Source organism: Nycticebus coucang, chromosome 6, assembly GCF_027406575.1.
Source record: "Nycticebus coucang isolate mNycCou1 chromosome 6, mNycCou1.pri, whole genome shotgun sequence".
In the NCBI taxonomy this organism is placed as follows: Eukaryota; Metazoa; Chordata; class Mammalia; order Primates; family Lorisidae; genus Nycticebus; species Nycticebus coucang.
Window position 1 is genome coordinate 96030228 of NC_069785.1, and position 72089 is coordinate 96102316.

Sequence of the window (72089 nt, forward strand, 5' to 3'; positions counted from 1 at the left end):
ACTTCAGTGGTTTATGAAGATCATTTTGTCAAAATCAGAGCATCACGAGTCTTTCTTACAGCTCTATTTCAGAGAGGCTGGAAGGCATTATTTCTTTCAACACCCAAGAGGAAGCCATCCTGAGCCAAGAAAGATTTAAATATCCTCAGAGACAAGAGTTTTGCTTGCCAACTTTTAGGAAGCAAAGCAGGGATTTACTTGTCATGATGAACCAAGATGCTGAGCAGAGAACAGATTCTCAAGAAAAAAGGCAAGGACCAAGCTGAACGGCATCTGCATGTCAGATGATTTCATGAAAAAGCAATTTTTTTTTTTTTTTTTTTTTTTTTGTAGAGACAGAGTCTCACTTAACCACCCTCAGGTAGAGTGCCATGACGTCACATGGCTCATAGCAACCTCTAACTCTTGGGCTTACGCGATTCTCTTGCCTCAGCCTCCCAAGCAGCTGGGACTATAAGCGCCCGCCACAACACCCGGCTATTTTTTTGTTGTTGCAGTTTAGCCGGGGCTGGGTTTGAACCCGCCACCCTCAGCATATGGGGCCGGCGCCCTACTCACTGAGCCACAGGCGCCACCCAAAAAAGCAATTTTTTTAATTAAAAAAATTTAAATTAAGAAAAATTTTGGTGCATGCTTCCTCGGACAAAATCAGATCATACCTAACAGCTTTCGGAATATTTAGCTGTCCATTTCACAGAATCCCCTTATCCTTGGAGATTGTCTAACAGTTTATGGTACACTTTGTCACTAAATAACAAGCCTAGTCATAGTACTGTTGACCTTTTCCTAGTGAATAATCTGAGCACAAGAACCAAAGGAGTCAGGTCAGCAAGGTCACGGAGGTGAATGTCACGGCTGGGACACAAGCCTGTGTCAGCTGACTGCTGCCATAGTAAGTGCCCAGGCAGAGGTGGCTAATTTATTTGGTCTTTACTTGAATAATATTTGTGTCATTAGTGAAAGAGAAGGAAAGTAGATACTTTTAGATGAAGTGGATAGAAAATGATATAAAATAAGCATTGGAAGCATGTTGTGGAGGGTGTGAGTGAGCAGTCCCCATTGAGTTGGGGGTTTTCTCTCTGTTAGATTTGGCACACGGAAATTCAGTGCAGAATTCAGGAAAGTGCCACAGTGAGAACCATGGCTAAGGGAAATCAAGGAATTCAGCATAAGAAAAAAGGGGAAAATGGGGTAGCAGAAACAGACTTGTGATGAGATTGGAGATGTCAAGAAGACTCTCAGGACCCCAGAAGGAGAACAATTGGGGCCTCGAACACCTGTCAGTCTGCAGGTGTGCTGCAGACTGACAGAAGGTGTGCTGCAGACTGACAGAAGTGCTGGACCTGGGGGATGCTGGGAGCCTGGTAGAGGATGGCCCACCCTACCAGTCAAGTGTACAGCTCGGGTGTCAGAAGCCAAGGGAAGCGTTCATAAGGAGTTGATGGTATAAATCTGGAGAAAAGTGACCTTTGTATCTGAAAGTCATTCATTTAACTGGGTGATCACTAGAGAACAGAGTGTTGATAGAGACCAGAATATAGACTAGAGAGCTGTCTGTGCATGAGAAGCACTGCAGAGGTCCACACAGAAGCATCCAGAAAGGGAATTCCAACCAGGCAGGGGACAGCAAGCAGAGCCCCAGCCAAAGCAGGAAGGTGACAGAGGCACCGTCCATCTACCCCAAAGCATCTGCACGTTTGCAGACACTGTCCCCGGGGCCATGGTAAGCTCTGGTATCACAACAGAGGCTGTAACAAACAAACAAGCATTCTCCCTGGTTTTGCTGACTTCTCACTGGGTGGAGGCAATCCAATGCTTCAAAATACCCATTGCAGCTGTGAAGAAGTTATTAGAGAGAGGCAATGTGTTGGGATGAACTCATTCTGAAGGTGATTATTGAAGGGATCAAAGCCAAAAACTAAGAAACAACCCACAATTAAAGAACGGGAGAAATTTCAGTGGAGAAAGAGGAAGGAAGAGAAAGAAGGAAAAGAGAAAATAATAGTATTCCAGACCTCAGGCTGAGGTAAAATGAAAAGATTAAAGTGTTATTAGTGCTAGCTAAAAGATCAAAAAGGATGAGAATTTGCACAAAACGATTTCAATTATTGTATAATCAGGAAATCATTGGCGATGAGAAAGGGTAATTTTAGTGCAGATGTAAAGAGGGCTGCCAAATTGCTGGGAAGAAAAGATCCTCAGTAAGTAAGTACATGGAGAAGGCCAGACAGAAAGAATAACCCTGAAAGATGCAAAATAGGCTCGGCACCTGTGGCTCAAGCAGCTAAGGCGCCAGCCACATACACCTGAGCTGGCAGGTTCGAATCCAGCCTGCCTCACCCCCACCCCACCCCACCCCCACCCCCGGTCAAACAACAATGACGGCTGCAACCAAAAAATAGCCGGGAGTTGTGGCAGGCACCTGTAGTCCCAACTACTTGGGAGGCAGAGGCAGGAGAATCGCTTGAGCCCAGGAGTTGGAGGTTGCTGTGAGCTGTGATGCCACAGCACTCTACCCAGGGCTCTGTCTCAAAAAAAAGAAAGAAAGAAAGATGCAAGATAATGGAATGACAATTGCGAGGGAAGGAAAATTGAATTTAATTGAAGAAACATTTAAGGAACATTCATGATGTGTTTGTTATCACTTTAGGTGCAAAAAAATGTTTGATGGAAAGAATCAAAAGAGAGTAAGAAAGGACAGGGAAAGGGGATGAGCAGGTGGCCCCTGCTGCTGGGGTATGGAGGGGTAAGGCAGAGGGCAAGTGGGTAAATAAGGAGCAGGGTCAGAGACAAGTCAGGTGGAAATGTGGTGTTAAATGGGGACTAGTAATTACTAACCAAGTACACAAAACTGGCCACTCAGGTCAAAATTATTATAGGTAAATGTGGGCATCGGGGAGATTTGGGGAAAAGCACTCATCTGAAGGGTCTGTACAAGGAAAGTGCAAGAAAGGGACAGATGTCAGGGGCAGCCCAGGACATTGATAGTAGTAACACAGGCTTCCCCATTCAGGGCTGGACAGTTTCCTAGGCCTGAGCAGTTTCCTCTAAGACAGTCCTCTTCTGAAGTGGATGCTGTGCCATTTTGCCTGAACCTGGAGGGACTGCATTCATTTGTTAATACACTCATCAGCAGTGAAGTCTGCCAAGTCCTGGCCAAATGTAACTCTCAAGACCTTTCTTTTTTTAACAAAACAGTATGTAACCCCTAGAACAAGGACCCTGGTGAGATTTCCCACTTGGGTCTTTCCCTCTGCCAGAGCTCTGCTGCTTTTTACTCCTTCTGTATTCTTTTCTATCTAATAAATCCTATCTTACCACTGATCTATGGTCCATGTGTTCATTCTTTGAATCTCTGAGACCAAGAATACTACTGCAGAGCAAAATTCTGCCAACAGCCTTTGTTCTGAAGTCAAAACAGACCTGGATGGGAAATTTGCCCTGTCACCCTTCAGTTGTGTGATGTTGGAAAAGTTATTTAGCTTCTTGGAGCTCCAGTTCTCCACTCCATAAATCGCTCTCTGACGGTGTTAGTCTAATAACTATATGGGATAAAAGCTGTAGAAAGCAAGTGCCTGGACTGAAACTTGGGCATAGAGGCAGAGGGCTGGATAAGTTCTGGGCTCTCTGAATGGGGTGAGGAAAGGAAGAATGAAGATCCAGAATCCAGCATTCAGGCAGAAGGGGCTGGAGAGAGGGACTTTAATACTTCTCGAAGATACCATCAGTAGTATTATCTGCCCTTGCAGAGCAGCTGAATACCATTTCTCTTTTATTATCGTATTTATTTATTTTTAAATTTTTTACATTACTATATTTATTGTAAAGCCAATACATATCTACATAAAAGATAAGAAAATATAAAGAATGAACTAAAAAATATGTAATTTCATATATGTGGACATTAAAATTCTGAGGTAAGGCTTGGCTCCCCTAGCGTAGTGGTTATGGCGCCTGCCACATGCCCCAAAGCTGGCGAGTTCGAACCCGGCCTGGGCCAGCTAAAACAACAATAAGTGCAATAAAAAAAATAGCCAAGTGCTGTGGCAGGCACCTGTAGTCCCAGCTACTTGGGAGGCTGAAGCAAGAGAATTGCTTAAATCCAAGAGTTCGAGGTTCCTGTGAGCTGTGATGCCACGTGATGCCATGGTACTCTATTAAGGGCAACATAGTGAGACTCTGTCACAAAAATAAATAAATAAATAAATAAATAAAATAAGGGCAGTGCCTGTGGCTCAAAGGAGTAGGGCACCGGCCCCATATGCCAGAGATGGCAGGTTCAAACCCAGCCCTGGCCAAAAACTGCAAATAAATAAATAAAATAAAATAAAATAAAATGTGAGGTAATTCCTTAGTTTTGTTTTATACATGTGTGCATTGGGTTAACAAATCCAATCCAATTTTTTTTTTATTATAACATAGCTTTTCCACATGTTCCAGGACATGGATATACCCACTACATCTTATATATAAAATCCTTTACTGTTGAATATTTGAGGGTTTTCAATTCTCTCTTACATAAATGCTGGGGTGATATTAATAGCTTTGTATTATTTAAAATAGTTGCACTGTATTCTGTTGCATCAATAGGTCTTAATTTACTCAGCCATTTAATCCTTTCATATGTGAATTTTGATTATTCTTTCCTTGAACTTTGTTATTGAAGCTATTTTAATAAACATCCTTATACATATTTGTGTGTGTTTTATTCAGATAAATTCCTATTAAAAAAAAACACTTGATACCGAAAGACGGCAAGTTTACTGCTAAAAAATTTGTGCTAATTTTTACTCTCATCAGCAGAAAATGCTCATTTTAATACTTCTGCATCAATAATGAATAATTGGGCTGGGCATGGTGGCTCACACCTGTAATCCCAGCACTCTGGGAGGCCCCGTCAGGTGGATTGCCTGAGCTCAGGAAATCGGAGACCAGCCTGAACAAGAAGGAAACCCAATCTAGCCGGGAGGTTGTGTGGCAGGTGTCTGTAGTCTCAGCTACTCAGGAGGCTGGGGCAAAATAATCACTTAAGCCCAGGAGTTTGAGGTTGCTGTGAGCTTTGATGCCTTGGCACTCTACCCAGGGTGACAAAGTGAGACTGCCTCAAATAAATAAATAAATAAATAAAAATAATGGTCATTTTCTTAAATTATTGTCAAATTGCTGACCAAAGCAAAATGGTTTTTGCTTTGCTTTTAACTTATTTGATTACTATTGTTGCTGCACACTTAAGTTTTTTATTGGCTACGTGTATTTGTTTTTCATGTACTTATTTTTTTTGTCAAGACAGAGTCTCACTTTATTGCCCAAATCTCCTTCCAGGAACTCTTTTCCATTCTTCTTACCTTTGAAGTCTAAGTTAACATCAATGACCTAGTCCTACTAGAGACAACTGTCCCAAATAGACCAATCCCAATTCTTGGGAAATGGAAAAATTTCTCACTAGGTGTCTGGACCTATAATCTAATAATTTTTTTTTTTTTTTTTGTAGAGACAGAGTCTCACTGTACCGCCCTCGGGTAGAGTGCCGTGGCGTCACACGGCTCACAGCAACCTCTAACTCTTGGGCTTACGGGATTCTCTTGCCTCAGTCTCCTGAGTAGCTGGGACTATAGGCGCCCGCCACAACGCCCAGCTATTTTTTTTTGTTGTTGCAGTTTGGCCGGGGCTGGGTTTGAACCCGCCACCCTTGGCATATGGGGCCGGCGCCCTACTCACTGAGCCACTAAAAATTTGAGAAGTTCTGGCGTCTAGGTTATCTGCCATGTGGCTCAGGAAACAAAGTTGTTTTGCAAGTAGAGAGCAATGGTGCAGAATGTTTCTTTGGTTCCTTCCTATCCTGTGGGCTCTAGTTCTGGTCTGTCCCTGGCTTGTGTCCTGGTATCTCCCCTCTGACCCTTGACTTCCACCCCCACTTCTTTTTTTTCTTTTCCCCTTCTCCTTACTTCTAATGCTGGTTATGGTTCACTTCTATTGCTTGTCGACAAGAGAATTATAAATGATGCAACCACGAAAATTCCCTTCTCTACCACCCTACTGAAAATAAAGACTTTGCTAACTATTTCAAACTAATGAAGAAAGGATATATTTCTCTTTTCTGCCCTCATTCCATCTTCTCGCTTTTTTTTTTTTAGCAGAGCAAAATGGTTACAAACTATTTATCATTATTTGCACAGGTAATGCATTTCATTGTAAACCTGATCAATTTAGTTGCAGGAAGATATTATTGTGTGATTCCCCAGTATTCTTCTCACTCAGAAGAATCCCACGCTGGCCCAGTACCATGGCTCATGCCTGTAATTCCTGCACTCTGGGAGGTCAAGGTGGGTGGATTGCCTGAGCTCACACATTTGAGACCAGCCTGAACAAAAGTGAGACCCCCACCTCTACTAACAATAGAAGAACTGAGGCAAGAGGATCTCTTGAGCCTGATTTGGAGGTTGCTGTGAGCTGTGATGCCATGGCACTCTACTCAGAGTAACAGCTTGAGATTCTGTCTCAAAAAAAAAAAAAAAAGCCTGGTGTTGTTGCAAGCACCTGTAGTCCCAGATACTTGGGAGGCTGAGGCAAGAGAATCATTTGAGCCCAAGAGTCTGAGGTTGCTGTGAGCTATGACATCATAGCACTCTACTGACTCCGTCTCAGAAAAAAATAAATAAATAAAATGAAACTCCAGGAGAGGTGGCTCATGCCTATAATCCTAACACGCTGGAGGATGAGGTGTGAGGATCCCTTGAGTGCAGGAGTTTGAGACCAGCCTGAGCAACATAGTGAGATACCATTTCTACTAAAAATAGAAAAATTAGCCAGTCATTGTGGCATGTGTCTGTAGTCTCAGCTACTTGGGAGGTTGAGGCAGGGGGATCATTTGAGCCTAGGAGTTTGAGGTTGCTGTGAGCTAGGCTGATGCACTCTCAAAACTAGGCAATAGAGCAAGATTCTGTCTTTAAAAAAAAAACAAAAAGGAATTCTAAATCTTTTAAAGGGCATTTCAACCTATTTGTCATAACGAGGCATAGTCTTATAAAGTAAAGTAGGCATGTTTTCAGACATAAAGATTGGTAAGATTTTTTTCTATTAAAAATATTTCCTATGTGTGGCAATGAGAACATTTAGGGTGAGAGTTGCACAAATTTGTAAATACAGTTAAAAACCACTGAATTGTACCTTTTAAAATAGTAAATTTTATGGTCCATGATTAAATATAAATACAGGACTGCACCTGTAGCTCAGTGGGTAGGGTGCCGGCCCCATATACCGAGGGTGGTAGGTTTGAACCCGGCCCCAGCCAAACCGCAAAACAAAGACAATTAAAAAAAATACAACTAGAAATTAATAAAAAACAAACAATATAAACCTGGCCATAGCAATACATATTTAAATTAGTAATAATAAAATTGATGCAATGAAATTAAATTTGTTGATGATATAATAACAGAAGAGAAAACAATCTCTCTCCAGTTATCATGCCAGGACGCCTCTCATTCTTCTTTCAGAGAGATGGGTCCTTTGGGTAAGGCCTTACTACTCACAGAAGCCCTGCTAACAAGCAAAAGCATTTTTTCAGTGTTACTTTAAAAACCAGTATTGAGATGGGCACACTGGCTCATGCCTGTAATCCTAGCACCCTGGGAGGCTGAGGCAGGTGGATTGCTTGAGGTCAGGAGTTTGAGAACAGCCTAACCAAGAGTGAGACTCTGTTTCTACGAAAAACAGAAAAATTAGCCAGGCCTGGTGGCAGGTGCCTATAGTTCCAGCTACTCCGGAGGGTGAGGCAGGAGGATTGCTTGAGACCCAAAATTTAAGGTTGCTGTGAGCTAGGCTGAGGCCTCAAAAAAAAAAAAAAAAAAAGAAGAAGAAGAAGAAAAAAAAGCAGTATTGACCACTATTCACTCCTTTGGTTAACTTGTCTGGTGAGCAGCAGTCACTTTTCAGGGATTAGAGGAGAGAAAATTTTATGGAAAAGTGTAAGATCTTTTCATTGTGGGTAGTTGGTGGGAGATGAGATCGTGGTGGGAAGGTGGACAGTAGTCACAGAGTGGGCCGTGTCCTGCTAGGCCCTGAATGACTAGAGGGTGACATCAATGCTGGGGTCTATGACAGGCTGAGTGGCGTCAGATTGTGGAGCAGAGGGAAGAAAGAAGAGGAGAGGACAAAGAGTGTCAAAAAAGGAGAAAAATCCACAGGGGGTAGAAAGCCCTCCAGCCCGGGTCAAACTGCAAGAACAACAAATAAACAAACAAACAAACAAACAACTGCAAATGTGAGAAATCAACTCCTAGGCAACACAATAAGTTTTTCAATATTGCAATTTTAAAATAATCTCAGACAAAATAAAACATTCTTTTCCATTAGAAACACCTGCCTTCCCTTTGTCGTGTGTGGTAAAAACCATGGACCTTGGTGTCAGATACTCTTGATTTTACACCTTGGTATTAACTGTATGGCTAGCTTCTCTGTGCCTTGGTTTCCTTTTCTGTAAAAGAGCATAATATCATGGACCTCATAATGTTACAAGGTTTCATGAGAGATCTAATATATAGTGGGCATTTAACCCACTATAATATCTAACATATAGTGGGCATTTAACCTTCCCCAATCCTTTTTTTTTTTGCTACAGGCATCTCTCTAGCTCTTACTTAGAGCAGCAACAAAGATGTTGGTGGATTACTTGTAATTATCCTACAGTTTTAAAAGAGAAAAACATAAATATGAACTCACCTGGTGAGTTTATTATCTATTTTAGGTCACATAAAATAATTAAAGTGCTTTTGTTTATTTCTTTTTCTTTCTTCTTTTTTTTTTTTTTTGAGACAGAGTCTCACGCTGTCGCCCTCCGTAGAGTGTGGGGTGTCACAGCTCACAGCAACCTCAAACTCTTGTGCTCCAGGGATTCTCTTGCCTCAGCCTCCCAAGTAGCTGGGACTACAGGCGTCCGCCACAACACCCGGCTATTTTTTGTTGCAGTTGTCATTGTTGTTTACCTGGCCCAGGACGGCTCGAACTTACCAGCCTTGGTGTATGTGGCTGGAACCATAACCACTGTGCTACAGGCGCAGAGCCTGTTCATTTGTTTATAAACAAAAATATCATTTATGTTGGACGAGGCCTGACAAAGGATTGCAATGAATAAATATTGGTCTTCATTCCCTGCTCTGCTTCTTGAGAAAGAGAGAGGAAAAAAAAAAGGCCCCCAGAATGTCTCTTCTGGAAGGGGCAGCATTTTGGTTATGTTCCATGGCCACGCAGAGGGGCATGTCCAGGTTAATGTTGTATTTAGACCTTTGCCCTCGATGATGATGATGATGATGATGATGGTGATGACGGTAGTGGTAGCGGTAAAGTCTTAAATTTTTCAATTTGTCTTTGGACATTTAAATTTATCAACCTCTCAGCATCAGGACAACACATATGAAGTACTAGTCAATCCACAATTCACGTCACTTCTTTAGTATGACGTCACTTCTTTAGTATGCACTAAAAAGCCTCTTCAGACACGTCACTAAAGGGAAATATGAACATCTATCAAGCGCTTAGCCAGAGACACTTAAGTTATTTGTCCCGTTTGTTAAGAAGGATGACGTTTGTCTTCGTCTCACTGATGGAGGAACAGCGCCGCCCGGCGGGCAGCGTGAGAACGGCGCCTCCCCGCGCAGGGGCTGCGTGGGGCTGCGGGCGGACAGACCAGCAGGTGGTTACCTCTCGCACTAAGGCTGCGTGCAGGACGCCATCCAGCCTCGAGCGTGGGCGTCCTGCGGGTCCAAACCTCGCCGCTTCCGCCGGGGCGGCCACTCCAGAAGTGCAGGGGACAGAGTGTGCAGCAGAGGGGAGGAAGGGGTGGTGAGATGGGGAAATCTCACAGCGCAGAATCCTTCCCCCTCAAAGAGCCTTTCTCACAGCATGGAATACTGAGTTCGTTTGGAGGAAGTATTTTTATAAGCCGCTTGGGGGAAAGAGTAGCTCATCTAGGTCCTGCTAAAGCAAGAAGAAATACAAGCTAAATGTATGTGAGTGATGTGAGGAAAACCTTCCTTTGCTTTTGAGAGGAAGGAGGGAAAAGTGGAGGAGAGGAAAAAGGGTGAGCCTGTGGGAGGGCCCTACTCCAATCCCCAAATTCTTTGTTGTTGTTGTAGTGTGGCCAGGGCCGGGTTTGAACCTGCCACCATATGGGGCCAGCGCCCTACTCACTGAGCCACAGGCGCCACCCACTGATCCCCAAATTCTAAGAAAATTATACAGAATCCACCAACACCTGGTGTAAACTGATTTCTGGTAGAAATCTGGAAGGGGGAAGGACACAAAGACCCCCGCTACCAACTGGGTTCCTTCTGGAAGTCTCACCCTGTGTCTCCATTGTGAGGTGGCTGCAATGAACCACAAGCCCCTTCCTCTGTCTGGACCAGCCCCTGCTCCTCCCGGACCGCTCTGCCTCCTGTTCTGGGACTGTGCGCCTGACCAAAGGACAGGCCCTCAGATTCCGGACGTCTGATCATCCAGAGGCACAGAAGCAGAATTGTGAGGCCTGTCTGGGAGTCTCGCCCGTGTCGGGGGGAAAGGGACTGAAGCACGGTTGTGAGCTTTGCCAAAGCAGCACTCTGACTCAGCATTGGTGCCATCTGAACTTCTGCCAAGGAAAAACATCGAATCAGAGTGATTGAGCAAAGTGCTCTTCGCCTGCCCTGCTGCCGCTGAACTTAATTAAAAAGCACGTAAGTACTTAATTACATGCAGCGCTGCGCTAGATGCCCGCAGAGCTCACCTGCCCCTCCTTGGCAGCCGTTTACAGCGTCCATGCAGGAGGGGTGGAGACAGGAAGGAAGCTGAGGTTTCCTGAGTTCCTCTCGTGTCCCAATCACATGGAGGGTAAGGTATTTAATTTCTACCACCCCAGGAGTCCAATATAGACAAGGAAAGTGAGACTCGGGGGTGAGTTACAGGGCTGGAACTGGAGCTGAGTTTTCCTATTCCCCAGCTCTCTCCACCCCATGTTGTCTGGTGGGGGGAGGGGCGCGGCCTATAGGGGCCTGTGTGCTCAGAATGAAGGGACTCCCTAAGATAGGCAACTTCCCAGCATACAGACAGGCAGAGATATGCATATCATACAATTCAGGATCACAGAAAGTTTGTCCTATAGACAGTCCGAAAGGGTTTTCTTCAGACCCTAACATTTGGTTAATATCTCAGTTTTGAGGTGTACTGTCACGTAGAGACGTGGGAAGCAGCTGTCTTGGCTTATCTGGGTATTTACAAAATTCTGAGACTGCCAGACTCCAGTGCTTACACTCTGCACAGTGAAGGCTGCACAAACTCAGGGTGTTGCAGGGGTGAAGCTGCAAGAACAGCAAAGCTGCCTAAGTAGAAATCCACTGCTGGTAGTTGCCTGGCCACATACCAGGAGGATCCCACACCCCCGTGGCCATTGATTTCCCTCCACCTGGCATCAGACTGCCAGTCACGGTCAACATACAATGTCTGAGGAAGCCCAGATGCCTCCCCTGCTCTGCCCGAGGCACGAGGCACTTTTCCTGCACCCCTACCAGCCCTTGGGTGTTCCGGGTAGATCCTGGTGTAGACATCTTGATGTAACTGATGACCATGAGTGACTGGTAGGTGAGCCTCTCAGTGCCCCCCAGGCCTCTCCTCACTGTCCCCTATCCCCACCCCTCTTCTTTTTCTCCTAATCTCATTTTCTGGCCTATCCTTCCTCTCACTGATCCCACTTCCTCCCTTCCATTAGCTACATTTTTTTGAGACAGACTCTCACTCTGTCATCCTCGGTGGAGTGCAGTGGCATCACAGCTCACAGCAACCTCAAAGTCTTGGGCTTAAGTGATTCTCTTGCCTTAGCCTCCCTCATAGCTGGGACTACAGGTACCCACCACAACCCCGGGCTATTTTTGTTGCAGCTGTCGTTGTTTAGCTGGCCTGGGCTGGGTTCGAACCCGCAAGGTGTATGTGGCTGGCCCCCGAACCTCATTGGCTACCTGTTTCCCATCTTTCCCCCAATTTCCCTTTGAGTCTGATAGTTTGATTCAACCACCATATTTGGTGTCTGACCTGGGTGGGCTTTGTGATGGTTACACTTTATAAGGTCTGTGGTTTAGTTGGGGGAGATGAGGCAGACCATGTAACTCTTAGTGGTTATGGGAAATTGTTATTATTGGGAGATCAGATAATAAAAATGATGTGAACTAAGATCTAAATAGATGAGAAAGGATTTGATCTTCTTTTTGATCTTCTAAGCACTAAATCTCTGGCTTAAAGTTTGCTTATTTCTCATTAAAAGATAAAGGTCAGTTAAAAATGTGTAAAGTGTGAGAAAACTACTTTAAAAAATGTAGGGTTGTTACTTTCAACTGCCTACAAAAAGGTGACTGTGACAAAAATGGGGAGCTGGCAGGTTGTAGCTTCTTGTGAACATGAGGACAGGCATGAGTTGTTTTCTTTTTAAATTTTATTTTAAAAGATTTAGAAAAAAAGATTTAGGGGGTACAAATGTATCTTTGTCACATGGATGAACTGCATAGTGGAGAAGTCTGGGCTTGTGGTGTTCTTGTCACCTGAATGGTGTATGTGTACTCAATAGGTGATTTCTCATCCCTCACCCCAGGCCCCTTTCTGAGTCTCAAGAGTCCCTTACATCACTCTGCATGACCATGCACACCCATGCTTACCTTCCATTTGTGAGGACACACAGTGCTTGTTTTGTTGTTCCTGAGTTATTTAGGGTAATGGCCTCAGTTCCATTCAAGTTGCTGTAAAGGGCATTATTTAATTCCTTTTCATGGCTGAGTGATATTCCCTGGTGTGTGTGTACCACATCCACATTTTCTTTACCCACTCTTCAGCTGACGGACACATAGGTTGGTTCCATGTCTTTGCGATTGTGAATGTGCCACAGTAAAGATGTGAGCGCAGGACAGGCACAGTTTCTCATGAGCAGGTTCAGGCACTCCCTGAGTCACAGCCTCTTCTGGACTGAAGAAACTTACTCTCTAACTCCTCTTTGTCTGGAGTCTCTGCAGACTCCTCCCTATATTCGTTATGTTTATTTATTTTTATTTCTTCAGTTATAATTTGCCAAGTTTGATTCAATATATGAGGGATGTCTGGAAAATATCCTGTCATTTTCAATATGACTTTTCATATTAGATGGCTGGATACTTTTGCTCATATGTAATTCAGAAATGGACTGTGCATCAGGGACAGCCCTGTGGTGTGTTCAGAAAGCAGCTTTGAGGGGGGTGGAGCAAGATGGTGGACCAGAGGGTGGCGCCTGTGGCTCAGTGAGTAGGGCACTGGCCCCATATACAGAGGGTGGCAGGTTCAAACCTGGTCCCGGCCAAACTGCAACAGCAACAAAAAAAAAATAGGCGTTGTGGCGGGTGCCTGTGGTCCCAGCTGCTCGGGAGGCTGAGGCAAGAGAATCACCTAAGCCCAAGAGCTGGAGGTTGCTATGAGCTGTGATGTGATGGCACTCTATGGAGGGTGACAAAGTGAGACTCTGTCTTAATTAAAAAAAAAAAAAAAAGAATAGTGGACCAGAATGATCATTCAGCTGAGCTCTCCTAATATGACTGGAGAAAAGGAGAGACCCCCAGCCATACCTAGTATAGAGACCTTACCTAGAATCATAGCTGAGGGAGCACAGCCAGGAGTTGGGAAGCTGGATACAGTGTATGATCTGGACCTGTGGAAATCTGATGAATTAGGCAAGTAATTATGACTGGCTGAGATTGGCTGGCCCCGCACAGAGGTCTAGGACAGAAGGAAGCCTTTCCTGAGTTTTTAGTTGCTGGGGAAGCTGAGTGTTGAGTAGAAAGCTTGGAAGAGTGGGTAGACTCAGTGTATAGCAATCTCATTTGAATGCCAGTTGGAGGGGATTTGACAGGTTTGGTGGCTGCGAGGCAGCTATACTGAGGTCTCCACAGTCAGGGGGCTGCCATTGTGGGAAGATCGGGAGAAGGTCTTAGCAGGATCAGAACTCCACTCTTGGGACAGGCTGAGGGCATGCCACACCCCATAGGAACTGGAGTTGAGGGTGCACTGTGAGACCTGCCCCTGAAGGATTCTTTTGAGCGTTAAGATTCCAACTGAACAGGCTCTGAATGCTGAGGAAACAATCAGGTGATCACCAAAGGAAGCTAAGTTTGGAATAAGGACCACAGAGGTTGTCATCTGTGCTGTCTCCTAAAAAATCTATAGCACCACCTGATGTCCCAGTGACATATTGCAAAATACTGTAGTCAAGAGCAAGGACTTCTGTTTGAAACAAAGGAGACAGTGAGAAGGAAAAGGGAGGACAAAGAGGTGAACACGAAGAAGAACCAACAGAAAAATTCAGGCAACCTGAAAAACCAAAACAGAGGAACTCCCCCATAGGACTATGAGGAAGCGACTGCAGAAGACTCCACCTTTAGGGCCAGGTGTGGTGACTCATGCCTGTAGCCCCAGCACTCTGGGAGGCTGGGACAGGTGGATCACAGGAGTTTGAGACCAGCCTGAGCAAGAGTGAGAACCTGTTTCTAAAAAATAGCTGGGTGTTGGCTCTGTGCCTATGGCTCAAGCGGCTAAGGTATCAGCCACATACACCTGAACTGGTGGGTTTGAATCCATCCCAGGCCAGCCAAACAACAATGACGGCTGCAACCAAAAAATAGCTGGGCATTGTGGTGGATGCATGTAGTCCCAGCTACTTGGGCGGCAGAGGCAGGAAAATCGCTTGAGCCCAGGAGTTGGAGGTTGCTGTGAGCTGTGATGCCATAACACTCTACCCAGGGTGATGGCTTGAGACTCTGTCTTATAAAAAAAAGAAAAAAGAAAAGTAAAATCTCTAATAACCTCAATCAGATGTGATAAAAGGGACATAACAACAGATGTCACAGAGATACAAGAGATCATCTTTGAGTACTATAAGAAACTCTATGCCCAGAAATTTGAGAATGTAGAAGAAATGGATCAATTCCTAGAATCACACCCTCTTCCTAGACTTAACCAAGAAGAAATAGATCTCTTGAACAGACTGATTTCAAGAACTGAGATCAAAGACGATTAAAAAAACTCCCAACAAAAAAAAATGCCCTGGTCCAGATGGCCTCACATCAGAATTCTATCAAACCTTCAAAGAAGAGCTTATACCCATGCTGCAGAAATTATTCCAAAAAACTGAGAAGGAAGAAATCTTCCCTAATACCTTCTTTGAAGCAACCATCAACCTGATACGAAAACAAGGAAAAGACCCAACTAAAAAGGAGAACTTCAGGGTGGCGCCTGTGGCTCAAAGGAGTAGGGTGCCAGCCCCATATGCTGGAGGTGGCGGGTTCAAACCCAGCCCTGGCCAAAAACTGCAATAAATAAATAAATAAATAAAAATAAAAAGGAGAACTTCAGACCAATTTCACTAATAACATAGATGCAAACATTCTCAATAAAATTGTAGCCAGTAGATTACAGCTGCACAGTAAAAAAATCATTCATGTGGCTTGGCACCCATAGGACAGTGGTTACGGTGTCAGCCACATACACTGAGGGTGGTGGGTTCAAACCCAGCCCAGGGCCAACTAAACAACTGCAACAAAATATAGCCGGGCATTATGGTAGGTGCCTGTAGTCCCAGCTACTTGGGAGGCTGAGGCAAGAGAATCCCTTAAACCCAAGAGTTTTAGGTTGCTGTGAGCTGTGACGTCACAGCACTCTACCGAGGATGACATATGAGACTGTGTCTAAATAAATAAAACCCAGGGATGCAAGGCTGGTTTAAAATACACAAGGCCATAAATGTAATTCACCATATCAACAGAAGCAAAAACAAAGACCATATGATCTTCTCAATAGATGTAAAAAAAGTATTTGATAAAATTCAGCATCCTGGCTTGGTCCCTGTGGTTCAGTGGTTAGGGGGCTAGCCACATGCACCGGGGCTGGTGGGTTCAAACCCAGACCTAGGCTGCTAAACAAACAAACAAACAAAAAACAAAAAAAAATAGCTGGGTGTTATGGTTCGAACCTGGCCCCGGCCAAACTGTAACAAAAAATAGCCAGGTGTTGTGGCAGGCGCCTGTAGTCCCAGCTACTCAGGAGGCTGAGGCGAGAGAATCGCCTAAGCCCAAGAGCTGGAAGTTGCTGTGAGCTGTGATGCCACAGCACTCTACCGAGTGTGACAAAGTGAGACTCTGTCTTTGAATAAATAAATAAATAAATAAATAAATAAATATAAAATTTGAGATCTTGAGAACTTTAGCAGAACATAAAACAAAAATGAGGGAGCAGGTGCTGGATAACAAGTCCAAAATTTCAGAGATCCTGAGGAGGACATCTAACACAGTTCTTTGTCAACCAAATTTAAAAAGTTTAGATACAACTGGATTCTATTTGTGGCACATGGTACTTGAAAAACACAAACATTTGTGAAACATATAAATGGAAACTGTGGAATATTTTCAATTGTTTATTGTATCCTTAAATTTCCTTCTGGAAAAAAGCATTGATGACTGTTAAGATGCAGAATTCAGACCTGCAGGACTATCCTAGAGCCCTGGTCTGGTGCAGTGTATTATGCCTGTAAAGTACATGTCTTGACATAATACCTAAATGAAATGTGTGGACCTTGACTGGATCCTAGTTGGTGAAAAAAAAAAAAAAAAAAAAAAGCAGCTAAGAAAGACATTTTGGAAACATTTGGAAAACTTTTGCCATAGGTAAATATGGAATGACTTAATTTAGTAATGCATGATGATGATATCGTGGTTGTCTAGGAAAATATCCTTATTTTAAGCAGGCAAGTATCTAGGAATGAAGTTTAATATTATCCTCAACTTACCTTCCAATGGTTCATTTAAACTACACATGTGAACACACGCACACATATACACAGAGCACAGGGATTTAAGATTAACAACTGGCACATCAATGTGAGGGTACAGGTATGTCCACTGTTCTCATCTTTCAACATTTCTGTTGGCTTGAAAATTTTCAAAATATTTAATGAAATGGCAAGGTGGGTCAATGCACCTGCTGTGTCCGTGGAGAGAGGCTGAGGTGCTGAGCTCCAGCTCCAGACACCGGGGCACTCGGTGGTGAAGATGTTGTTTCCTTAATGCCCGCCACTGTCTGGGCTGTGAGCAGGCACAAGCTGCGGCCCACTCAGCTGTGCTCACCCTGACACTTTCAGCAGTACACAAGATAAAACAATTTTTAAAAGATAAACCTGAACAGGTAGGTGCGAAAGTAGACGTCCGAACCAAAAGCTGTAATGGCCTTTCTTGTACTCTAATGTACAAAAACAAAAGGAGATTCTGATGAAGAAGTTACTCAAGACAGAGTTAGAGTATTCATTGAAAAGGAAGCACAACTAACACTTTTAGAAACAGAAATGGACTATGTTGAAGACAAATTATCCAGTGAGGCTGGGTTAATAACCTAAACATCAAAGGAACTTGTGACTATGGGGAAAGCTTTAATATCTGAAACCTCGGGACTCCTCTGGCTATGAGCTCCAGCAACACTCATGGATGCCTTGGGGCTTACTGAAGAAATATGTGACTGTGGCTCAGTGAGTAGGGGGCCGGCCCCATATGCCGAGGGTGGCGGGTTCAAACCCAGCCCCCGCCAAACTGCAACAACAACAAAAAATAGCCCGGTGTTGTGTGGGCGCCTGTAGTCCCAGCTGCTTGGGAGACTGAGGCAAGAGAATCACATAAGCCCAAGAGTTAGAGGTTGCTGTGAGCCGTGTGACGTCATGGCACTCTACCCGAGGGCGGTACAGTGAGACTCTGTCTGTACAAAAAAAAAAAAAAATCATGTGACTGTCGCCTGATTAATGTGTGCTGCCTTGTAAGGAAAATAAAGTGATGCATTTTGAAAATGAAGCTAGTGTATTAGACTCAGGAAGAAGTGATATTTGGATTGTTTGTAGGGGACAAAAGATGAAATGCCATCACTGTCTTTGGATTATTTGTCTTTTGTGGTAAAGAAAGAAATACTACCCTGCACTTAACTCTCTCATATCCTTTCTTTAGAACTATTGGATTTGCCTTCCTGGGCACCTGTCAGTCCATTCAGGAAATGGATTGATCTCTATTGAATGGCTCAAATGTGCACCTCCCCCTGCCTTTTCCCCAATTAGATTGAAGTCTCCTAAAATTGAGAAACAGGAAGTCCTGGCTGCTGATAGTTAAGAGGTGGTGCATTATTTTTTCACCCAATTTTGGCATAGCCTGTTTACATTTTTATCAAAAAATTTCTTTGTCAGGGGTGGCACCTGTGGCTCAAGAAGTAGGGGGCCAGCTCTATGTACCAGAGGTGGTGGGTTCTAACCCAGCCCTGGGTCAAAAACTTGCAAAAAAATTTTTTGCCTTGTCAGTGTGAATTTGTGTGCCCTTTGCTACGGAGCAAATGATTTTCTTGAACTATAGTGATGATAGCAAATACTTCATCCACCTGTTTCTAAATCCATTTTATTTGCCACCCTGAATGTCCACTCAAGCTGTGATTCTTTTAGTTGAAAAGTCTCTTCAAAGCCATCTAGCCTACCCCACTCAGGTCTGTATGTGAGGAGGCCAAATACCAGGAAGGCAAATGGGCTTTTGTTTACCCTGGGGTGTGAGTGGGAACTCCACCACTTTTCCCTTCCTAGTAGATGACAGTTCTGTCCTCTCTGAGGCACTGTTAAGGTAAATGGAGATCTGGCTTTTTTTTCTAGTCAACATACTGATACAATTTCTTTTTAATTTGATGATGATCATATTAGTTTTATTTTGAATCAGAAGAATCTTATTTTAAAACTCTTTTATATGAATTCATCTTGTTTCTTAAACTTTGAACAATGGTTTATACTCCCAGAGAAGACATTGTAGCAACCCAGAATTACTGGGAATGTGGTCATAACTGTGAAGGAAAACATGGGGGTCTTTTCTTAAAACCCCCAATACTACATGCACACTTTCTGGTTCCTTAGCCCAATTGCTGAAGTTTTTTTTTTTTTTTTTTTTAGAGACAGTCTTACTTTGTCACCATCGGTAGAGTGCTGTGGGGTCACAGCTCACAGCAACCTCCAACTCCTGGGCTTAGGTGATTCTCTTGCCTCAGCCTCTCGAGTAGCTGGGACTACAAGCGCCTGCCACAATGCCAGGCTATTTTTTTGTTGCAGTTTGGCCAGGGCCGGATTTGAACCCGCCACCCTCAGTATATGGGGCTGGAGCCCTACTCACTGAGCCACAGGTGCCGCCCAGTTGCTGAAGTTTTTAAACAATATTTTAACCTAACCCTTTTGTCGTCAACATTTCTTTTAAAGTATTCCTTTTATCACTTAACTGATTTTCCTGGGTTTGACATATTAAATATTCTGTGAGATGACATGTATATTTTTCTTGAAAGCCGATGGTAATGAATTTGAGTAGATGAGATATTTCGTGTTTGTTTTTATTTGCTAAAGTACCTGACACAAAATGCACTCAAACCTACAGTGGAAGTTTTATGTAAATGCTCTTGAGTTTGTATCATTAATATAATTGTTGATCCACTTATAATTTGTGCAATACGGTATGTACGTAGAGAGTGAGTTATCAATAAAAAGTGGTTTCTTTGTGATTATATAACAAAAATAAATTGGCAAGGTGAAGTGCAAGTTTAGAAAAGACTCGAGAAATAATTCAGAGAATTTCAGGATTATGAGAGTTAAGATCACATGGAGTCTTAGCACCACCTTTTTTTTAACCGACCTTAAGTACTGTTGTTTTAATCAACCAACATCATTAAACGGGATCATGCTATAGTGAATGTACAAATAATCATTAAAAAGTATGAAAATGTATATTACTCCAATTAGTATCAAGGTTTTCTTTCCAGTCTGACAGTAGAAAACTTCACTTTCCTTGTTTGCTTGCATTTTTACAATAATCAGGCATTTTCACAAAAATTCATAAACGTTTTCTTTATTTTATTAAAAAAACACAAAAGCCATAGACTTTCCCGTTTTGTTTCCCACGGGTGGAATGTGTTGAGTAGGTCACAGAGAGTGGATTTGTTATTTTGCTCCTGTCCCCCTGCTGGTGGTGTAGGATTTTACCGCAGGTCTGGCATACGGCTGTGTGTGCAAACCAAAACTACACAAGACCACAAAAAGTCAACGTTTTAAAAACAAGCGGCCGCCGAAAATAAATTCTTGGACTAGCAGCGCATCCTTTAACGCCCAAGTCTCAGGCCAGGCGGCTGTGGCCAGGGATGCTCGGGAACCTAGGAGATCCAAGCTGCGACTCCGCCCACAGACGCCGTCTTCAGAGATGGGCACGCCCTCCCTGCTCCTCAACCAATCAGGAGGGAGGAGGCGGGCCTTGGCCTGCCGCGGGCAGGGCGCGCAGCGAGGGGGGCGTGTCTGGGGCGGGGCCCAGCTGGTCTTAGAAGGTGGCGATTTTCCTGGGCCCGTGGCTCCTACGCACAGATGGAGGCCCAGCCGGCTGGGGCCTCGGGCTCCGGCGTCCGGAAATGGCAGCTAGCGGCAGGATGGAGGACGTGAGTTCATGGAAGTGGCGGGCGGACAGCCCCGGAGTCCCCTCTTCCCGTGCGGAGGCGCACAGGGCGGAGACCGCGGGAGGACAGCCACCTTTTGCGGCGCCGCCTGTGCAGGGCCGGCCGAGCCCCGGGCTGCGGGGAGGTGCGGGCCGCAGGGGCTTCAGCGGCGTGGCAGCTCCCGGCGGTGTTTCCTGGGTGGAGGCGGGGCTCTGGCGGCGGGCGCGCGGCCGGGGTCCCTGGTTGGCGCTTAGCCTCGCGTGGCGCGCGTCCCGAGTCCCGGAACTGGGCCCTGCAGGTGACGCGCGCTGGGCCTGCTGGCCAGTTTCCCGCGCGGCCGCGGGGCCGAGCCGGGGTCAGACGCCACCAGCGCGCCATATCCCCTCCTGGCGTTTCCCTTGCTTTGGCTGGAGTCTCTACTTGGGTTGAGGACCTGGAGGGACTGCGACGTTTTGCCCGGACGCTGGCGTCCTGCGAGCAGATCCATGGCTCGCTGTCATCTTCCAGAAACCCACATTAGAGAAAAACAGTGTCAGGTGCTGCTTTGAGTCCAGGCTTGTTAGGAATGAAAAGGTTATTAACGTTTCTGATTAAAGGTTATTAACTCTTAGGTAGATCTGGGCCCGGCGCGGGGGCTCACGCCGGTAATCCCCGTACTCTGGGAGGCCGAGGCGGGTGGGTCGCCTGAGTTTCACGGATTCGAGACCAGTCTGAGCCAGAGCGAGACCCCCGTCTCTAAAAATAACCGAACGCCGGCAGCGCCTGTGGCTCAAAGGAGTAAGGCGCTGGCCCCATATGCCAGAGGTGGCGGGTTCAAACCCAGCCCCGGCCGAAAACAGCAAAAACATAAATAAATAAATAAAAATAAATAATAATAAATAAAATAACCGGGCGCCTGTAGTCCGCATACTCGGAAGGCTGAAAGCCGGAGAGTTTTAGGTGCTGTGAGCTGTGACCCCAGGGCACTGTACCAAGGGCTACAAAGTGAGACTCTGTCTCCAAAAAAAAAAAAAAAAAGAGGTAGATCAAAATCAGATTACTTTAAAAGTATCGGTGGCTCAGTTTACATTGTACGTTGTACAGAATGATAACATAATTGCAGAAATCTTAAGTATATTAAGACTTTTTTTGGACAAACATGTACGTGGTATTTGTGTCCAGAATTAACTGGATTTTCCATTGGCATGTAATAATATTTTTGCCCTTGAGAAATGCAGAATTGACAATTACAATAAAACACTAGGTTAGTAAATTAATAGGAATGTTGCTATGATCCTATCATTGGATTAAGAGCATCAGGAAAAGCCAAAGATACATGAAACAGTTCCAGCACTAGGGGAGCTCAGCTTCTTGTGCAAATAGTGGCCGTGGTTAAATATGAAACACAGTTCCACCACTAGCGGAGCTCAGCTTCTTGTGTAAATAGTGGCCGTGGTTAAATATGAAGCACAGTTCCAGCACTAGTGGAGCTCAGCTTCTTGTGTAAATAGTGGCCGTGGTTAAATATGAAACACAGTTCCAGCACTAGCAGAGCTCATCTTCTTGTGAAAATAGTGGCCGTGGTTAAATATGAAACCCAGTTCCAGCACTAGCAGAGCTCAGCTTCTTGTGAAAATAGTGCCCGTGGTTAAATATGAAACACAGTTCCAGCACTAGCAGAGCTCAGCTTCTTGTGAAAATAGTGCCCGTGGTTAAATATGAAACACAGTTCCAACACTAGCAGAGCTCAGCTTCTTGTGAAAATAGTGCCCGTGGTTAAATATGAAACACAGTTCCAACACTAGGAGGGCTCAGCTTCTTGTGTAAATAGTGGCCCTGGTTAAATATGAAACACAATTCCAGCACTAGTGGAGCTTAGCTTCTTGTGCAAATAGTGGCCGTGGTTAAATATGAAACACAGTTCCAGCACTAGGAGAGCTCAGCTTCTTGTGCAAAAAGTGGCCATGGTTAAATTATCTTGGTGAAATGAAGAGCAAACAATTTTGAAAACGATTAAAATTTTCTATTTTTTTATTTGATAAAATGGAAAAGTAAACTGTAAGATCGACAAGTAGAATTGAGACTAATGTATATTGAAAGTAAAATCCATCGTTTGTGAATTTTAAATGTGAGCTTGTGGGAAAACAAATGATGGGAATTGAGGGATTTAGAAAAACATGTAGGGCGGCGCCTGTGGCTCAGTCGGTAAGGCGCCGGCCCCATATGCCAAGGGTGGCGGGTTCAAACCCAGCCCCGACCAAACTGCAACAAAAAATTGCTGGGCATTGTGGCGGGCGCTTGTAGTCCCAGCTACTCGGGAGACTGAGGCAAGAGAATCGCGTAAGCCCAAGAGTTAGAGGTTACTGTGAGCCGTATGACCCCACGGCACTCTACCTGAGGGCGGTACAGTGAGACTCTGTCTCTAAAAAAAAAAAAAAAAGAAAAAGAAAAACGTGTAATAAGTGCTTTTTGGATCATGCTAGGGTTCTTGGGTGTGTAGTTTTTAGCTTTAGGATCACTACAACTCTAGAAATCTGTTTTCATCAAATTCTGGAGATTACTCTTTTAACAACAATTCCGTATCTAAATTACTTTAGGTCTGTGTAAGTTGCCTGCTTATGGTATTAGGTAGACATGATTTCTAGCATTCACTAAAAAGCTAAAAATTATGGACCATGTCGTATGCCCAGACACATTAAGTGAATTAAAAGTCAAAGACTGGGCCGGGCACAGTGGCTCACACCTGTAATCCCAGCACTCTGGGAGTCCAAGGTCGTGGATGGCCTGAGCTCTGAAGTTTGAGACGATACTGAGTAAGAGTGAGACCTCATCTCTACTAAAAATAGAAAAAAAAAAAAAAAACTAGCTGAGCTTCCTGGGGGATGCCTATAGTCCCAGCTACTCGAGAGACTGAGGTAAGAGGATGGCTTGAGCCCGAGAATTTGTGGTTGCTATGAGCTGTGATGATAGAGCTTTCTACAGAGGGTGACAAAATAAGAAAAAAAAGAAAAGAAAAAGAGGCACATGAAAGTGATAGTGGGAGGGAAAAAGAAATAGATTATTGTCTTATAGGCAAGATTTTAGTGCTAGCCTTGTTTAAATTTGCCAGATACTAAGTGTTCAAGTAGTTGGGTAGTCTTTAATTCATTCAGCACACATTGAGCACCTGCTAAGTATCAGGTGTTAAAATTACAAAGAAAACAAGATAGTAGAGTCCCTGGCTTGTTCAGCACACCTCATTCTGACAACTGCAACACTATGTGCTTAGTATTGCAAGTTATGATAGAGACGTATGAGATTTCAGTAGGGATTTCTGTTTCCAGCCAAGACAAAACCAAAAAACTAGATATAACGTGTGATACAGGCTCGGTGCCTGTAGCTCAAGCAGCTAAGGCACCAGCCACATGCGCCAGAGCTGGCGGGTTCAAGTCCAGCCCGGGCCTGTCAGACAATGACAATTACAACCAAGAAATGGGTGGGCGTGATGGCGGGCGCCTATAGTCCCAGCTGCTTGTGAGGCTAAGGCAAGAGAATCGCTTAAGCCCAGGAGTTGGAGGTTGCACTGAGCTATGATGCCATGGCACTCTACCCAGGGTGACAGCTTCAGGCTCTGTCTCAAAAAAAAAAAAAAATGTGTGATACAACATTTTTCAAGATCCTATACATCAGGCAGTGAAGGACAGTGATCTCAGAGATGAGAAACAAATGTTGTGAGCCCTGTCATTACCCCAACTTGCTGCCTTGATAGAGTTTACAGGCTGTGGTGGGGAAGGGAACCCAGGCAGAGTACAGTGGGCTCTGGCGCTGAGTGTCTGGGACACCAAAGCAAGTTGAGTTGACAGGACAGAGTACACAGAGAAATGAGAGTTACAAGGAGGGAGAACCCTGAAAAGATCTGTAGAGGGTCCCCAAAGTATTCAGCAGAGTCCTGATCGGAGTCTAAGGAAACTGCTGTGGCCTTGAAAAAAAACACCTAAAAGCATTAGATAGAATAGTCCCTCTATGCAGGACCAGGAATAGTACATATTCAACCCGCTAACCAGACTGGAAACCTCATACTTCATGGGGTATCCATGTAGAGCACTCGGAAAGGTGTCCCTACAATAGAGGGGGAATAGACAGCCCTAGACTAAACACAGCTGTGCCCCCACCTAATCTCGTAAAGCTAAGACCTAAAAGATCACTATTTCTGAGTTCTGAGTAATGTAACTGCATTCCACAACAAAACTAAAGAATATCGGAATACAGGAACATCCAACACCAAAAGAGATACATTTTCTTTTTTTTTTTTTTTTTTTTTGTAGAGACAGAGTTTCACTTTATCGCCCTCGGTAGAGTGCCGTGGCCTCACACAGCTCACAGCAACCTCCAACTCCTGGGCCTAGGCGATTCTCCTGCCTCAGCCTCCCGAGTAGCTGGGACTACAGGCTCCTGCCACTACGCCCGGCTATTTTTTTGTTGCAGTTTGGCCGGGGCGGGGTTTGAACCCGCCACCCTCTGTATATGGGGCCAGCGCCCTGCTCACTGAGCCACAGGCGCCGCCCATTTTCTAATGTCTGTCATTTAGTCAAAAGCTACCTGGTATGTAGATTAACAAAAGAAAAAAAAGTAAAAAAGAAATCTGTGGCTTGGCGCCTGCAGCACAGTGGTTAGGGCACCAAGCACATACATGGAGGCTGGCGGGTTCAAACCCGGCCCTGGAAAGCTGAACAGCAATGACAACTGCAACAACAATAACAAAAATAGCTGGGTGGGCGTTGTGGCGGGCGCTTGTAGTCCCAGCTACTTGAGAGGCTGAGGCAAGAGAATCGCTTAAGCCCAAGAGTTAGAGGTTGCTATGAGTGGTGATGCCACAGCACTCTACCCAGGGCGACAAAATGAGACCCTGTCTCAAAAAAAAAAAAGAAAAAGAAAAAGAAATCCACTAAAACAAAAATTAAAAAAACAAATAAAAAGACAAAAAGGAAAATGAAAACAAAAACAAAATTACGAGGCATTCAGAGAGGCAGGAACATGTGCCTATAATGAGTCATTTGAAAGCGATCCAGAAATGACTTATGCTAGAAACAGCGAACAAGGACATTGAAAATCACCATAACTGTTTTCTGTGTGTTCAAAGATTGGAGACAATGGAAGATACGAAGTAGACCCAACTCAAACTCCTAGAGACAAAACCTGTGATGTCAGATGACCATTGCAGGGAGACAGTGGCAGAGCAGGGAAAAGGGGTCAGATAGCAGGCAGTGGACCCTCCACAGCGGACACTGCCCACACTGGCCGGCTCCGTAAGGTGGCCTGATTTTCACAGACTGGACATGCACCACACATACATGTCCGCACAGCAGGCCTGGTTCCTTGCAACACCACCTCTGTGTGTTGACCTGTCACAGCCCCTGGGGGTGGCTGGCTCACAGAGGCTACTGTGTGGCCTTGCGGAGACAAGCATTTACACAGGCGGGGAAGATGAACACTGGCGGTGTGGGGACTGGGAGGGCTTCGTATGTGGTGGGGATAATGGGCAGTCAGCACCAAGAGGGGGACACAGTGGGAGCATGTCCTAAAATGTGGCCCGGGAAGAGACTGAAGCAGTTGAGCAGTAGATGGTGAGACTAAGAATTCTAACTTTGTCCTGAGGAAAATGGGGAGGAATCCAAGGTTTTTGAGGAAAGAAATACTAATGTTTATCTTAGACTAACTCTGGCAGCAGTGGTGGGGAGGAGGGGGTTGCCAAGGCCTGGAGACTAAAAGGTCTAGTAAAAACCCACGGTAGGGGCGGCGACTGTGGCTCAGTCAGTGGGGCGCCGGCCCCATATACCAAGGGTTCAAACCCGGCCCCGGCCAAACTGCAACCAAAAAAAAAAAAAAATAGCCGGGCGTTGTGGCGGGCGCCCGTAGTCCCAGCTACTCGGGAGGCTGAGGCAAGAGAATCGCTTAAACCCAGGAGTTGGAGGTTGCTGTGAGCTGTGTGATGCCATGGCACTCTACCGAGGGCCATAAAGTGAGACTGTCTCTACAAAAAAAAAAAAAACACCCATGATAGATGCTGAAGGTCTGCACTACGTGAGGATGGAGAGGAAAGACAGGTTGAGGGGTTAGAATGGTAGAGATTGTGTGGTTAGAGTCTTTATTCGTTTGAGCTGTGTCAACAAAATACTTAGGCTGGGTCATTTAGAAATGGAAATTTATTGCTGATAAGTTTTGGAAGCTGGCAAGTCCAAGTTCAAGGCAGCAGGGCCCTGGTGAGGGTTGCTCTCTGCATCCAAGATGGCACCTTCTCATATGAGGGCGCTAATTTCCATTTGTGAGGGGAAGTCTTCAGGGCTTACTTACTTCCCAAAGAGGAGTGGTAGACTTTGGGTGGGACTAAACTTTAGCCCACAATAAGGAGGCAGTAAGAAACAAGAGTTAAAAAGAGAAAATAGCAGCTAACCCTTACTCATTGCTTACTCTGTCAGTCAGTGCTCTGAGTGGTATATGTGTGGTTACTCATTTAATATCCCCAACAAAGTGATGAACCAGGTGCTATTATTGGTCTCTATTTTGTTTTATTTTTTAAAATTTTAATTTGATTTTATTTTAAGACAGAGTCTCACTCTATTGCCCTAGGTCAGCCTCAATCCCAGCAGCCTCAAACACCTGAGCTCACGTGATCCTCCTGCCTCAGCCTCTTGAGTAGCTGGGACTATAGATGCCCACTGCAATGTCCAGCTAATTTTTTTTATTTTTAGTAGAGACAGGGTCTTGTTCTTGCTTGGGCTGGTCTTGGATTCCTGAGCTCAAGGGATCCTCCTGCTTCAGCCTCTCAAAGTGCTGGGAATTACAGGTGTGAGCCACTGCTCCCAACCTAGTTCCCTTTTTAGATGAGGAAACTGAGGCACAAAGAGGGGAAGTAACTTGCACTCGATTGGTAAGCAGCAGAACTTGTGTCTGAACGCAGGCAGCTTGCTTCGGCATACCCTTAACTCTCACTGCCTGTCACTGCCTCTGGTCAGAGTTGGTTCCCCCTCACTGTCCTGGTCTTTCTTGATTAGCCTACGTCTTTGATGATGCAGGGATAGGTTTGCAGTGATGATGGATGGAACATTCATCCCTCAGCTGTTCGCTGAGTGATAGCCATGAGACTGTGTTGGGTGCAGGGATTACGAAGACAAATAAGAGTTGGTGGCCCCAGTGAGGTCTAGCAGGGAAGTGGTAAGTAAGGAGACCATCACAGGGCGGTGTGGGAGAAGAGGCGAGCACAGAATGCTTTGGAAGACACAGCCGGCTGGCATGATCCAGATTGGGGGTGTCCAGGAAGGTTGCCTAGGAATCCCCATCTGGGCACAGAGGGATGCACAGACATCAGCTAAGGGAGAAGCATCTGTGAAGGCTGGACATCTGCCCAGCAAGCAGGAGCCAGCGTCAGAGAGGTCTTGGGGAGGACAGAGAGATCTTGGGGTGGGCAGAGAAGTCTTGGGAGGGCAGAGAGGTCTTGGGAGGGCAGAGAGGTCTTGGGGAGGGCAGAGAGGTCTTGGGGTGGGCAGAGAGGTCTTGGGGAGGGCAGAGAGGTCTTGGGGAGGGCAGAGAGGTCTTGGGGAGGGCAGAGAGGTCTTGGGGAGGACAGAGAGGTCTTGGGGAGGGCAGAGAGGTCTTGGGGAGGCAGGAACGATTGGAATTGTACCACGGGTAGTCAGAGCAGAACAGACAGGGAGTGTCCGCAGCGCTGAATGCCTGAGCTGGGAAATTGAGGAGTCCTCCCTACATGGGGCCATGCCCTCTAACCATCCCTTAACAGCATTTCCCCCATTCTCTACCTCCTTCAAAGAAAAGAGTCCTTGTCCTGGGTGTCCAGTGGTTAGTTAAGATTTGGCTTTCTCACTGCCAGGCCCAGATTGGTTTTCTAGTCATTTGAATAGAAGAAAACAAAATTTAAAATCAAAAGAAATCAGGGCATAGTGGCTCAGGCCTATAATCCTAGCACTCTGGGAGGCTAAGATGGATGGATTTCCTGAGCTCTAAAAATAGAAAAACTAGCCAGGCATCATGGTGGGCACCTATAGTCCCAGCTACTCAGGAAGCTAAGGCAGGAGGATCACTTGAGCCCAAGAGTTTGAGGTTGCTGTGAGCTGTGACACCATGTCACTTTACCCAGGGTGACAGAGTGAGACTGTCTTCAAAAAAGAGCACTTATTCTCTGTATCAGAGTCCTGTTCTCAGGTTCTCTCTCTCTCTCTCTTTTTTTTCTCATTATTTTATTTTTATATTTTGAGGCAGAGTCTCACGCTGTTACCCAGGCTAGAGTGCCATGGCCTTGTCATGCAACCACACCCTGTTAGTTTTTTCTATTTTTAGTAGAGATGAAGTCTCACTCTGACTTAGGCTGGTCTCAAACTCCTGAGCTCAAGCATTTACCTGCCTCAGCCTCCCAGAGTGCTGGGATTACAGGCGTGAGCCACCACTCCTGGCCTCAGGCTTCCCTTTATCCATGAAAGCTTCATTTCCATCTCATGGTGCAGTTAGCTGACCTAAACAATTGTATCGTTTGTGCTTTTCATTTGCTCTCCCATCATGCTGTCCGCACAGTCCACGTCCTGTGTTCTGCAGTGTGTTTTTATAGTGCTGTTTAGTCCTTTGGATCTTTATTCCTGACCTCCCCAGTGAACGTGCAATCTCCTGTGTCCCCTTTACCTTGGGCACAGTGCCTTGTGTGTGATCGTTTTCTGGAAGGCTCTGAGACTGAGATTGCTGTGGTTCGTTTGTATGCAGCAGAGACCAGAGGGAACTGCTGGTGTCAAGAGAATACCTTTAAGCAAGACTGACTGCAGCGTGAGGTTGCAGTCCACACACATGGAGCATCAGGTGTCTGCAAACTGAAGTCTCCTGGAGAGTCTGTCAGGGTGACCTGTCTCCATTAGTACACTAAAATATTTCTGTCTTAACTTTAAGTGTATTTTAAAAGTACTCTTAATAAAGCCTCCATCATTTTCTTCAAAATATTGTGGAATGCCAGAGACAGGTTAAGAATTGCAGCCCTGGGGGAGGGGGCTGGGGCACAAAGAAAATGGGGAAATAGGTTCAGGGCCTGTAGCTCAAGTGGCTAGGGCACCAGCCACATACACTGGAGCTGGCAGGTTCGAATCCAGCCTGGGCCACCAAACAACATTGACAACTATAACCAAAAAATAGCCGGGCCTTGTGACGGGCACCTGTAGTCCCAGCTACTCGGGAGGCTGAGGCAAGAGAATCGCTTAAGCCCAGGAGTTGGAGGTTGCTGGGAGCTGTGTGATGCCACGGCACTCTACCGAGGGCCATAAAGTGAGACTCTGTCTCTACAAAAAAAAAATAATAATAATAATTCACTATAGCTTCAAAGTCTGGGCCTCAAGCAGCTCTTTTGCCTCAGCCTCCTGAGTAGTGGAGACTATAGACACACCACCATGCCTAGCTAATTTCTTTGTTTTTGTTTTTGTTTTTGTTTTTTATAGAGAAGGCATCTTGCTATGTTGCCTAGGCTGGTCTAAAACTCCTGGCCTCTAATGATCTTCCTGCCTTAGACTCCTAAAGTGTTGAGATCACAGGCATAAGCCACCACACCTCCTAAAAATCAAATATTGTAACTGTTGGAATTCAAAACACGATACCCCAACTGTGGCGCGTTGGCAGGTTCTATACCTTTACCTCAAAAAAATGGGAAGGGCCTCAGAGGCCAGTTCCCCTTGACCTTTACCTCCTGACTTCCTGCCTCTTATCTTTCTCTTCCAGTGAGTCATGGACACCAGAATTCCTCTTCCCAAAAGTGGGTCACAGAAACTAGAACTCCTCTGTGGCCAAGTGCAGTAGCTCACACCTGTAATTATACCACTTTTTGAAACCCCTTCTTAAAAGCAAATGAATGGAAGGGAGGAAGGGATGGCGTAAGAGGGAAAGAAACTAGAACTTTCTCCCAAAGCAAGCCATAAAACCTAGAAAGGCCACTTTCACCCTCCCTGCCCCATTGGGGATGGGTTGAGGGGGGATGCTACACAGAGGACTAAGAAGAATCTAAACAGACAGGCTTTGCTGCCCCCTAACCCCCTGTACTTTGTCCAGGCACATTCCACACAGATGTCCATTCTCCACTGAACCTAAGAATAAAAATAGACAGTTTTCCCTAGGTCTTTGGTTATTCATTTCTGAAGGCTCCCATGTCAGGTAAAACTTGGACTGAATGAAGGATGTTATGCTTTCCTCTCGTTAACCTGTACTTCGTTATGGGAATGTCAGTAGTGACCTTGAAGATGGGGAAGAAAGATTTCACACCCTTTCAGTCCCTGCATGACAAAACACCCTGCTGTTGCTCTTATCGCTCTGTAAGTTGCAGAGGCTTCTGGAGCTCTGTGAAGCGCCAAAGGGCAAATACGCAGAGTGGCCGCCAAGTTCAATTTTTGCATAGGAACTTTACAGCCACACTGTATATCACACAGAGACCCTGTATGTATTTGTCCTCATACCCCATGTTTCTGTTTCCCTCCCTTAGGCAACACGGCGCTTCTGCTCATCCTGTGTGTGCAGCACTCCTTTCCCGAGCCCAGCAGACTGTACCTGGACCTCATTTTTGCTGTCCTGGCCCTGGAACTGATCTGTTCCCTCGTGTGTCTGCTCATTTACACAGGTGAGAATCACAAGCAGGCTGTTCTGTCCCAGGGTGAAGCATAGCCAGTTATCTGAGTGACGTGATGTTGCTCCACGTCTATTTTATTTTTAGGAGACAGAGTCTCACTCCGTCGCTCTGGGCGACCTAGACTCCTGGACTTGAGCAATCCTGCCTCAGCCTCCTTAACGGCTGGAACTACAGGCACCTGCCACAATATCCAGCTTGTGTTCCTATTTTTAGTAGAGATGGGTCTCACCCTAGCTCAGGGTGATCTTGAACTCATGATCTCAGGCAATCCACCCTCGTTGGCCTCCCATCATAGGCATGAGGCATTGCACCTGGCCCTAAGTTTACCATTAAAAAAAATTTTTTTTGAGACAGAGTCTCACTAAGTCTTCCTCAGTAGAGTGCTGTGACGTCACAGCTCACAGCAACCTCAAACTCTTGGGCTGAAGCGATTCTCTTGCCTCAGCCTCCCACGTAGCTGGGAAAACAGGCACCTGCCACACGCCTGGCTATTTTTTTGTTGTAGTTGTCATTGTTGTTTTGGCAGGCCCAGGATAGGTTCAAACTGGCCAGCCCTATAGCCAGAGCTATAGGCACCAAGCCTGTCATTTAAATTTAAAATAGGGGAGGCACCCATGGCTGAGTGAGTAGGGCGCTTGGGCCCCATATTCTAAGGGTGGTGGGTTCGAACCCAGCCCCGGCCAAATTGCAACAAAAAATAGCCAGGTGTTGTGGTGGGCGCCTGTAGTCCCAGCTACTCAGGAGGCTGAGGCAAGAGAATTGCCTAAGCCTAAGAGCTGGAGGTTGCTGTGAGCTGTGACACCACGACACTCTACCGAGGGCGACAAACTGAGACTGTTTTCTAGAAAAAAAAAAAATAGATAAAATAAAATTTAAAATAGGCTCAGTGCCCCAAAAAAAAAAAAAAAATAGGCTCAGTGCCCATAGCACAGTGGCTACGACACCAGCCACATACAACAAGCCTGGTGGGTTCTAACCTGGCCTGGGCCAGCTAAACAACAATGACAACTGCAACAAAAAATAGCCGGGCATGGTGGCAGGCACCTATAGTCCCAGTTACTTGGTAGGCTGAGGCAAGAGAATTGCTTAAGCCCAAGAGTTTGAGGTTGCTGTGAGCTGTGACGCTATGGCATTCTACGGAGGGTGACATACTGAGACTCTTTCTCAAAAAAAAAAAATAATTAAAAAAAATTTAAAATAAAGAAATACAAAATAAGTAAATAACAAAATTATAGATGCAGGCTGTGCCTGTAGCTCTGTAGGTAGGGCACCAGCCACATGCACAAGGGCTGGTGGGTTCAAACCCAGGTGGGTTTAACAGCCCAGGTCTGTTAAAAAAAAAAAAAATAGGGTGGCGTCTGTGGCTCAGTGGGTAGGGTGCTGGCCCCATATACTGAGGGTGGCAGGTTCAAACCTGGCCCCAGCCAAACTGCAAACAAACAAACAAAAAAAGCCAGGCATTGTGGCAGGTGCCTGTACTCCCACATACTCGGGAGGCTGAGGCAAGAGAATTGCCTAAGCCCAAGAGCTGGAGGTTGCTATGAGCTGTGACGCTATGGCACTCTACAGAGGGTGACAGAGTGAGACTGTCTCTTAAAAAAAAAAAAAAAGGGCAGCGCCTGTGGCTCAGTCGGTAAGGCACCGGCCCCATATACCGAGGGTGACGGGTTCTAAACCTGGCCCCGGCCAAACTGCAACCAAAAAATAGCCGGGCGTTGTGGCGGGCGCCTGTAGTCCCAGCTACTCGGGAGGCTGAGGCAAGAGAATCGCTTAAGCCCTGGAGTTGGAGGTTGCTGTGAGCTGTGTGAGGCCACGGCACTCTACCGAGGGCCATAAAGTGAGACTCTGTCTCTACCAAAAAAAAAAAAAAAGAAAGAGGGCGGCACCTGTGGCTCAAGGAGTAGGGCGCCGGTCCCATATGCTGGAGGTGGCAGGTTCAAACCCAGCCCCGGTCAAAAACCACAAAAAAAAAAAAAAAAAAAAAAAAAAAAGAATGGTTTCCTCTGGTAAACCATTTAAGGATACACTTTTTTTCCACGTTTAAAACTGTCTGAGGGGTCTATCTGTCTTTCTTTCTGAAAATCTGCAGTGGTAAAATTAAGTAGGCTTAAGATATGTTAAAGTAGAATGGAAGGGAAAAAATTCAGATATTTCATACTTCAGATATGAAAAGTAGAATGGAAGAGAAAAAATTCCAACCCTGGAGAAATCTAGATTTCATTCCTGCTGCTGTGTTATTAGGCAGTAAATTCTATCCATAACAGCATCTAACTTGGTGGCATTAAGCTGATAATTTTGTGACAATAAATATGTCCATGTTGAAAGAAATAATTTCTCTGGTTATCAAGGAGGAAGTCAGGTGGGGGCCTTATCTCTTGTTTTGTTTTACTGTTTTTTTGTGGATCTCTTTAACCTCAAGAGAAGGGTATTTATAGTATGAATGGAATGATGAATTTGTAAACGTGAATGATGTCACCAGCTTAATCAACTTGTATGTTTGTATTTATAGTTAACAATTAGCCAAATTAGGTACAGGATTGCATTTGTAGGCGCTCTAAATCACTCTAAAAATAAAAAGATACATACCACCCAGTGTACTGTAGAACAGAAATTTCAAATATTAAGGGGCTACCCATGTTTCTGTTACATGGGTGCCTGTGTAATGCTTGGTCTGGGTTGCAGTGTGCCCACCACTGGAAGAGTGTGTGGTGGACGGGGCAGGTGAGTCTTCACCCCATTCCCCCAACCTCTCCCTCAGGTTCCAAGGTCGTTAACACCTTCTGTGCCCATGTATGTCTCTCATTCAGTTCCCAGTTATTCATGAGAGTATGTGACATTTAGTTTTTCCATTCCTGAGACACTTCACTTAGGAAATGGTCTCCAGTACCATCCAAGTTGCTGCAAAAAACATCATTTCATTCCGTTTTTTTTTTTTTGAGACAGAGCCTCAAGCTGTCACCCTGGGTGACAGTGCCATGGCATCACAGCTCACAGCAACCTCCAATTCCTGGGCTCAAGCGATTCTCCTGCCTCCGTCTCCCAAATAGCTGAGACTGCAGGTGCCTGCCACAAAGCCTGCCCAGCTATTTTTTTGGTTGCAGCTGTCATTTTTGTTTGGCGGGCCCAGGCTGGATTTGAACCCATCAGCTCAGGTGTATATGGCTGGCACCTTACACGCTTGAGCCACAGGGCTGAGCCCATTCCATTTTTTTTTTTTTTTTTAAGACAGAGTCTCAAGCTGTAGCCCCAAGTAGAGTGCTGTGGCATCACAGCTCACAGCAATCTCAAATTCTTGGGCTCAAGCGATTCTCTTGCCTCAGCCTCCCGAGTGGCTGGGAGTACAGGTGCCCGCCACAACGCCTGGCTATTTTTTGTTATAGTCGTCATTGTTTATGTGGCCCAGGCCGGGTTCTAACCTGCCGGCCTCCGTGTATGTGGCCGGGGCCCTACCCCCTGAGCTACGGACGCGGCTCCATTTCATTCCTTTTTATAGATGACTAGTAGTACTTTGTGGTATACATGCACTACATTTTATCTATCTACTCATAATTTATAATTCATGAGTGGATAAAGATGGGCACTTAGGTTGATTCCACATCTTTGCAATTGTGAATAAACATTTGGGCGCAAATAAACATTTGTGTCTTTTTGATAAAATGACTTCTTTTCCTCTGGGTAACCCAGTAGTGGGATTGCTGGATCGAATGGTAGGTAGGTCTGCAGGTCTCCATTTATTTCTTTGAGGGATCGCCAGACTGTTTTCCGTAGAGGCTGAACTAGTTTGCAGTCCCATCAACACTGTGTCGATCTTTCTCTTTGCATCCAGGCCAGCTTCTGTTGTTTGACTTTTTAGTAATGGCCATTCTGACAGGGATAAGATGTGAACCTCGTTGTGGTTTTATTTTATTTATTTTATTTTTTGAGACAGTCTTACTATGTCTCCCTGGGCAGAATGATGTGGCGTCACAGCTTCAACCTCCAACTCTTGAGTTTAAGAGATTCTCTTGCCTCAGCCTCCCTAGTAGCTGGGACTACAGGCGCCTGCCACAACGCCCAGCTATTTTGTTTTGTTTTTGTGCAGTTGTCATTGTTGTTTAGCTGGCCTGGGCTGGGTTTTAACCCTCCAGCCTCGGTGCATGTGGCTGGCGCTGTAACCACTGTGCTATGGGCACTGAGCCCTCATTGTGGCTTTAATTTGCGTTTCCCTGATCACTAGTGATGCTGAGCATTTTTTTTTTTTTTTAATTGTTGGGGATTCATTGAGGGTACAATAAGCCAGGTTACACTGATTGCAATTGTTATGTAAAGTCCCTCGATGCTGAGCATATTTTTTTTGGCCAATTGTCTGTCTTTTGAAAAACATCTTTTCATGTTTTCTGCCCACTTTTTTAATGGTAGATTCGTTGCCGATTTGTTTTGAGTTCTTTGTTGATTCTGGATATCAGCCCTTTATCAGATGTTCAGTTTGAGAGTATTTTCCCCCATTCTGTAGGTTGTCTGTTTACTGTTATTTCCTTTGTTGTACAGAAGCTTTGTAATTTAATTAAAATCCAATTATTTATTTTTATTATTGCTGTGTTTGCCTTTGAGGCCTTAGTCATAAATTCCTTTTGCAAATTTTCTGTTTTTAATTATTAAGAGTATGTAATAGTTGCATATCTTTATAGGGTGTACGTGTGATGCTCTGGTATAGGCATAGTGTGGATTAATCTAGGCAGGATAATCAGCTGTCTATTACCTTAGACATTTATCATTTCATTGTGTTGGGAACATTCCAGTTCCACTCTTTTATCTATTTATTTATTTTTGTAGACAGAGTCTCACTTTGTCACCCTCCATAGAGTGTTGTGGTGTCATAGCTCACAACAGCAGCCTTCAACTCTTGGGCTTCAGCAATCCTCTTGCCTCAGTTTTTTGTATTTTTTGGTAGAGAGGCGGTCTCGGTTTTGCTCTGGCGTGTCTGGAACTCCTGAGCTCAAGCAATCCACCCGCCTCAGCCTCCCTGAGGGCTGGGATTCTTTTAGTTAATTTTAATTTGCACTTTAACTTTCTGTTGGTTGTTGTCTCTTTGTTGTGCTATTGAATATTGTTCATTCTAACTGTAGTTTTGTACTCATGAACCATCCCCACTGTCTCCCCCGCTCCCTGCCACCCTTCCTGGCCTCTGGTAGCTAGCTGTCTTAAGGAGAGCAATTATTTTTCTTTCTCCTCATTTTTTAAGGAATAGTCAAGTTTGGTAGTGAGAAGGGAAAGAGTAGAACAGGAGTGAATCCGTGACAGACTGAAGACCTTTGCACCAATTTTTAAAAATATTTAGGCCAGGCGCGGTGGCTCACACCTGTAATCCCAGGACTCTGGGAGGCTGAGATGGGTGGATTGCTTGAGCTCACGGTTTCAAGACCAGCCTGAGCAAAAGAGAGACCCCATCTCTACTAAAAATAGAAAACCGAGGCAAAAGGATTGCTTGAGCCCAAGAGTTGGAGGTTGCTATGAGCTGTGATGCCACAGCACTCCACTGAGCATGACAGAGAGAGACTCTGTCTCAAAAACAAACAAAAAAAGCCAAACTCACTGGACTCTAAATGCGATTTCTCTTTTTACTTTGAGATTGGATACCACTTTGCATTGGCCAGGGTGTCCGGGAGGCTGCCTGGCCTTCACCTGCTGTGTTCCCCACCTCCACCCCGTGTCCAAGGGGCTGTCCTGTCCTGACCATCTGAGACCCTGGTGGAAATGCAGCTTTTTTCTGCTTATGTGTTTCTTTTATTTATTTATTTTTTCTGAGACAGAGTCTCACTATGTCACCTTGGGTAGAGTGCTATGGCATCACAGCTCACAGCAATCTCCAACTCCTGGGCTTACACAATTGATTCTCTGGCCTCAGCCTTCCAAGTAGCTGGGACTACAGGCGCCGCCAGAATGCCCGGCTATTTTTTGTTGCAGTTTGGCCGGGGTGAGGTTCAAACTCTGTATATGGGGCCGGCACCGTACCCACTGAGCCGCAGGCGCCACCCTGCTGCATGTGTGTTTATCATTGATTTTTGGTAGACACATATTTATTTCCCTGCTTAGCAATTAGTGCACAGTATCAGTAGCTTGACACCTGGCAAGCAGCAGTTTCGGTGGTAAAGGAGAAGGTGGAAAGGGTGTTTTTTGTTGTTTATTTTATTTTCGGTCAACAACCATTTCCAGTTTCCAGAATAAGTACATGGAAGAAAGTCCAGGAGAACCATATGAAAGAACGGAAGAGTGGCGCCTATGGCTCAAAGGAGTAGGGCACCAGCCCCATATGCCAGAGGTGGCGGGTTCAAACCCAGCCCCAGCCAAAAACTGAAAAAAAAAATAAAATAAAATAAAAACAAGAAAGAACAAACGGAAGAGGAAGAAACTTGTTTTTTACTTGTTTTCCAGAATTAGCTGATGCTTTGAGGGGTGTGTTGCCTTGGCACTCTACCAAGGGTGATAAAATGAGACTCTTTCTCTAAAAAAAAATAAATAAATAAAACAAAAAACAAAAACCACACACATACAACATGCAGAACTGTAACTTTTTTTTTTTTTTGAGACAGAGTCTCACTTTGTCACCCTCCGTAGTGTGCTATGACATCACAGCTCACAGCAACCTCCAACTCCTGGGCTCAGTGATTCTCCTGCCTCCGCCTCCCAAGTAGCTGGGACCACAGGCGCCGCCACAACACCCGGCTATTTTTCGGTTGCAGCTGTCATTGTTGTTTGGCGGGCCAGGCTGGATTCAAACCTGCCAGCTCAGGTGTATGTGGCTGACGTCTTAGCAGCTTGAACCACAGGCGCCGAGCCCTTGCCTCAGTTTTTTAATTTTTAGTAGAGATAAGGTCTTGCTTTTGCTCAGGCTGGTCTGGAACTCATGAGCTCAAGCAGTCCACTGGCCTCAGCCTCCCGGAGTGCTAGGATTATAGGTGTGAGCCACTGCACCTGGCCTCTGAACATTATATTTTTAACTTTATTTTATTTTCAGTCATAGAAAGGCCTGTGGATGTACACTTTAGATGGGTGAATTGTATGATACATGATACTTTATCTCAATAAAGTTGTTATAAAAAGGGAAAGATTTTAAAAATATCATGTGGAGATTTTTAAACATTTGGTGCCTGGGCCTAACCTGCCTCCCCTTCCCCAGCTGACATGCTAAATCTTCTGATCATTTGGAGTACGTAGGTGGCCGTCTGGGTTACAGTCGTTACCTATATTGAGCAGGTGTGGCTCACTCCGTGCCACTTCTCCCCACCTGTGGTAGGGAGTGTTCGTTGCAGCCAGATCCCAGTCGTCATTCGGAAGGGCAGAGCCCCAGGACCGTCACCCAGAGATGCAGAGTATTGCGTCTGCGTTGTCAGACCTGAGAAGTTGGGCTCAGCAGCTTTCATTGTCTCTGTCTTTACCTCTTTGCACTGACTTATTCCCACTTGTATTAGTCTGCAGGGGCTGCCATAAAAAATGATTACAGAGTAGGTGGCTTAAACACCAGAAATTAATTTTCTCACTTTTCTAGAGGCTGAAAGTCCACGGTCAGGGAATCAGCAGGTCTGGTCTTGCCCAAGGCCTCTCTTCCTGGCTTGCAGAAGGCCATTTCCTCACTGTCCACACATGGCCTTTTCTCTGTGCCTGGCTTTCCCTGTGTCTCTGCCTCTTCTCACAGGGTACCTATCCTCTTGTATTAGGGACCCACCCTTACGACCCCACTTAGTTAACAGCGTAGCCATTAGCACTGTTCAGTCAGAACCTAAGAGGCCTGGTGACACCCTGGGTCCTTCCTTGTACCTCGTTCGCCAAGGATTGGATAAGGTTGATGGTCAGTCACTTATCGGTCCTATTCAGTCTGTCTGTCACTCAAATCTTTCTCTATGGTGACTGCCATCACCTTGGTGAGGCACCCCTCTTCTCGTATTTGGGTAGGTGCAGTAGGCACACGGTAGGTCTCCCTCCGACGTCTTCCGACTCGTTCCTTTCTCTGGCCATGGTGAGTTTGTTCGTATTAATCCCTGTCATCAGTGTCAGAATGGCCTCTCCCCAGCCTGCTCTTCAGGGATGATGGTGAGATCCTTTCACTGGCTGCCAGTGCTCTCAGGATAAAAGGGAAATGTGGCTGCATGACACACCAGCCACTCGAAATGTGTTCCCTGCCCACCTGTTCAGCCTCACCTGCTATGGATACCCCCACCCGTGTACATACACACCTTCTCCAGACCATAGTGTTTGCCCAGGCACTTCCCACAGCTGAAATGCCCTTCTCCATTCTCCTCATCTGTGTGATGAAGCTTTATCCTCTTCCTCCTCTGGGAACCCCCTACAGGGTTGGGGACTGCCTGGTAAGGCCAACTCAGCTCTTTGTGCGAACTTCTACCCAAGGCGCTTCTCACACTGTCTTGGAATGAAGACGTGTTTTCTGTATTTTCCCCTGGACCAGTGTGGTGTCAACAGTGGGGCTCTGATGTCCTGCATCCTGTTTTGTTTTTTCAGTGTGTCTCTGCCACAACACCGGGCTATTCTTTGTTTGCAGTTTGGCCAGGGCTGGGTTTGAACCTGCCACCCTCGGTATATGGGGCAGGCCCCCTACCCACTGAGCCACAGGCACCGACCAAGGTTTTTTTTTTTGTTGTTGTTTTTGTTGTTTTGGCCGGGGCCAGGTTTGAACCTGCCAGCCTCAGTATACGTGGCTGTCGCCCTACCTACTGAGCCGCAGGCGCCGCCCTGATGTCCTCCTCATTTGTGGAGTAACCAGAGCATCTGCCCTCTGGGGTGGCTGTGAGAACTGAATTTGGGCATCCATGTAAATACTTATTACTACCAAAGTGATGTTAATTCGTATCTTTGTGGGGCTTTCTACAGGTTGTAGTAGTTGTCGAAATAACTTGAGTACGTTAATAAGAACAGCTAATAATTTAATTGAATAAATAGACTTTTTTCAGAATTAGATCTTACTAATAATGACTTTATTATTTTAGTGAAAGTCTAAAAATTTAATAAAGCCAAACCACAACCTGATGTACTTGAAGAAGAAAAAATCTATGCTTACCCTAGCAATATTACCTCCGAGACTGGATTCAGGTAAGGGTCAGGTGGGGAGTAAAATAATTTTTTCCCCCTGGAAGGCTAGAAACCATTTTAATGTTTGGAATTTATGACTATTTGTGCATTTATAATTATGTTAGATTTGTTTCTTTCCTTTCAGCTGTGGTGAAACTAAGTCTTAAATCATCAGACACGAGCCAGGCATTGTGACAGTTGCCTGTAGTCCCAGCTACTTGAGAGGCTGAGGCAAGAGAATCACTCAGGCCCAAGAGTTTGAGGTTGCTGTGATGCTACAGCACTCTACAGAAGGTGACAAAGTGAGAGTATATGTGAAAACAAAAATTAAACAATCATATGTAAATTTACTAAAAGGTTCATATGCTTCATGCAAAAGTGAGGTTAACCATTTAGACAACCAGTCAGCCTCTCAGAGCTTTTGATGTTATGTCACCGGGTGTTCCCTCTGAAGTGCTTTGTTTGTAGGTTTCTACAAACCTGCTGGCTTCTCTGTTTCTCTGTTTTTTTGAGACACAGGGTAGGTCTATCTGTCTTGGCTAGGTTGGTCTTGAACTCCTGGACTCAAGGGATCCTCTTGCCTCAACCTCCCAAGTAGCCAGCTGGGTCTGCCCTCCCCCACCCCTCACCTTGTTTCTGTCGTGGCCTCTTCCTAAGCAACTTCCATGGCTTACAATATCATCCATATCTGTTTGAGAGACTGGGGTCAAAATGGTTATTAAAAAAACTATATAAATTGAAAGTAAGGGGCTGGGCCTGGTGTCTCACGCCTATAATCCCAGTGCTCTGGGAGGCCAAGGCGGGTGGATCGCCTGAGCTAATAGGTTTGAGACCAGGCTGAACCAGAGTGAGACCTCTTCTCTAAAAACAGCTGGGAGTTGTGGTGGACACCTGTAGTTCCAGCTATTCGGGAGGGTGAGGCCAAGAGGATCGCTTGAGCCCAAAAGTTTGAGGCTGCTGTGAGCTAAAATGCCATGGCACTCTACCAAGGGCAATAAAGTGAGACTCTGTCTCTACCCCTCGCCCCCCCAAAAGAAGAATTGTACAAAATTAATTTATTTCAAGAGTGAAAGTTACTTTACATGGTTCATGAAAACATGTCGTTTGGCAGTATTGCCTTGGTGTGACATGCAGGAAATGGTAACCATTACAGCATGCGTTCCTGAAAACTGGAAGACGCTTGTTTGCAAGGAGAGTAAGGGATACTGGTGAATACGTGTAACCCCTTTATATTTTTGATTATTTGCAGCACTATTTCAAGCCTGGAAGAAATTGTTAAAAAGCAAGGAGACATAATAGCGTATCTGAAACGACACAACGCCCTGTTGAGTAAGCGATTGTTGGCTCTCTCTTCCTCAGACCTGGGCTGTCAGGCAAGTAAGACGTGACAAGCTCACGGCCACTACGGCAACTGCAGAGGAATCCAGAGTAACTTAGGATCTACTGATGAGGCGCCACAATGGCTTTTACCAAGAAACATTTACAATTTTGGTTGGAAACCCCAATTTGGTTCTCCCCTCTGTGGCTGTGAAATACATGGGGCTCCTGGGTCATTTGAAAGTTGCTTTGTAGAGGCCTCGGTAACTGAAGAATGTCTGCTCTGTACCTTTGGGAGTCATTAACTGCACTGTGTGTCCGAGGATCACAGGTAGAGTTTCAGCCTCTCTGTGGTCTGCACCTTTTCCACATGACATTTAAAACCCTGAAATAATTTGGCTTTTTATAGAATTAAGACAAGACAATCTACTTCAATCAAGTAAGTTCTTCCCACTTCTGAACTGACAAGAGAAGAGCTTGCTTCCACGGCATTTTCCTGCATGGTCTTATCCAGTATTGGATGCACTCACGCAGTGTCAGGTGACGGCGTGGGCCTTGTGGCTTTCAGAGAATTTTCTCAGTGTAGAACCAAGGTCTCACTAGGTGATTTACCATGCAGACTCCTACAGCTTTCTCTTCCTCAGAAATAAGATATGCAAATTCCTTGGACCAGTGTTAGACAAGCCTGCGTTGCCTCATCTTGGCAGCACCATCTGTTAGCAACAGCTGAAAAATTTAGAGAATTTAGACTGCCGCTTTATTTTTGCCCTTCTTCAAGAAGTGGACATATGATTCAGTATTGATAATACCTTCATTGAATCAGTAGGTTCTCTTATACAAAAGGAATCTTTTGTGATTTTAAATTAGTCTAAAAAGAAGAATAGAATCCTCTTTAGTCTTGGACTATACTTAAAAATTGTGATGGGAATAAGTATCAGTTTATATACGGGTATTAAACTTACCTAATTTTTAAGATAAAGTATTTTTATGAGCCTGGCATTATCTATTCTTTCTCCTACGAGGCCCCTGTCCGTTGTCATACTTGTCATCAGCACTGGTATGTGCCGCCTTAGGAAGACTTCAGACGAAGGCTTACTGTGAGGGGAGGGGTATTTGTGATTGTGTGGGCTGGTGGTCTTTTTTGGTCATTAGCTAGATATTCAACATTTGATTTGAAAAGCTATGTACAAATTCTACTGAAGGCTTTCAAGCAAGGAAGTGACAACTTCAGTTTTAGTTTTGGGAGGATGATATTTTAGTTCAATACAGGGGAAATTTGGGCGGCAGAAAGATGTGGCCCTGAACTAGAGCAGATATAGTGACATTTTATTATAAGTGTATATGCATATATAGACAGAGATGTATATGTGTGTCTTACAAATGACAATAGCATCATGATTTACTATAATATTAAAAGTTTATTTTTTTTGAGACAGAGTCTCACTTTGTCACCCTTGGTAGAGTGCTGTGGTGTCACAACTCACAGCAACCTCCAACTCTTGGGCTTAGACGATTCTCTTGCTTCAGCCTCCTGAGTAGCTGGGACTACAGGCGCCTGCCACAATGCCCGGCTATTTCTTGTTGCAGTTGTCACTGCTATTTTGGCTGGCCGGGGTCGGGTTCAAACCCACCACCCTCGGTATGTGGGGCCAGTGCCCTACCCACTGAGCCATAGGTGTTACCCTAAGTTTATTATTTTTTAAGGGCAATATTATAAAATGCAGATAAAGCCTAGGAATGTATAACTTATATAGGCAAGAGATATATTCATTCAGTCATCTCCACTTTTAATTTTGGAGAGCAAATGCCTGTTTTTAGATATAGCTGTTGCTGGGACATTCTAAAAGTTTTCAACTAAAGAAAAATTGAAGAGCTTAAGAGCCTATTTTGTTTATTTTTTGAGACAGAGTCTCACTATGTTGCCCTTGGTAGAATGCCATGGTGTTACAACTCACAGCAACCTCAAACTCTTGGGCTTAAGTGATTCTCTTGCCTCAGTCTCCCAGGTAACTGGGACTACAGGTGCCTGCCACAATGCCTGGCTGGTTTTTTTGTTGTAGTTGTTGTTGTTTTGGCAGGCCCAGGATGGGTTTGAACCTGCCAGCTCTGGTGTATGTGGCTGACACCCTAGCCACTGAGCCACAGGCGCCCAGCCTTAAGAGCCTATAAATTTTGCTTTTGGCTGTGGTACTTTTCAAAGGGAAAACAGCAGTAGTTGCCCTGGGGAGAGTGCCATGGCATCAGCCTTGATCATAGCAACCTTAGACTCCTGGGCTTGAGTGATCCCTTTGCCTCAACCTCCCGAGTAGCTGGGACTACAGGTGCCCACCACCAGGCTTGGCTAATTTTTCTTGTTTTTTATAGACACAGGGTCTTGATCTTGGTCAGGCTGGTCTTGACCTCCTGAGCTTAAGGGATCCTCCCACCATGGCCTCCCAGAGTGCTATAGGAGTGAGCCACTGTGCCCAGCCAATGCTTACTTAAACAAAAAATAAATTCAATTTGGATCTATAGTCAGTTTCTGAGACATATAGGATAAACTTTGGTTTATAAAAAAAGGTATAGTTGGACCAGGTGCTGTGGCTCATGCCTATAATACCAGCACTTGGGAGGCCAGTGCTCCATGATGACATGGCACTCTACTGAGGGTGAAAAAGTGAGACTCTGTCTCAAAAAAAAAAAAAAAAAGTATAGTTAGATAGTTAGGATACTCAGGTTCTGATACAGTATCTGTGTAATCACCAACACTTTTCTAAATGTAGTAATGAACATTTCAAACAAGAAATGAAAATGAAGAGCGGCGCCTGTGGCTCAGTTGGTAAGGCGCCGGCCCCATATATCGAGGGTGGTGGGTTCAAACCTCAGCCTCGGCTGAACTGCAACCAAAAAATAGCTGGGCGTTGTGGCGGGCACCTGTCGTCCCAGCTACTTGGGAGGCTGAGGCAAGAGAATCGCTTAAGCCCAGGAGGTGGAGGATGCTGTGAGCTGTGTGATGCCGTGGCTCTCTACCAAGGGCCATAAAGTGAGACTCTGTCTCTACAAAAAAAAGAAAGAAAAGAAAAGAAATGAAAATGAAACTAAGAATTAGGACTGGGAGCGGTGGCTCATGCCTATAATCTAGCACTTGGAAGCTGAGGTGGGTGGATCGCTTGAGCTCATGAGTTTGAGACCAGCCTGAGCAAACGCAAGGCCCTATCTCTACTAAAATAGAAAAACTTAGGCAAGAGGATCACTTGAACCTAAAGGGGTCACAGGGAAACTTGCTCTTTTCCCTTAGGTTGGTTTGCTGAAAAGATCAACTCACAGTTATGGTAGATTAATAAGAGAAAGGTTTATTTCCAAATACCATGTGCATGGGGGAATGACTTCCCAAAATCTCAGTGATGGTCAGTGGCTTTTAAAGATGCTTTTTAGGGCTTGGCTCCTGTAGCTCAGTAGCTAGGGCACTGGTCACATGCACCAGGGCTGGCAGGGTTCCAGTCCAGCCCGGACCTGCCGAACAATGACAACTACAACAACAACAAAAATAGCCAGGTGTTGTGGCGGACACCAGTAGTCCCAGCTACTTGGGAGGCTGAGGCAAGAGAATCGCTTAAGCCCAAGAGTTTGAGGTTGCTGTGAGCTGTGACGTCACAGCACTCTACAGAGGGCGACATAGTGAGACTCTGTCTCAAAAAAAAAAAATGCCTTTTAAAAGGGAGGGGGAAGAGAAACTGGAAAGTACTTGTGTAGTTAAGTGGTTGCTAGGGGGATTGTAGGTGGAATGCGTGTAGATGGGTAGAAACAGACTGAGTCGCAGATTAACCTGAGGGACAGGTCTCAGTGCTTCAAATGACCTTACGGCCAGGTCTGTGTGATAAGGAGTCCAGAAGCCCCTTTCTGATTCTAAATCAGGTTACTCGGGTTTTATAGAGGAGAGGCCAGTGCTTTCTGATCAAAAATGGCCTTTGCACTTAAAATATTCTTTATACCAAGGAATCATATTTTGGTGTGAAATTTCCTTCCTTCAAGTCCAAGAGTTGGAGGTTGCTATGAGCTGTGACTCCACGGCACTCTCCTGAGGTTGACAAAGTGAGACTCTGTCTGAAAAAATAAATATATAAATAAATAAAAATAAAAACAAAGAGGCTGTATTAGTTTGCAATCCCACCAACTGTGTAAAAGCATTCCCCTCTTTCTAAATCTATACCAGCATCTGCAGCTTTGAGACTTTGTGATGTAGGCTAATCTTACTGGGGTTAGGTGATATGTCAGGGTGGTTTAATTTGTGTTTCTTGGCTGAGCACAGTCGCTCATGCACTCTGGGAGGCTGAGGTGGATGGATTGCCTGCACTCAGGGGTTCGAGACCAGCCTGAGCAAGAGTGAGACCCCGTCTCTAAAAATAGCCCAGTGTTGTGGCAGGCACCTGTAGTGCCAGCTACCTGGTAGGCTGAGGCAAGAGAATCTCTTGAGCCCAAGAGTTTGAGGTTGCTGAGCTATGATACTACGGCACTCTACCGAGGGAACAAAGTGAGACTCTGTTCCCCCCCAGAATTTGCATTTTTCTGATTTTTGGGGACGATGAGCATTTTTTCAAATACTTGTTATCCATCCTCTGTCTTCCTCAGAGAAGGTTCTGTTCATGTCTCTAGCCCAGTGAGAGTAGATTTTTAGAGGGGATTGTTAGTGCTATTATTTTTTTGAGATAGCGTCTCACTTTGTCACCCTAGGTAGAATGCCTTGGTGTCACAGATCACAGCAACCTCAGACTCTTGGGCTCAAGCGATTCTCTTGCCTCAGCCTCTCAGAGTGCTAGGATTACAGACATGAGCCAGCAAGCTCGGCCTTATTAGCTCTTTTTTTGTCGATTAATTTGAGTTCTCTGTAGATCCTAGTTATCAAGCTTTATCAATTTGTAATATGAAAATGTCTTTTCCCATTCTGAAGGTTGTCTGTTTGCTTTGGTTGTTGTCTCCTTAACTATACAATAGCTTTTTGGTTTAATTAAGTCCCGTTTATTTATTTTTGTTGTTACTGCAATTGCATCGGAAGTCTTCTTCATAAAATCTTTCTCCAGGCTGACATCTTCAAGAGTTTTCCCCACACTTTATTTCTAGGATTTTTATGTTTCACCGCTTAGGTTTAAATCTTTTATCCATCTTGAATCAATCTTTATAAGTGGTGAGAGGTGCGGGCCCTGCGGATAGTCCTTAAAGGGCTGTGTCCTTTGCTTTTGCTGCCTGAGGGCCTGGGCAGAGAGAGACTGCGTGTGGGCCTTGCAAGGTGGGCAAAATGGGCACTGCTGGGTGGGCAACAAAGAGAGAGAGCTATGGAAGGAGCCGGCTGCCCTCAGACTGGGGGTGAGGAGGGTACCACATTTTTTTTTTTTTGACAGAGCCTCAAGTTGTCGCCCTGGGTAGAGTGCTGTGGTATCACAGCTCACAGCAACCTCCAACTCCTGGGCTCAAGTGATTCCTGCCTCCGCCTCCCAAGTAGCTCGGACTACAGGCGCCCTCCACAATGCTTGGCTATTTTTTTTGGTTATAGTTGTCATTGTTGTTTGGCGGGCCTGGGCTGGATTTGAACCCCCAAGCTCAGGTGTATGTGGCTGGCACCTTAGCCACTTGAGCCATAGGCGTCAAGCCGAGGGGAGCACATTGTTCTGCTCTTAGTCTGTGCAGCCCTCCTCCCCTTCTCCAGTTTGGTGGTCCTAGATCAGGAACAAAGGACTCTATGTGTGGTCAGGCATCCAAAGAGTTGTGAGCCCCAGCCCAGCCCCTCTACCCCTCTACCCTCCTGATACAACCATGGGCTCTGGCAGGGAGTAGGTGGCTACCCTCTGCCCCTGTGGGTCAGCAGTGATTCTCTGCACTCCTAGCCAGCCCTGGGGAAGGTAGGAAGGAGCTTCCTGGTGCTGGGCTACCAGTTTGGGTGTGGCACAGAAGCTGGGACTTGGGCACAGGGCCTCAGCTATCTTTCCTCCTTCATGGGGGTAGTGACCCTGGCTTTTCTCCTTGCTCTGTGAATGAGTGGCCCCCGCAGTCATATCAGGGCCTCCTCTCTCCTTGCGAGGGCCCCTCCCAGCAGCCGCTGACTTAACTACCACAACCCCCACAGAGGAGCACTGAACTTCCACTGCTGGCAGAAGCCCCCAAGTGTTGCACCCAGCTGCTCGTGGTTGATCTCTTGAGTAGGCCTGCGCATCCCCGGCTACAGAGCCCAGCTGCTCCTAGCGCATTGGGTGAAGTTCAGCAGGCAGCCCGAGCCCTTCTGTTGCCTCCCACCTCTGCTCATCTGGGTGTGCACCAGGCAGCAACTCCCTGTGCCTTGCCAGACCCAACTCTACCTTGTCTCCAGTGACCACTTCATCCTGCACCCCCCACTGCTGGTCCACCATCCCCATCCCGCCCATACGGCCCCTGTTGGGCAGTCCAATCACTACAGACCAGGCGCCCAGGTATCCCCTACAGCATCTCGACAACCACATGGAGCTAAAGGGGACCAGCACCCCCTGGGCAGCTTCACCTCCTCCACCTCTGCCCCTTATCCACACTGTCCCTATCAGTGCCCCAGTGACCCCCTGCACCAGGAGCTGTCCTTTGATGTGCCCTGTTCTCAAAAGATGCCGCAGAGACAGAGCACTGGAGATACCCTGCAACAGCCACTGCGCCTACCACCACCAGCTTCCTGCCCAACTTCCTCTCACTGCTGCCAGCATCACCAGCAGCATGGGTGTGGACGTGGATGATGTGGAGATGGAGAATTGTGTTGAGGGGCGGAATTGGGAGACCAGCCCTGGGTGCTGCTGACCACCCCTCCTGCCGTCTCTGGGCCCTCTGAATCTGGCTGCCCAGCTGGGAGATGCTGAGTGCTGAGGCCTCACCAAAGCAGACGGAGCAGCTCTTGTCAGAGGCTATTCCCAGACCACAGAGTGGACTCTGTGTGGTCTGCTCCAGTGACTGGGCAGAGTCCCAGTCCCCGCTGCATCCCTCAGCTCCACACCAAGTGTTGACAAGTGGTTGAAGGCTGACCAGATGTATCCCATTTGCTGGCCAGCACTTCTAAGGTGCCCAGAGAGGCTGAGTGAGGCCTCATAGTTGCCCAGAAGAACCCTGCTGGAAGCTCTGGAAACAGGGGAGAAGAGGACAGAGAGGGAGTGATCCAGGTCTGCCCTGCCCTTCCCACCTGCATCTGCAGAGCGGGCGCAGAGTCAGCCCTGTGAGAAGCCGCTGCATTTGCCAAGCTCCGAAGACTCCTTCCCCGATCTGCCTGCCTGACTGTCTGCCTGCCAAGGAGCTGCCTGAGTGTCACTGATTTGGTCTCTTCCTGTTTGCCTTGGGGCCCTTCTCTTTTTTTCTCCTGGTGCGAGCCAGGGGTCCATTCCTCCAATGTGGCTGTGGAGGTCTTGGCCCCACCATGAGCAGGCATGGCCATCCTGGGTCATCTAGGCTTTTGCACTGAAGTGGCACTGCTGGGTGTGTGCAGTGTCACGAGGACATTCTCTGAGCCCTGAGGCTAAGTCCTGCCTTGACAGACACACTCGGCAGCCACCTCTGCCTAGGCCTCTGGGTTGGGGGTGGGTGGGTCTGGTTTCCTGGAGGACCCTGCCCCAATGCACAATACTCCAGCCCCACCCAAGGCTGGAGGGCATCCCAGCTGGGCGTCTTGAGCAAATGGGGGACCAGCCCTGAGCTGAGGCACACATACCCTTAGGGAGCAGAGGAGAGTACGTCCCTGTGCTCCTTCCTGGTGGCTCCCTTGCTCCAGTGATGGGCCAGACCCAGGCTCGGATTTTCTCCCCTCTCTGTTGTTTCGCATGAATGTGAGGAGCAGCAAGTTTTCATTATTCATTCAGCCCAAAATAGCTTGTGGATTTGGGGGTATGAGTAGGTAAGAGGGCTTTTTCTCCTTTTGGTTTGATGGGTGTAGGATCAGGTCCCAACCAGGACTGAATGCCCAGGGAACAGTGAGTGGTCCTGCTGAGCATTCCCAGGACTGAGTGCCCAGGGGACAGAGAGTGGTCCGTCCAGCTGAGCTACCCCAGGACTGAGTGTCCATGGGACAGAGACTGGTTCAGCAGGGCCGCCCCAGGACTGAGTGCCCAGGAGACAGGGAGTGGTCCAGCTGAGCTGCCCTAGGACTGAGTGCCCATTGGACAGAGTGGTCCAGATGAGCCACCCCAGAACTGAGTGCCCAGGGAACAGAGACTGGTCCAGCTGGGCTGGCCCAGGACTGAGGGCCCAGGGGACAGGGTGTGGTCCGTCCAGCTGGGCGGCCCCAGGACTGAGTTCCCAAGTGACAGAGAGTGGTCTGTCGAGCTGATATACCCCAGGACTGAATGCCCAAAGGACAAAGAGTGGTCTATCCAGCTGAGACATCCCAGGACTGAGTGCCCATGAGACAGAGTGGTCCATCCAGCTGAGCCACCCTAGGACTGAGTGGCCAGGATACAGAGTTGTCCAGATGAGATGCCCCTGGACTGAGTGCCCAGAGGACAGAGAGTGGTCCAGTTGAGCCACCCGGTCTGCATGTGCCTGGCTGGGGTTGGGCTGGGCAGCTAGCAGTCACGGGGTTGAGGGCTCTGTATTCACCTGATAACTGATGCACTGCACTGCACATGCCTCCAGAGTCTCCCAGGACCAAACGCTTTTCAGGGCACTTTTCCCTCTTCAGCCAGGACCCATCTCCTACTTGTCTGAGAGAGTCTCCTCTGAAGAAATCCCTGGAGAATGGGGACCAGGGAGGGTGTGGACCCCCATCTCTCGAGGGTCCATCCCAGCCTGATCCCTGCCTACTAAGGCCTGGAGGAGGCCCCCGTAGGGTCTGGCTGAGCCCCCCACCTTCTTCCCTGGTCTTATTCCTTTCCTACCCCTAGCTGGGGTTGCTGCCCTGAAAAAGCTGTGTGTGGGGCAGCACATCCTAGCTCGCATCCCCTGGTGCCTGCTGCCTCAGGGATGTTCCAACCACCCTCGCTGTCCTCGCAGTGGCCCTGACTCCCGCCTCACACCCTTGCTTGCCCATCCCTATGGAGAACCCAAAGTCTTACTGTATATGACTCCAGGTTACATTTATAGCAATGTTGAAAACCCATGTGTTGGGTGGCGCCTGTGGCCAGTGAGTAGGGCGCTGGTCCCATATACTGAGGGTGGTGAGTTCCAACCACACTGCAACAAAAAAACAGCCGGGTGTTGTGGTGGGCTCCTATCGTCCCAGCTGCTTGGGAGGCTGAGGCAAGAGGATCACTTAAGCCCAAGAATTTGAGGTTGCTGTGAACTGTGACACCATTGCACTCTACCTAGGTTGGCATAGTGAGTCTCTGTCTCAATTAAAAAAAAAAAAAAAGAGGGGCAGCGCCTGTGGCTCAGTCGGTAAGGTGCTGGCCCCATATACCGAGGGTGGCAGGTTCAAACCCGGCCCCGGCTGAACTGCAACCAAAAAATAGCCGGGTGTTGTGGTGGGCGCCTATAGTCCCAGGTACTCGGGAGGCTGAGGCAAGAGAATCGCTTAAGCCCTGGAGTTGGAGGTTGCTGTGAGGTGTGTGATGCCATGACACTCTACCGAGGGCCATAAAGTGAGACTCTGTCTCTACAAAAAAAAAAAAAAAAAGAGGCTCGGCACCTGTGGCTCAAGCTGCTAAGGTGCCAGCCACATACACCTGAGCTGGTGGGTTTGAATCCAGCCCGGGCTGCCAAACAGAAGAAAACATTGTTTATTCTGATCTTTGTGCAGTTTTAGCCTGATAATGCCCACCAGGTGGGTGAATGACACAGGACAGCTGTGCCATTAGCCTTCTCAGGCTGGATACACTCTGTAGGTGACACATTTCCCTGTACCCCTGGACCACCTTCCTGATTCACTGACCTTGGTGGTGTCCTAGAACTACCTGGACTTCCACATCCTGTGGATGTGCATGGGGCGAACATTGTACTTCCAAGCAGCTCCTTGAGGGTGGGGTCAACATGGCCTCAAGCGCATGTGGCGGCACTGAAGTGGTGTTCGCAATTTCCAATTGTTAGGTCTAGGCTAAAGTAGAAAAATACCAGTTAACTCCTGACAAATTCCTCAACAAAATGGAGTAAGTCTGATTCACTCCCAAGATAGATGGGAAAGTACTCACTACTTCTTGCTTGACTAACTCCTGGGCCTGGGAAATGAACTGACTATCCCCAAACTGACCTTTAAACAATGCCGGGTAGAAAGAATACTGAGACAAAGATGTACAGGGCAGCACTTGTAGTTCAGTGAGTAGGGCGCTGGCCCCATATACTGTAGGTGGCAGGTTCAAACCCGGCTCCGGCCAAAAACTGCAAATAAAATAAAGTTAAAAAAAAAAAAAAAAAAACAAAGATGTATGACGTATGGCTAACTAACCGAAAACTTCTGCTTCTGTACAATGCTTGCTTGCTGCTCCCACCCCCACTCACAATGCACCTGGACAGCCTGCGTGCCAACCAGGTTGCAGACTAAGCCTTAAAAACCTGACTCCTTCAGCATTCAGAGCTGCTCTCAGAAACCCCCATGTTGGGACACTGAGGCAATTGTCCACTGGCTCTTCAATAAAAGGACTCTTCTGTAAATTTGCCTTTTTGGGCAGTGTGTTTTTGGTGGAACTCCTAGGCACTACAAATCTGGAGGCATCAGCGAGATCCTCCAGACCCTGGCACTGCCAATCTTTCAGCCAGTCTCCAAGACAGGCCATGGTCCCTCTGAGGGGAGGCATCCTCTGGAAACATTCCAGGGCCCCTGAAGGACCCAGAGCCCTCAGGAGAGTGGCTGACGATCACCCCTAAATTCACCTGTGAGTCCACCTCTGGAGGTAGTCCATTTAAACATCTATTTTTGGCTAGTGTCTGCAGACATTTAGTGTAACTATTGTGTTCATTGTTTGTTGTGGACTATTGTGGAAATATATAACTGTTTATTGTATTCATGTGTTGTGAATTGTGTAGGGCCCTTAGGGACCTCCAGTGGAAGGCCATAGGGACAGGAATTTTGGACAGGAACCTCGAATTGCCAGCCTATTGGCCTGTCAGAGGCTCTCAGAGGTATGTGACGGTAGGGCGACCTGTTGCTAGAATTCTGGTGGGGAACCTCAGCCCTGTCAAAGATAGTAAGATGTTATTGCCACTGAGACGTCAGTGCTTTGGCCTCAGGCCTTGGGGAAGTTAGGGTGCAGAGGGCAGGTGACAAGGGACGTTGATTTCTAACCTGAAGAGTTACATCTGAAGTTAGTCCCGTAAACCTGTAAGACAGGAACCTCGGACTCCCAACCTATTGGCCTGTCAGAAACAGGAACTCTGTGTTACTGTGCTATCAGCCTGTTGGGGGGTTCCCAGAGACTGGGATGCCAGTAGGAATCTCCGTCCTCAGATGCACAATTTAGATTCATGTACTTTTGTTCGTTTGTATTCTGTGTTGTTTGTCTATTGTGGTTTGTGCTTTTACTCTGTTCATATGGTTTGTACTTCTGCTCTGTTGCCAGCCTTTAGTGTGGGCTGGCCCCCCTACAGGTTTCTTTGATCCCCTCTTATGCTGACAGGTTTAGAAAGCAGTCACACAGAAAAGCTTAGCCATCCTGACATTGATGTATGAACCAAGTTAGTGAGTAGCCCCCCAGCTTTGCTCTGCACCTGTTCTCTCCATCTAAAAACTACAATTTTAATATCATTCTTCCAGCCCTTCAGTATCTCTGGTTTAAGTCCCTGGTTTGAGTCCCTCTAGTTAATCTAGTTAATTTCTCTGGTTATCAGGTTAGTTTTTATTGGTCCATTGTGTTGTCATTGTGCCTTTTTGCGCTTCTATGTGCTTCACAGATGCTTTTTGTCCTTTTTAAAATAAATTCTTCTGGCTCAGTGCCTGTGGCTCAAGTGGCTAAGGTGCCAGCCACATACACCTGAGCTGGTGGGTTTGAATCCAGCCCAGGCCTGCCAAACAACAATGACAGCTGCAACCAAAAATAGCTGGGCATTGTGGCAGGCACCTGTAGTCCCAGCTACTTGGGAGGCTGAGGCAGGAGAATCGCTTGAGCCCAGGAGTTGGAGGTTGCTATGAGCTGTAAAAGCCACGGCATTCTACCTAGGGTGACGGCTTGAGGCTCTGTCTCCAAAATATAAATAAATAAAGAAAAGAAAAGAAAATTCTTCCTCTTTTAAAGCAAATACCCCATTAGGTTGTTTATTAAGATTTTCTCTAATTAAAAAAAAAAAAGGTCCAGAGGGGGAGGGGCAAGATGGCTGACTAGAGCTAGCCTCTGACAGAAGCTCCTGTCCAGAGGGAAGTATATTGTCCAGAAAGTACCCAATTAAGTTGAAGACTGGGAGCTGAGCTGAGAGAGAAGAGTGATAACTCCAGGTCACCTCTGCTGAGGCAAACTGCAACTCCAAGAAAGCAAACTTCAGGTACAAAATTCATTCCAAAGGAAAAGTGTCCGTCACCTCCTCCAAGAAAGTTTTTTTTTTTTCTTCTCTTTGTTTGCTCCTGTAGGTTTTCTACAGGTGAGTGATGAACTGAGGACCTCTTGTCTTACCCCATGGGTGAGAGCTGTAGGAAGTGGGGTCTACTTCCACAGAGGGACCCTGCTGTGACCCTGAGCACTCACTTGCCAGGCAGAAAAATTGAACTAACATTTTCCTTGCCATTCTGAACTTCCAGTCCACCCTTCCCCCCTCACCTGATGAACCAGAGCCTAGCCCCTGCAGAGACTGGGAGGAGGCTCATGAGCAGTGCGCCCCTCCTCCACCAGACAAAGAGCCCTGTCCTCCTCCTGGCCAGAGCCTGCCAGAGCTGCATGTCGGGGCACTGCCCCCCTGTGCCAGCCCTGCCTCTGCACTGAGCCCTGCCCAGCCAGATTCATGAGCTCAGCGCTCTCCTTGTTGAAGTCACCCAGCACTAGACACTACCAGAACCACCCTGCTGCTGGATCCATGTGCCTCACGCTCCAGGAGCTGCTCCTACAGCCAGAACTCCCTGGCTGTGAGCCACACAGGGTTGCTTCCCACAAAGATCCAACAACAATAGAGTGATCCTGCCAGGGTCTAATCTTGGGGAGACACCTCTCCAACTCTGAGGACTGCCAGAGGAAACCAGAACTCGCTCTATAGGGATATTGGTGCTGTAGAGAGGCAGGGGCAAAGGTGTGGTGGCTGAGGGAGAAAAGAATTTGCTGACTTGTAACCCTCAGGATTAGACTGAGTCCAAGTGGAACACTTGCCAGTGGCTATTGAGTACCCGGGGCAGGTAGGCCTCAGCTGTCCCAGCTGGCTGGTGGCAGAGGGTAGTGGTCAGGCCATGGGAGCATTGACATTCCTTTTGACTCTGACAGGCGCAAATCCCTGGCACATCTGCTTATTGGAGGGAGTAGGACCTCAGCCTGGTGGGGTCACCAGTGACTGGGCATGAAAGAGGAGCAAAGTGGAGAAAGATACTCAGCCCCCTGGTCCAAATCTGCTATGGGGAGGGCCTTTCTGATTCCACAGAGCACCAGAGCGAGCCAAATTTGAGCAGCCAGTAGACCTCCACCATCTAGTTGCTGGAGACATTTTGAACTCTCCCACTTGAGAGTTCATATTGAGTTGGTTTGGAACTCCTCACCTGAGCCAATCACCCAAGGACCCTCTTGGGTGGTACCCTGGTTGTGTGGTAACGGGAAGGGTTGATTTTCTTTTTCCAGTTATTGTCCATGGAGGGTGGAGTGTCTTAGTTGCTTGTATTTCTCCACAGATAAGACTTCACCAGAGTCACTGATCCACTAGAATTGGAAAAGAACCAGCTGAATATAAGGCAGAGTCACCTAACTCCACCACATCAAGCAGGTTTCCCCGGCCTCAGTCTGTAATACTGTACAAGTCCTTTGCAAAGCTATAGAGGAAAAAGCTGTAGTCATCAGTCCCAGATCCTTGACAAAGGGCTGGTTAACCACAAGTCCAGGAACTCCCAATCCAATTTCACCTTACCTGCCCATCTAGCCAATGGTGAAAAACAATCATGAGGCAGAATTAGTGGAAAAATTCTGGCAACATGAATAATCAGAGTAGATTAACTCCCCCAAGGAATGATATGGCAGACACAGCACAAGATCCCATTTGTAAACAAATGGCTGAGATGTCAGAAATTGAGTTAGGAATTTGGATAGCAAATAAGATCAACAGAATGAAGGTAAAGATGGAATTGGAATTTCAAGGAGTAATTCAAGATGTCTCAAGAATTCAACGAATTCAAAGACAAAATCACCAAAGATTTTGACACATTGACAAGGCAAGAACTTGCAGCCCTCAAAGATCTGAGAAATACAGTAAATCACTCAGTAATAGAATGGAGCAGGAAGAAGAAAGGATCTCTGACATTGAAGACAAAGCTTTTGATGGCTCCCCAATGCTCAAAGAGAAAAAAAAGTGAAGAACAAAAATGGATCATTCTCTCAGAGAGCCCTGGGATAATTCAAAGAGATCTAATATTCGCCTTATAGGAATACCTGAAGGTGATGAGGTTGCTGCAAAGGATACAGATGCTTTACTTCATGAAATAATCAAAGAGAATTTTCCAGACATGCCAAGAGATTCTGAAGTTCAGATAGCAGACAGTTTCAGAACACTGGCATGACTTAACCCCAATAAAAATGCTGATAGACACATTATAATTAGCTTCACCAAAGGTAATATGAAGGAGAAAATTCTGCAAGCACCAAGATGTAAGAAAACCACAACCTACAAGGGAAAGAACATTAGAATGACTGCACATCTCTCTGCTGAAACATTTCAAGCTAGAAGAGGGTGGTCATCGACTTTTAATCTCCTTAAACAAAATAACTTTCAACCCAGGATCCTGTATCCAGCTAAACTGAGTTTCATCTGTGATGGGGAAATTAAATACTTTAATGACATTCACATGTTGAAGAAATTTGCCACAACTAAACCAGCTCTCCAGGATATTCTCAGACCTATCCTCCATTATGAACAGCACAATCCTCCACCACCAAAGTAAACTCACTCAGAAAGTTTTGATCAAATTCCAACTTCCACAGTGGCGAAAGGATTAAAAATGTCCACTAGACTTTCGAACAACTTGATACCCAAAATACTATCTGGCTTATCAATACTCTCAATTAATGTGAATGGCTTAAATTGCCCTCTAAAGAGGCACAGGTTGGCTGACTGGATACAAAAACTCAGGCCAGACATCTGTTGCATTCAAGAATCTCACCTTACCTTAAAAGATAAACATAGCCTCAGGTGAGGGGATGGTCATCTGTAATTCAGGCAAATGGAAATCAGAGAAAAGCTGGTGTTGCAATTTTATTCACAGATACAATAGGCTTTAAACCAACAAAAGTAAGGAAAGATAAGAATAGTCACTTCATATTTGTTAAGGGCAACACTCAACATGATGAGATTTCAATTATTAACATTTATGCACCCAACCAGAATGCACCTCAATTTATAAGAGAGACTCTAACATACATGAGCAACTTGATTTCTTCCAGCAAAATAATAGTCGGAGATTTTTTCTTTTTTTTTTTTTTTTTAGAGACAGAGTCTCACTGTACCACCCTTGGGTAGAGTGCCCTGGTGTCACACGGCTCACAGCAACCTCTAACTCTTGGGCTTACGCGATTCTCTTGCCTCAGCCTCCTGAGCAGCTGGGACTACAGGCGCCCGCCACAACGCCCGGCTATTTTTTTGTTGTTGTTGCGGTTTGGCCAGGGCTGGGTTTGAACCTGCCACCCTCGGCATATGGGGCCGGCGCCCTACTCACTGAGCCACAGGCGCTGCCCAATAGTCGGAGATTTTAATACTCCTTTGGCACTGTTGGATAGATCCTCCAAAAAGAAGCTAAGCCAAGAAACTTTAGACTCAAACTTAATTATTCAACATTTGCATTTAATAAACATCTACAGAACATTTCATCCTAACAAAACTGAATATACATTCTTCTCATCAGCCCATGGATCATCCTCCAAAACTGATCACATCTTAGGTCACAAGTCTAACCTCAGCAAATTTAAAAGAATAAAAAATGATTCCTTGTATTTTCTCAGACCATCGTGGAATAAAAGTTGAACTCAGTAACAACAGGAATCTGCATATGCATAAAAAAACATGGAAACTAAATAACCTCATGCTGAATGATAGCTGGGTCATAGATGAGAGTAAGAAGTAAATTACCAAATTTTTGGAACAAAACAATAATGAAGACATGAACTATCAGAACCTCTGAGATACTGCAAAGGCAGTCCTAGGAGGGAAATTTATAGCGTTGCAAGCCTTCCTCAAAAGAGCGGAAAGAGAGGAAGTCAACAACTTAATGGAACATCTCAAGCAATTGGACAAGGAAGAACATTCTAATCCTAAACCCAGCAGAAGAAAAGAAATAACTAAAATTAGAGCAGAACTAAATGAAATTGAAAACAAAGGAATCATACAACAGATCAACCAATGAGTTGGTTTTTTGAAAAGGTCAATAAAATAGATAAACCTTTGGCTAACCTAACCAGAAGTACAAGAGTAAAATCCCTAATTTCATCAATCAGAAATGATAAAGGACAAATAACAGACTCCTCAGAAATTCAACAAATCATAATGAATATTACATAAAACTTTATTCTCAGAAGTATGAAAATCTGAAAGAAATAGATCAATACCTGGAAACATGCCACTCTCCTAGACTTAGCCAGAAAGAAGTGGAAATGTTGAACAAGCCTATAACAAGCTGTGAAATAGCATCAACTATAAGAAATCTCCCCAAAAAGAAAACCTCGGGACCAGATGGCTTCACATGAGAATTCTACCAAACCTTTAAAGAGGAACTAGTACCTATATTACTTAACCTTTTCCAAAACATAGAAAAAGAAGGAATACTTCCCAACACATTCTGTGAGGCAAATATCACCCTGATCCCCAAACCAGGAAAAGACCAACAAGAGAAGAAAATTATAGACCAATATCTCTAATGAATATTGATGCAAAAATATTCAATCAGATCCTAGCAAACAGAATCCAAAACACATACATCATGACCCTGGGTTTCAACCCAGGGTCCCAAGGATGGTTCAGTATAAATAAATTCATAAATATAACACATCACATAAACAAATTAAAAAACAAAGACCATATGATTCTCTCAATTGATGCAGAAAAAGCTTTTGATAATATCCAACATCCTTTCATGATAAGAATGCTTAAGAAAATAGGTATAGAAGGAACATTTCATTTTTCTTTCTTCTTCTTCTTTTTTTTTTTTTTTTTGTAGAGACAGAGTCTTACTTTATCGCCTTTGGTAGAATGCCATGATGTCACACAGCTCACTGCCACCTCCAGTTCCTGGGCTTAGGCAATTCTCTTGCCTCAGCCTCCCAAGTAACTGGGACTACAGGCACCCACCACAATGCCCGGCTATTTTTTTGTTGCAGTTTGGCAGGGACCAGGTTTGAACCCACCACCCTCGGTATATGGGGCCAGCACCCTACTCACTGAGCCACAGGCACTGCCCAGAAGGAACATTTCTTAAACTAATAGAGGCCATCTACAGCAAATCCACAGCCAATATCATATTGAATGGAGTAAAATTGAAATCACTTCCACTCAGATCAGGAACCAGGCAAGGATGCCCACTGTCTCCACTGCTTTTTAACATTGTAATGGAAGTCTTAGCCACTGCAATCAGGCAAGAGAAGGCAATCAAGGGGATCCAAATAGGACCAGAGGAGATCAAAAAGTCACTTTTTGCAAACGGTATGATTATATATCTGGAAAACCCCAGGGAATCAACTACAAAACTCCTAGAAGTGATCAAGGAATATAGCAATGTCTCAGGATACAAAATTAAAACTCACAGTCTGTAGCCTTTATAGATACTAATAATAGTCAAGGGGAAAAAACAATCAAGGACTCTATTCCCTTTACTATAGCGCCAAAGAAGATGAAATATCTGGGAATGTATTTAACTTAGGATGCGAAAAATCTCTATAAAGAGAACTATGAAAGGCGGCGCCTGTGTCTCAGTTGGCAAGGCGCCGGCCCCATATACCAAGGGTGGCAGGTTCAAACCCGGCCCCGGCCAAACTGCAACCAAAAAATAGCTGGGCGTTGTGGCAGGCACCTGTAGTCCCAGCTACTCGGGAGGCTGAGGCAAGAGAATCGCTTAAGCCCAGGAGTTGGAGGTTGCTGTGAGCTGTGTGAGGCCACGGCATTCTACCGAGGGCCATAAAGTGAGACTCTGTCTCTACAAAAAAAAAAAAAAAAGAAAAGAAAAAAGAAAAGAGCACTATGAAGCTCTGAGAAAAGAAGTAGCTGACGATGTTACCAAATGGAAAAATATACAATGCTCGTGGCTGGGAAGAATCAACATTGTTAAAATGTCTATACTACTTAAAGCAATCTACAGATTTAATGCAATCCCTATTAAAGCACCTCTGTCATACTTTAAAGGCCTGGAAAAATTAGTGCTTTGTTTTATATGGAAACAGAAAAAACCTCGATTAGCCAAGACATTACTCAGAAATAAAAACAAATCAGGAGGAATCATGGTACCAGACTTCAGACTATACTATAAATTGATAGTGATCAAGACAGCATGGTACTGGCACAAAAATAGAGAGATAGATGTATGGAATAGAACTGAAGACCAAGAGGTGACTCTGGACACTTATCATCATTTGATTTTTGATAAGCCTATCAAAAATATAAATTGGGGAAAAGATTCCCTATTCAACAAATGGTGCTGGGTGAATTGGCTGGTGACCTGTAGAAGACTGAAACTGGACCCACACCTTTCTCCTCTTAACAAAAATTGACTCTCACTGGTTTAACTGGACTTAAACTTAAGACATGAAACTATAAAAGTTCTTAGAGAGAGTGCAGGGGAACACTTGAAAAAATTGGCCTGGGAGAATACTTTATGAGGAGGACACCCTGGGCAATTGAAGCAACATCAAAAATACATTACTGGGATCTGATCAAATTAAGCTTCTGCACTGCCAAAAACACACTAAATAAAGCAAGTAGCCATCCCTCAGAATGGGAGAGGATTTTTGCAAGTTATATTCCGACAAAGGTCTAATAACCAGAATCCACAGAGAACTCAAACTTATTACTAAGCAAAAAACAAGTGATCCCATTTCATTGTTGGCAAGAGACATGAACAGAAGCTTCTTTGAAGAAGACAGGCACATGGTCTACAGACACATGAAAAAATGCTCATCATCTTTCATCATCAGAGAAATGCAAACCAAAACCATTCTGAGATAACATCTAACTCCGGTAAGAGTAGCCCACATCACAAAATCCCCAAACTACAGATGTTGGCATGGATTTGGAGAAAAGGGAACACTTCTGCACTGCTGGTGGGAATTTAAGCTAATAGATTCCTTTTGGAAGGAAGTTTGGAGAACACTCAGGGATCTAAATGTAGACCTGCTGTTTGAAGCTGCAATTCCTCTTCTAGGTATATATCCAAAGGACCAAAAATCATTTGGCAATAAAGATATTTGCACCAGATTGTTAATTGCCGCTCAATTCATAATTGCCAAGTCATGGAAGAAGCCCAAGTGCCCATTGACCCATGAATGGATTAATAAATAGTGGTATATGTATACCATGGAATACTATGCAGCAGTAAAAAAATGGAGACTTTATCTCTTTTATGTTTACATGGATGGAGCTGGAAAATATTGTTCTTAGTAAAGTATCTCAGGAATGGAAGAAAAAAATATCCAATGTACTCAGTACTACTGTGAAACCAATTTATAATCACTCACACTTGCATATGAAAAATGAAACACAACTATAGCCTAGGATGGAGGAGGGAAGGGGAGGTAGAAGAGAAGGGAGGGGGCGGGTCAATAGAGGGAGGGTTAGTAGGGGGACCACACCTATGGAGCATATTGCAAGTACAAATTGGATCTATCAGGTGTAGAACACAAATGTCTTAATGCTATAATTGGGTAAACGAGGTGAAGGCTATGTTGATTAGTAGGGTGTAAGCACTCCAATTTGTACAAATAATCAACACATTGAATCCCATAGTGGCATAAATGTATTTATGATCTATGTACAAATGACTTAGTAAAACCAAACAAACAAAACCAATGGTATGTTAAAAAAGAAAAAAAAAAAAGGTCCAAACTTCCAATTGGGTGGCGTGAGAAGTATACCCAAAAACCAGTGAAAAATCTATGCCAAAGAATAATCTTACTGTCCCTTTAAAACCTCCCAGCAATTGGTTTTAAAAAAAAAGTTTGAAATTGTGTATGTGTGAGTACTTAGAGACTGACTGAAACAATAACAATAGGTGGGCTTTCGTGCCCCTCCCCTCCACAGAGGGTAAAACAATTGTGTGACTGGCCCCTGTTTGTATCTCAGTGTTTTTTTTTTTTTTTTTTGTAGCAACAGAGTCTCACTTTATCACCCTCAGTAGAGTGCAGTGGCATCACACGGCTCACAGCAACCTCCAGCTCCTGAGCTTAGGCTATTCTCTTGCCTTAGCCTCCTGAGTAGCTGGGACTACAGGTGTCTGCCACAACAACTGGCTATCTTTTGTTGCAGTTTGGCTGGGGCTGGGTTCGAGCTTGCCATCCTCAGTATATGGGGCCGGCACCCTACCCATTGAGCCACAGGCACCGCCCCCTTTTAAACTTTCTAATTGTTAGTCTGGCCAAGTAAATAATTAACTCCGTGATATACTATAATCCTGTTTTATAAAAAGTGAATTTTTGAACGTGAAAGAAATTAAATAGAAACTATTTTTCTTTTTTTTTTTTTGTAACTGGCTGAATACAAAGTTTATCCTAAAGAAAAAGAAAAAAGAAATGTTAAGAGAGACTGACAAATTCTCTCGAATTCAAATTCCTGATGTCTTTAAAAATTAAGTACCTTTGGACTAAAAGCAGACTTTTAGAACTTTGATTGAAAAATTAACATGTTGGGTGGCTCCTGTGGCTCAGTGGGTAGGGCACTGGCCCCATATATCAAGGGAGACGGGTCCGAACCCAGCCTGGGCCAGCTAAAACAGCAGTGGCAATTGCAACAAAAATAGCTGGGCATTGTGGCGGGTGCCTGTAGTCCCAAGTACTCGGGAGGCCGGGAGGCCGGGAGGCTGAGGCAAGAGAATCACCTTAGCCCAAGAGCTGGAGGTTGCTGTGAGTTGTGACGCCATAGCACTCTACTGAGGGTGAGAAAAAAAAAAAAAAAAGAAAGAAAAATTAACATGTTTGTGAGTATTGCTAACCTAATGTCAAACAAAACAGAAATCAATTACATGAAATTGAGTTAATTTGTTATGGCGTTTTGTTTGAAATATTGCTAATTCTGGGCGGTGCCTGTAGCTCAAGGAATAGGGCACTGGTCCCATATGCCAGAGGTGGCGGGTTCAAACCTAGCCCCGGCCAAAAAAAAAAACAAACACAAAAAAGATATATTGCTAATTCTTTTTGTGTTGTTTTCTGTAAGTCAAGAAAACCATTTTCTATCCTTTAAGCTATTTGTAGCTTTTCAAGCAATGTACATACTTATGAACAGAATTTGAAATATGTATTTTTTTCTCTCTCCTTGATTTCCCCAGAATTTGAAAGTCATTTGTAAGTATTCTTAGTTTCTGACAATACAGTTATTTGCATAAGTTCAATAAGAATCTGTTTTGATCTATAGGATGTGATGAAGGCACTGGTTATTTTACCAAGGCTTTGGCCAGAATAGCATTTCCAGAAGTGTCCAGACAGTGTTAAGGAATTAAGGTTGACTTTATTTATTTTTTATTATTAAATCATAGCTGTGTACATTAATGCGATCATGGGGCACCATACACTGGTTTTATAGACTGTTTGACACATTTTCATCACACTGGTTAACATAGCCTTCCTGGCATTTTCTTAGTTATTGTGTTAAGACATTTATATTCTACATTTACTGAGTTTCACATGTACCCTTGTAAGATGCACCACAGGTGTAATCCCACCAATCAGCCTCCCTCTGCCCATCCTCCTCCCTTTCCCTTCCTCTCCCGCTTCCCCATATTCTTAGGTTATAACTGGGTTATAGCTTTCATATGAAAGCCATAAATTAGTTTCATAGTAGGGCTGAATACATTGGATACTTTTTCTTCCATTCCTGAGATACTTTACTAAGAAGAATACATTCCAGCTCCATCCATGTAAACATGAAAGAGGTAAAGTCTCCATCTTTCTTTAAGGCTGCATAATATTCCATGGTGTACATATACCACAATTTATTAATCCATTCGTTGATCAATGGGCACTTGGGCTTTTTTCATGACTTAGCAATGATGAATTGGGTTGCAATAAACATTCTGGTACAAATATCTTTGTTATAATGTGATTTTTGTTCTTCTGGGTATATACCTAGTAGAGGAATTATAGGATTGAATGGCAGATCTATTTTTAGATCTTTAAGTGTTCTCCCAACATCTTTCCAAAAGGAACTATTAATTTGAATTCCACCAGCAGTGTAGAAGTGTTCCCTTTTCTCCACATCCACACCAATTTCTCTGGTCTTGGGATTTTGTGATATGGGCTAATCTTACTGGAGTTAGATGATATCTCAAAGTAGTTTTGATTTGCATTTCTCTGATGATTAAAGATGATGAGCATTTTTTCATGTCTGTAGGCTGTGTGCCTGTCTTCAGAGAAGTTTCTCTTCAAGTCCCTTGCCCAGCCTGAGATGGGATCACTTGTTCTTTTGTTGCTTATACGTTTGAGTTCTCTGTAGATTCTGGTTATTAAACCTTTATCAGAGACATAACCTGCAAATATCTTCTCCCATTCTGAGGGCTGTTTGCTTGCTTTACTTACTATGCTCTTGGCTGTGCAGAAGCTTTTTAGTTTGATCAGGTCCCAGTAGTGTATTTTTGAAATTGCTTCAATTGCCGGGGCGGGGGGAGGTCCTCCTCATAAAATACTCACCTATACCAATTTCACCAAGGGTTTCCCCACAATCTCTTCTAGTATTTTTATAGTTTCATGTCTTAAGTTTAAATCTTTAATCCAGTGAGAGTCTATCTTAGTTAATGGTGAAAGGTGTGGATCCAGTTTCAATCTTCTACAGGTTGCCAGCCAGTTCACCTGGCACGATTTGTTGAATAGGGAATCTTTTCCCCCACTGAATGTTTTTAATTGGCTTGTCAAAGATCAAATAATGGTAAGTAGCTGGATTCATCTCTTGGTTCTCTGTTCTGTTCCAGACATCTACTTCTCTGTTTTTGTGCCAGTACCATGCTGTTTTGATCACTACCAATTTATAGTATAGTCTGAGGTCTGGTAGAGTGATTCCTCCTGCTTTGTTTTTATTTCTGAGTAATGTCTTGGCTATTTGAGATTTTTTCTGATTCCATATAAAACAAAGTATTATTAATAGGAATTGCATTAAAATTGTATATTGCTTTGGGTAGTATGGACATTTATTTTTTTATTTTTTTTATTTTTTTTGGTAGTATGGACATTTTAACAATGTTGATTCTTCCCAGCCATGAGCATGGTATGTTTTTCCATTTGTTAACATTTTTAGCTATTTCTTTTCTTAGAGTTTCATAGTTCTCTTTATAGAGATCTTTCATGTCCTTTGTTAGATAAACTCCCAAATATTTCATCTTCTTTGGCACTATTGTGACTGGAATAGAGTCCTTAACTGTTTTTTAAGCTTGACTATTGTTGGTATATATAAAGGCTACCGATTTATGAATGTTGATTTTGTAACCTGAGATTCTGCTATATTCCTTGATCATTTCTAAGAGTTCTGTAGTAGAATACCTGGTGTTTTCCAGATATATAATCATATCATCTGCGAAGAGTGAAAGTTTGATCTCTTCTGACCCTATATGGATACCCTTGATGGGACAGATTGCTATAATTTACTATCTCTCTACCCTGACTACAGTGTAAGGTCCATCTTTGGTTCATTACTGTATGCCCCTTACCTAGAACCGAGTAGGCACTCAAATATTTGTGGATGACGTAATGTCACTAACTTCAGTAATTTCACAGCAGAATATGCAGTAGAAAAACTCTCACACAAGCTCAGAGGCTGTCTTTGTCATCCCCCCAACCTACCCTCAGTTCTCACTTTTTATTTATGAAATGCTAAACTCAGAGACTTGTTTAGAAGTTCACCTCTGGGGCACAATAAAAAATAACAAAATACCAGAAAAAAGAAAAAGAGATGAGACTGGGTGAGAGAAGTGGCTCCCACCTGCCTTCCCAGCACCCGGAGGTCCAGGCAGGAAGATCTCTTGAGCTCAGAAGTTCCAGACGAGCCTGAGTAAGAGCAAGACCTCCACTCTACTAAAAATAGAAACATTAGTAAGATGTTGTGGCAGGTGCCTGTAGTTCCAGCTATTCAGGAGGCTGAGATAGGAGGGTTGCCTGAGCCCAGGAATTTGAGGTTACTTTGAGCTGGGTGGACTCCACAGCATTCCAGCTTGGGCAGCAGTGTGGGACTCAGTCTGTAAATAAAGAAATAGGCTCGCTGCCTGTGGCTCAAACGGTTAAGGCGCTAGCTGCATACACCTGAGCTGGCAGGTTCAAATCCAGGCTGGGCCCACTAAACAATGACGACTGCAACCAAAAAACAGCCAGCATTGTGGCAGGTGCCTGTGGTCCCAGCTACTTGGGAGGCGGAGGCAGGAGAATCGTTTGAGCCCAGGAGTTGGAGGTTGCTGTGAGCTGTGATGGTACAGTACTTTACCCAAGGCAACAGCTTGAGGCTCTGTCTCAAATAATAATAACAATAATAATAAAGAAATAGGACTTCAAGCCTGAACTCACAATTTTTTTTTTTTTTTTTTTTGTTAAGAGACTGAGTCTCGGGAGGCGACTGTGGCTCAGTCGGTAAGGCCCTGGCCCCATATACCGAGGGTGGCGGGTTCAAACCCAGCCCCGGCTGAACTGCAACCAAAAAATAGCCGGGGGTTGTGGTGGGCGCCTGTAGTCCCAGCTAATCGGGAGTCTGAGGCAAGAGAATCGTTTAAGCCCACGAGTTGGAAGTTTCTGTGAGCTGTGTGAGGGCACGGCACTCTACTGAGGGCCATAAAGTGAGACTCTGTCTCTACAAAAAAAAAAAAAAAAGAGAGAGACTGAGTCTCACTTTATGGCCCTCAGTAGAGTGTCATGGTGCTACAGGTCACAGTAACCTCCAACTACTGGACTCAGGCCATTTTCCTGCCTCAGCCTCCCGACCAGCTGGGACCACAGGTGCCCACCACAACGCCCTGCTGTTTTTTGTTGCACTTTGGCTGGGGCTGGGTTTGTACTGCCATCCTTGGTATATGGAGCCGGTGCCCTACCCACTGAGCCACTGGCACTGCCCCAGAACTCACAATGTTTTCAATATTTTATGGTAATTTATTCCAATAAAAAAATTTTAATACAGGTGGTGCCTGTGGCTCAGTGAATATGGTGCCAGCCCCCTATACCGAGGGTGGCAGGTTCAAACCTGACCCTGGCCAAACTGCAACAAAAAATAGCTGGGCGTTGTGGTGGGCACCTGTAGTCCCATCTCGGGAGACTGAGGCAAGAGAATCGCTTAAGCTGAGGAGGTGGAGGTTGCTGTGAGCTGTGACAGCATAGCACTCTGCAGAGGGTGACAAAATGAGACTCTGTCTCTAAAAAAAAAAAAAAAAATTACAAAACCCACCATCCAAGGGTGTGGTGGGAGGCAGGAAAGTAGGAGAGTAAAAGCACAGGGAGAAAACAAAATCCAACAGCTAGAATTACAAATCCCATCAGGTGGCGCCTGTGGCCCCAGGCACAGGGGATGGCAAGGGTAGAAATACCTGTGGTCCTTTCAGACTCAGGTGGTGTTAAGAATCCACACTGGCATCAGGAAGATTCTGCCTTACGTGCACCAGAGACGGATCTTCCAGTTCGTCAGAGAGAAGTGAATAAGCACAGGGCCCTTGGCAGCCTCCCTCAACTCCCACCCATTCCCTTTGTGGGGCAGGCAACTCAGTGGCCTGCAGCAGCCTTCTTTGACAGGAGATGGGTGTGGTGAAGGGAACTTCTCTGCAGAAGTTGAGCTGCTAAGGGCAGACTGCAGGTCCACTGTCTTGTGGGAGAGTTGGGAGAGTTGGTTGCCTAAGGTGACCTCCAAGGAGAAGAGTCACAACTGGAAGAAGTACACTTTTTAGGGGTCGGTGCTTCACTGGTGCTGATAATGAATAAAGAGGATGGAAAAGAGGCAGCCGCTGATCTGCCGTGAGAAAAGCCAAGCGCAAACCAACCCCAAAGTAGTAAGGCCAGTTCTTTTCTGTGTTTGACAACGGTTGGTGCATTTCAATTCCTTTATTGAACTTACGATGTTTGAAGCAACACAGTGAGTACAGAAGGGACATGTGAAGGAGACTAACTAGCTGACCAACAAGATGGATGGGAAGAGGCTCAGGAACATTCCCTGGGTAAGGAAAGGAGCCTGCAACAAGAGCTTGAAAAGCATGTCAGCAACTGTTCTGCTGACACGAGGGAATGGATGAGCCTTCCTCCCTGATACCTCAGGTGCCAGGTCAGCCATATCCTGAAACCAAATGGCATTCACAACTCCACTGAGCACAAACGGGGAACACCCAGAAGGCACTGAAAATTGATGTGAGGCTATTCCAGCCAGGACCAGACATCTCCATGCAGTGATGGATCACCAATAATTGGGGCTGTTACTCACATCTCCGTGCAGTGATGGATCACCAATAATTGGGGCTGTTACTCACTGAAGCATAGGAATAAACATCCGTTTTTTTTTTGTGTGTGTGTGTTTTTTTTTTGTTTTTTTTGTTTTTTTTTTTTTGTGGTTTTGGGCCGGGGCTGGGTTTGAACCCACACCTCCATCATATGGGACCGGCGCCCTACTCCTTGAGCCACAGGCGCCGCCCAGGAATAAACAGCCGAAAGAACTAGAGGGGATGAAACCAGAATACTCCAGCATTCCAAGCACAATCCTGGAAAATTCTGCTAACAATACGTGCCTCACTCTCTTGCTTCTGCTCCCTGCTCTGGGCTCCCCTCTGCACCAAGACACTGCTTGCCCTTCTTTGGCGCTGCTCCTCTCTCTTTTGCTGAATTGGAGCATCTAACTTTGAGAAGGTGTAAATACCCCATATAGAGTCTTTGATTCCCCTGGTAAGGTCCTAGAGAAAGGTTTTGACACTGTCAGCCATCTCTTCACCACCCAGACTATCAACCGCACAGAAAGAGAAGCACCCCAAAAGCTCTCATCACATAGGACCTGCCCCGCCCTCTGTGGGCAGCTCAGCTCCTGGCCTAGCTACAGGATCTGCCCAGCACTCCCAGGGCTGGGGCTGCTGTGCCCACCAAATTTTAATACATTTGTATGTATCAGGATAAACAAAAAGAGGTCATCTAGTGGGAAATCCCTCAACCTTCAACGAGAGGTTTATAAGATCCTTAACTCATCCCATTCACTACTCCATACCTCTTTTTTTGTGTGTGTGTGTGGTTTTTGGCCAGGGCTGGGTTTGAACCCACCACCTCTGGTATATGGGGCCGGTGCCCTACTCCTTTGAGCCACAGGCACTGGGCTCCCCTCTACTCGTTTGAGCCACAGGCACTGGGCTCCCCTCTGTGCCAAGACATACCTCTTTTTAAAATCAAGGAAGAAAGGAGCTCACTAAAAACACTCAGGGAGAGGGCGGCGCCTGTGGTTCATTGGTTAGGGTGCCAGTCCCACATACCGGAGGTGGTGGGTTCAAACCTGGCCCCAGACAAACTGCAACAAAAAATATCTGGTTGTTGTGGCAGGCACCTGTAGTCCCAGCTACTCGGGAGTCTAAGGCAAGAGAATCGTCTAAGCCCAGGAGTTGGAGGTTGCAGTGAGCTGTGATGCCACAGCACTCTACTAAGAGTGACATAGTGAAACACTGTCTCCAAAAAAAAATCAAAAAACACTCAGGGAGAACCAGGCATAAACAAACTTAGTGAGTGAATTAACGAACTAAAGGAATTACCTCTCCTCAGGTCATATGTCAGACCTTCTTATGGTCTGTATAACATCTTCATTCCTCTTGGAACTTTAAAGCGGTGGTTCTCATTCTCACCTCACTTTCCTTTCCTTTTCTTTTTTTGTTTTTGTTGACAGTCTCACTATGTCACCCTCGGTGGAGTGCTATAGCCTCACAGCAATGTCAAAGTCTTGGACTTAATCGATTCTCTTGCCTCAGCCTCCTGAGTAGCTGGGACTACAGGCGCCCGCCACAACACTGGGCTATTTTTTGGTTGCAGTTGTCGTTGTTTAGCAGGCCCAGGCCGGGCTCGAACCCAACTCACTTAGCCTCCTTTTCTTTTTTTAAGGCTAAGTTAAGCGAAGCAGTGGGAGTGGAGAAAGAACAGAGAGTCTATAACTGGCCGTGATTACTTAGTTGTAAACCACTGCAATCTAACTGGCCGGCATTCACTTTTTGACCTCAGAACACTTTTACACTCTTAAAAATTACTGAGGTCGGGCGGCGCCTGTGGCTCAGTGAGTAGGGCGCCGTCCCCATATGCCAAGGGTGGCGGGTTCAAACCCAGCCCCGGCCAAACTGCAACAAAAAAATAGCCGGGCGTTGTGGCGGGCGCCTGTAGTCCCAGCTGCCCGGGAGGCTGAGGCAAGAGAATCGCGTAAGCCCAAGAGTTAGAGGTTGCTGTGAGCCAGGTGATGCCACGGCACTCTACCCGAGGGCGGTACAGTGAGACTCTGTCTCTACAAAAAAAAAAAAAAAAATACTGAGGCCTGTGTGGCACCTACAGCTCAAAGGAGTAGGGTGCCAGTCCCACCATATACTGGAGGTGGCGGATTCAAACCTGGCCCTGGCCAAAAACTGCAAAATTAAAAAAAAAAAAAAAATTACTGAGGCCCCTAAACTTTTTGCTTGCATGGGTAATATTTGATAATTGCTGTAAGAAATTAAAACTTAGAAAACTTTTAAGTGATTTAAAAATACTTAAGTCACTTAGAAGCAATAAACCTATTACATATGGCCAGACTCATGTCTGTAATCCCAGCACTCTGGGAAGCCGAGGCAGGTGGATTGCCTGAGCTCATGAGTTCCAGACCAGCCTGAACCGTAAGACCTCGTCGAAAAATAGCCAGGCATTGTGGCGGGCACCTGTAATCCCAGCTACTTGGGAAGCTGAGGCAGGAGGATCGCTTGAGCCCAAGAGTTTGAGGTTGTGGTGAGCTATGACACCATGGCAGTGTACTGAGGGTGACAAAATGAGTCTCTGTCTCCAAAACGTAAACAAAAACCATTACATATAAGCATGAGAAATATTTTTATGAAAAATAGCTATATTTAAAAAAAACACAAGTATGCACATACTCTCTCTGTAAAAAGAGTGATGTTTTACATTCTTGCAAATGTCTTCAACATCTGGCTTCACAGAATTGCTGTGCCTCTCACATTTGCTTCTGCCTTCGACCTGCTGTGCTAGTGTGGAGTCCTGGCAAACTCCACTGTGCACTTGTGAATGAGGAAAAAGGCAAGTAACCTCTCACTAGTATTACAAGAATAGTTTCAACCTTCCCAGGCCCTCCAGTCACACTTCGAGAACCTGTTTTCTGGGAGATGTTACCACCTCTCCTTCCTGTAATCACCATCTAGGAATTTTTTAAAAACTATAAAAACATGACTGGTCCAACGGCAGTGGGGTTTATTAACATTAGTGTTACTAAAGTTGATACACAACCCCCTACGGCTAAATTTGACTGGCTTAAAAAAAATACAAAAACTTTACTGTGTACAGCTTTTGCCCTTTCTCCTGCATTTTATTATTATCTGAGACAGAGTCTCACTATGTCACCCTCAGAAGAGTGCTGTGGCATCACAGCTCACAGCAACTTCAAACTCTTGGGTTTAAGCAATTCTTTTGCCTCAGCCTCCTGAGTAGCTGGGACCACAGGAGCCCGCTACGATGTCTGGCTATTTTTTGGTTGCAGTTGTCATTGTTGTTTAGCAGGCCAGGGCGGGTGTTGAACCCACCAGCCTTGGCATATGTGGCTGGTGCCCTGCTAACTGAGCTTTAGGCGCTGAGCCTGCATTTTATTAGCATAGTATTTATTTATTATTATTTTTCTTTTGGTAGTTTTTGGCCAGGGCTGGTGCCCTACTCCTTTCAGCCACAGGCACTGCCCTATTATAGTTATTTTGTTACTTAAATTTGCCAGGGGCCATGCTAATCCCTGTATCATTCCAAGTTTAGACTATGTGCTGCTGCAGTGAGCACATCTGCATTTTACAGCCATACTTGAGAGGGTTACTCCCTCCTTTTCAGAGGCTCCCCTAAGCCTGAGCTTCTCCCAAATGTAATGGGCAGTTCTCACTTTCCCCTGTTTTTTTTGCTAAATATTATTTTATTATTTTATTAAATCATAACTGTATACATTGATATGATCATGGGGCATCATACACTCGCTTCATAAACCATTTGACACATTTTTATCACAGTGGTTAACAAAACAGGAGGAATCACACTACCAGACCTCAGACTTTACTACAAATCGATAGTGATCAAAACAGCATGGTATTGGCACAAAAACAGAGGAGTAGATATCTGGAACAGAATAGAGAACCAAGAGATGAATCCAGCTACTTACCGCTATTTGATTTTTGACAAGCCAATTA

At 45.3% G+C, this 72089-nt stretch overlaps 1 long non-coding RNA gene and 1 pseudogene across 1 annotated transcript; one reads left to right on the forward strand and one right to left on the reverse strand.

Moving 5' to 3' along the window:
* Positions 1-20392: 20392 nt before the first annotated feature.
* LOC128588255 (uncharacterized) lies at positions 20393-43604 on the forward strand. The gene is made up of 4 exons (XR_008380738.1): positions 20393-20508; positions 30980-31114; positions 40102-40204; positions 41433-43604. It is a non-coding gene; the product is annotated as an uncharacterized LOC128588255 (long non-coding RNA).
* A 23821-nt stretch (positions 43605-67425) lies between these two features.
* Positions 67426-68645, reverse strand: LOC128588467 (etoposide-induced protein 2.4 homolog; annotated as a pseudogene).
* Between the last annotated feature and the right edge of the window lie 3444 nt (positions 68646-72089).